Source organism: Alosa pseudoharengus, unplaced genomic scaffold, assembly GCF_046254945.1.
Source record: "Alosa pseudoharengus isolate Yale_2024_CS ecotype anadromous, Long Island Sound unplaced genomic scaffold, YU_APseudo_1.1 YU_APseudo_1.1_scf_22, whole genome shotgun sequence".
NCBI lineage: Eukaryota > Metazoa > Chordata > Actinopteri > Clupeiformes > Clupeidae > Alosa > Alosa pseudoharengus.
This window is the reverse complement of record NW_027468680.1, coordinates 13,781,312-13,853,400: the sequence shown is the minus strand read 5'-3', so window position 1 is coordinate 13,853,400 and position 72,089 is coordinate 13,781,312. Positions and strand designations below refer to the sequence as shown.

Sequence of the window (72,089 nt, the reverse complement as noted above, 5' to 3'; positions counted from 1 at the left end):
TCTGATTGAGAACCATAGGTCCCAAGGTGTATTTATACAATTAGCTGGTTCTGTAATGTTTGGGTTCTAGCTGCTGCTTTTTAAAATGATGACGTTTTTCATTTTTACTCTTTAACTAATATCAAATGACTATGTTTGTATCTATACTTAAATGATTTATTATATATGTAACGTGTATATAACCCTGTATGTTTTTCACTAACACCAAAAAAAAAAATAATAAAAAAAATATATGTTAAACTAATGACACGCCTCCTTACATTCATATGTATCAGCGTTGCAATAAAATCATTATACAGCGGTCATGGACGGGGGAGGTGGTAAGGGAAAAAAGCCCCAGCGGCTAACCCTCAGATTAATGAGTCAAACATATTACACGCCGGGCGACAGCGGGGCCTACGGCGGTAAAGAGCGTCTGCAAAATGCTTTGGAAGCAAAACTCGGGCATAAAGTGGATGGGCAGCGAGTGGCCCACTGGCTAGCTGAACAAGATGCTTATACATTACACAGACCTGCGCGCCTCAAGTTCCCTCGCAACAGAGTGTTTGCGCCTCGACCGCTCTACCAGTTCCAGGCAGATCTCTGCGATATGCAAAGCTTAAAAACTGAAAACGACGGCGTACGCTATATGCTGACCGTGATTGACGTGTTTTCCAAACGTGCCTACGCGCGCACTTTAAAAACTAAAACAGGGGCTGAAGTGACAGCCACCTTTGATGATGTTTTACAGCAGTCTGGGATACCTGCTAAATTACAAACTGATGATGGTAAAGAGTTTTTTAATAAGGATTTCCAAAAACTGACTGCCCGTTACAATATCAAACATTTCAGCACCGCCAGCGATCTAAAAGCTTCAGTAGTGGAAAGGTTTAACCTGACTCTCAAAAGTCGCATGTGGCGATATTTCACAGCGAAAAACACCCGTCGCTACATCGACGTTCTACCTGATCTTCTCCATAGCTATAATCACAGTTTTCACTCCAGTATAGGTATGAGACCCGTTGACGTGAAGCCTGAAAACACTCTCGAGGTATTTCAAACGCTGTATGGTGTGGACAGGGAGCCTGTTAAAAAAACAAAGTTTAAATTCCTCCTGGGTGACACCGTGCGTCTGTCTAAATTAAGGGGCGTGTTTGATAAACGCTACGAACAGACGTTCACCTCCGAGCTATTTACTGTCAAGGAGAGACACGAGCGCCAGCCTCCGGTGTATAAAATCCAGGATTTTGACGGTGAAGAGATCGATCAAAGGTACTTTTTACGAGCCAGAGCTGCAGAAAGTCACGGTGGGGACCAACAAAGTGTTTTACGTGGATAAAGTTCTACAGACCACCACCAGGGGTGGAAAACGTTATTGCTTTGTAAAATGGCAAAACTGGCCTGACAAATTCAATTCGTGGATTCTAGCCAAAGAGCTCAAGGACGTAGGGTAAAAATACATTGTGAAGGGCGAGTTATGGGTGAAGAATATGACGGATTTTATTTAACATTACCCTCCAACAGTAGCCAGGGCACTTACCCAAACAATACGAGCTCCAACTATGTGGTGCACCTTGCTCAGCCTATTGACCTGGCCTCTGGACGCTGGGATGCGGCTTTGTGCGAGTTGAGTTATCCGCGAACTTGGAGATTAATTGAAAATGACGCGCGATGGATAAATGTCACGTTTATTCCTAATCCTAAAATACCTAATGTGGAGCATGTAACAAAGAGGATCCACATCACCTCCGGTCATTACAGAGACATCCCTAGCTTAGTGCGTGAAATTAACTCTACCTTTGAGAAGCAGACGTTGACTATTAGACTCGTCTACTGCCCGATAAAAAATAAAATTCATTTCAGAGGCAATGACGACCTATTCCTGGAACTCTCCACCACCTTGAGACATATTCTCGGGTTGCAAGACTTGGGACTTATCAGCACCGGCGGGGTCGACGCGCCCTATCCCGCGGATATAAGAGGCGGAATGTACAACTTGTATGTGTACAGCGACGTTGTACATAGTCATAGAGTCGGTGACACTTTTGCCCCTCTCCTCAGAACAGTAGAAATTAAAGGCCAGCCGCATGATATCGTCAACATTCAATACGATCGCCCGCACTACATGCCCGTCAGCCAGTCACATATAGAGAACATCAGAATTGAGTTGAAAAACGATCAGAATAAATTCATCAACTTTACTTATGGTAAGGTCATAGTTAAATTACACTTCAGACCGGCCAAGACATCTCTACGCCTGCCGACGCTTTGAAGCAGAACATCATCCAGCTCCGGTCGCCGGCCTCAACCTCCCCTTTACAACATGGAGTATGATCCGAAACGACTGATTCCTTATTACGTGTCACAAGCAGGAGGTGATCTGCCCGGATTCTCAGGGTCTAGTGTACAGTATGGCTACGGATTGGGGTCCACCTTAGCTAGAATGTTTCGTTTCTTTGTACCTCTGGCTAAAAAGGGGTTCGCGATGGCGCGCCCTCATTTAAAACAGGCGGCTACAAGCATTGCCTCAGATCTGACATCTGCGGCCATAAAGCGTATGACAGCCGGGCCGCAACCTGAGACTCAGGAGGGGCGTGGACTACTGACCCTGGCACGCTCTAGACGCCCCCCTGGTCAACGTATCCGTACCCTCCTTAAAAAAAAACGACAGATGTCAAAAAGCCGCAGAACCAGACGCCGAGGTACACGTCAGCCCGCTGCTCGTAAAACTCGAGGGAGGAAAAAATCCAGACGAGATATCTTCTAAAAGATGGCTTTCAGCGTGGGTCATGAATGCACCAGGTCTGATCTCGACCTATTTGCTCCCCCGCTGACACAGTTGTCTGTGGAAGCCACGAGTTATGTAGAAATAGCCCCTCTCGCCGCCCTCACTCATAATGGACCCCTGGAGTTTTTTTGCCCGGGTGACGGTTCAAAATACTTAGATCTTAATAACACACTTATTTACCTGCGTATGAAAATTACAGAACAGGATGATACGCCGATAGATAATACGGACAATGCGGGTTTAATTAACTACCCTCTCAACACCATATTTTCGCAGTGCGACGTGACTTTGGGGGATCGATTAATCAGTCACACAAGCGCAACTTACGCCTATCGTTGTATTCTCGATTGCTTGCTTAATTATGCGCCTTCCTCATTACAAGGACAGTTTACAGCAGGTATGTTTTACAAAGATACAGCCGGCGAAATGGATGCCACTCGCTCCCCAGCCGGTCCTAATTTGGGGCTCAATGCGCGTGCGCAAATCAGCCGCGACAGTCGGGAGTTTGAGCTGATGGGACCCTTGCATTGTGACATGTTCTTTAGCGACAGACTTTTGTTGAATGCGGTGGATTTGAGAATCAAATTGACTAGGGCCAAAGATGAGTTTTGTCTTATGGCACCTGCCCAGTCTACCTACAAACTGCACATCCTGGCCGCCAGCATTTTTGTCAAGAAAGTCACCGTTTCCCCGGCCGTACGTCTGGGTCACGAAGCGGCGTTGTTAAAGGCGAATGCTCTGTACCCCTTTACACGCACTGTGGTGAAAAGTTACTCACTACCTCAGGGGAGCCGTGTTTGCAATCAAGAGAACCTATTTTTAGGTACATTGCCCCGACGTTTAGTCTTATGCCTAACCGATAATCGAGGATTCACGGGGAGTTACACGCATAATGCATTTAATTTTATACATGCGAATTGTGAATACCTGGCTTTAAGCTTGGATGGGCGTCAGATACCTGCAAAGCCCTTCCAACCCAACTTTGACCAGAACATTTGCACTCGTGAATTCTACAATCTCATTCTGTCTACGGGTCGTCATCTGAAAGACCACAGCCTCAGCATTGATCTTGGAGAATTCTCGCGCGGATATGCGTTATTTGCGTTTAATTTGGATTCGGACGATGACAATAATGGTGCAGTTCTTTCACCACCCGCAAAGGGGAGCCTAAGACTAGAAATGAGATTCCGACAACCCCTTGCAGATACTCTGACCCTGATCGCTTACGCCTGTTTTGATTCAGTGTTGGAAATTAACGCCAGAAGGCAAGTGCTGGTGGACTTTTATTAGCTTAAAAAGTATATGAACATGAACACCCTTGAAATAGAAGCTTTATTGAGACCTCTCTTAGGATCTCATTTTCTCGGTGTCTTCGCCTGTGACATGTTACCTGACCAGCATCGACGCTCAGGACCCCGCTGTTTGGTGGTAAATACCCACCCGAGTTCTCAAGGGGGTGAACACTGGCTGGCTCTGATCATCGAGTCCCGGGAGAAGGCCGAATTTTATGATAGCTTCGGATATCCTCCCCACTATGTTCACTATCCCGAAACCATTACCCCCTTTTTATTGAAACATGCTCGAGAAATCCACTACAACACGCGTCAAGTTCAAGACATAGGGTCCCAAGCTTGCGGTCAACATTGTGTATTTTACTTATCTCAAAGAATGAGAGGCGTGCCTATGGCCGATGTGCTGGACATGTATTCTGCAGACCCGCTTAAAAATGACATTATGGTTCACAAATTTGTCAACCGCTATCAACGGTGTCTAAGGACAGCGGGGGCTAAACCTGCAGGCCAAAATGCCTGCTCTCTCCTTAGGTTTAAAGAATGTCATAATTGTTAATGCATGATGTTATAAAAATAGACTAGAATGAAATAGAACAATAAAAGTTTTTATTGAACTCTGTTGTGTTTTTTTATTATTCCATTTACCTGAAACAGGCCAATACATAAATACAGATAGTACATCACCCGCAATGTATCACATTCCTAGCCAACTCCGCCTAGAAGAGGCTGTTGTCGGGGACGGGGCTAGGCTTGTGTTTGAAAATGAACCACCTGTGTCAAAACCTCTCTCCCAGGGAGGTGTCACCTCGAATAGGTTGAATGTCTGAGATCCTGTCTTTGAACGCCTTCGGGGTGCCGTACTAGGCGTGGATGTCTGGGGCGGGGGGTGATGATCGAGCAAAGAGGGCGAGGGTGTGGTAAGATGTGTTTTTTTCTGTCGTAGTGCCATGACCGCCTGCCTAGCCTCTCGGTTCACGAGATCACTCAGGGGGATGTGACGTTGAGCTACGTTTTTTAGAAATAGTTGCCAACCTGGGGGTCTTTGCCCCGCCATGCTTTTGTTGGAGACTGTCAAGTGTCTAATGAGATCTACCATGTGTGAGCCCGCCACTGCGTGGCCATGGTCTATAAATTCCCCTGTAGGGGTCCATGCCGGTCCTCCGACCCCCCCAGTGTCCTGTAGTTTAGCCAAAATGGACCTGGCTTTTGTATTTAAACGCTGGGGCAGGTGAGCCAACACGTCGGCTATAATTTTGTCTTGAGGCTCAACCGTTGTTACCTCTTCAGCCGGATCGCTAGGTACACCGTCAGACAGGGTAAGCTTAATTTCCTGCTGCCCCTGAAAGCCTTGCTTTTGAATATTCATATACCTATGAAGCAATTGGTTGTACAGTTTAAGTTTATCGTGGAGGTCCAGGTCCGTGCGATTTAAAATCTCGCGCATGCGCTCGTCCAGAGTCCCCATAACAGACTGTCGGAGTATTTCGCTCTCAGGTCTGTGAGTCGGCGGTTGTAACCTTTTCATGTCAGCGTCTGAAACTAGAAACATTTTCTGACCATCTCTCATCTCCGTTTCTCTCTCTCTCTATTTCCTCGAGGGGAATAGCAAGCTTGTCAGGAAAGGTAGAGCAACGCTTAGTAAAGGCACTAGAAAACCGCCTGTCTGCAAGACCAATTTCTTTTTTTTTTTCAGCCCAACGTGTTTGTCCGATAACACCTTAATGAACTTTTTATTTTGTTTTAGTTTCTTAAACAGAGAGGTGTTGAGGGGTATGTTGCCTTTCAGCGTATTAAGCGCTATTTCACATAAGGCACGCAAAGCATCCGATGAACAGTGTGCCAACAGCTCTTTACGCTCCCGAGGCTTAGCGGTGATTAAGGCGTGTAAAAAAGACAAGTTTCTTTTAATCCGTGAAGACATGGCCGCTTACTCGGAGGGCACGTAAACCACTGGTGTCTCCCCCGTGGTAATACCTGAACGCAGACGTAGTTTATCTGGACAAGTTTGAGTCAAATCAACCAATAAATACCCGTAGGGTTTTCCCGTTGCGTCTTCATAGGCCTGTAAAAAGAAAGACTTTTTGCGAGGAAACATCTGGCTGGCTAGAACGCTTATCTGCAGTTTGTCACGTGGGTTTTTGAACAGGAACATGTACTGTGTGTTCAGACTGAGAGTCCTGGAATGTTTACCCTGATGAAAGACATTTTGAACCAGATAAAACACAGATATTAACCGATGATGAGCGTACTCCGTGAACAATTTGAAAACCTCGGGGTGGTCCCCCGCAGTCATTAGAACATCGTCTAAAATCAACAAGTGATGTCGGCCTGGTGGGAATAATTTGTCATCATTCAGAGAGTCCGGGATGTTTTTCACAAATGTAATGTTTATTTTTTGCTTCAACACGTGATACATGGGTTGAAAAGAAGAATATATCCATACAATGTTGTCAGGTTTCTGAGACAATACCCGTTCACAGTTTTCCAAAACAGTTTTCATGAGATAAGTTTTCCCACTCTGACTCGGTCCTACAACCAGCGCTGAAAACGGTAACTTGAGGCGTAAATCATAATTCACTTCAATATCTGCTCCCCAAGACATCCTAGATAATTCCTGCAGGTCTCCTGAATATCCTCAGAAAATAGTTAATATCCAAAGGGTAGAGTGGAGTAATCAGGCATCAGACGTCTTTTATCGTACACTACTGAAAATCTTTTTTCGAGTGTTTGGGTATGCAGCGTGAAACTCCTTTTATTGCGAGTGATGCGCCGTTGTAGCGTGTGTATGGAGCGGAGTCTCTGAGGATCGCGCACATATGCCTCCACCATCTCACAGACAGAGTCCAAATTAATTCTCTGACAATTTTCGAAATTTTTAGTGATGCCCTTAACTTTAAGCACCACCCTGCCCGAATTAGTTCGGAAGGCATAAGATTTTGTGTGTTTTTTCAAATCAGATCAAATCTCCGCACAGCGGCAGCACCCCGCGCCCCCTCCATATAGTCACCAATACAATCTCGGGACACTTGCATAATATCACGTATTTGATTTTCAACAAAGTAATCAAAGTACTGGTGTAAATGATTTAAAGCCGAACACAATTCGAAATACACGTGGGGGTCTCTCACACTTAAACGAATAGTGTTCCAAACACCATAGGTCAGTCGTTGGAGCTCAGCATGAGTTCTGAATGATAACGCGTACAGTACCGTCTCGTTCATTAATGACAGCGTCTCCTGTATGGCACCCCACGCGGCTCGGGGGGAGGCGGGGCTGTTTGGTGGGACTCCTCTGGGGGCTCCACGTTCGGGCCTGGGCACACCACGTTCGGGTCTGGGGACCCCCCGTACGGGTATGGTTCTGGGGCCACGTTCGGCTCGGGGGACTTCACGGTCTCCAGGTTCTAAAGAGCAAGCGTAGAAAAAGATACAAAATGACAATTTATCTCTCTCTCTCTCTCTCTCTCTCTCTCTCTCTCTCTTTCTCCACACACACGCACACATAGACCCTACCTCCCCCTCTCCTGCAGGCCAGCAGACATACAACCTCCCCCTTCCCCCTCTCTCCAGCAGGCAAACAGAGACACCCGCCTACTACACTCTTTCAAGCGCCCCTCGCATGTCCCGACCCTACGTCATACAACATCATATTCTAAAGGGGAAAAAGCAAATATTTACACTACCGCAATGGCGAAGGTTGGTGTTGATCGCACCCGTTATTAACAATAGCGGGAGGTCCCGGGATCAAGACCCGGTTGCGGTAACCTTTTATCTTTTTTTTTTTTTACTTGAGAAATTTTTAAAACATTTTAAAAATTTTAGATTGGAAAAACTTGAAAAAAATGTACAACATTTTTAACTTGTAATCTTTATAAACGTCCGCGCCTCGGCCTCACCGCACCCCCCCACACACATACACACTCACAAACGCTCTCTCCCATAATATTGTGTAGGTACATACCTTCGCCCCCACTTTCGTGAGGGGTAGTTGGCCGGTACAGCTCTGCATCAGAGTCTTTTAAACAGAAGAAAAAACTAATTTAGCACCGCATAAAACAAAACATTATCACACCTCCAAATTATACGCAGGAAGAACTATAGCCTACCTTGGTACAAGCTCAGGGTTGGAGAATTCGGACGACCCCTCTGGACAACATCGGGATCTTCTATACATAACAAAAAAAAACAAAACACATGAATAATGCCCGTAGACATTCTACACTGTCCCTAGCAAAGTAGATAAGCAACTACGTACCGGGGTAAAAGCTTGGGCTCGGGGATGCAGGGCTGTAGTTGTCACCGCTAAGGCCGCTGTCAGGTGAGGTACTTCGGATTTGCAGGAACTAAAACAAAAACCATTTTTTCAGATACCATGACATGTTTATGGCAGAAATGAAATGTGTGAAATCAAAATGGGCAAGCTTGATCTTCTACTTACCCTTAGATATTCCAGCTCATACTAACAAGACAAACAAAAAAAACATGTATTAAATCAGAGATAAATCAACGAAATAGTAGAAAATGAAAAAAAAAATACAATTTACATACTTGCCTGGTCAGGTTGCTCTGCCATGATGAATCTCTTCACAAAACCCTCTGCTGTATGACGATTCACGGTGATAGATGATGTCAGTTATGACTATGTCCAGACCCCCAAAGTTTTATACCTCATTTCACCCCCATCCCAAATTTTGGCAAAAAAGATGCATTGTTCTAGGTCATTAGGCACACCAGCTTAGGTATTAGACACGCTTACCCCTGAACATTACATTTATGATTTATTTTTTATTCTAGTTCACAGAAATATGAAAGAAGGTTCTGGACAGGATCAGATCATTCATTTCATTCACATTCAGTTTAATCATCCTAAAAACATAAACATAACTAAACATTCCAACCTTTCTCCTTCTCACTCTCAAGCATGCATGCACACACACACACACACACACACACACACATCCACACTCACAACCTACGCCCTCAGGGCCCTGGAGCCGTGACATTAGACACGCTTACCCCTGAACCTTAAAGTTCAGCTTAAATGTAGGATTTATGTTTTATTTTAGTTCACAGCCACATGGCTGAAACCTTTTTAGACTCTTGGCATCATCACCTCCTTGATTCTTTTATTCAGGTGCATATCACTAAAACTTGAAGCATACATACAGTCATACAAACCCCCTCCTCTCTCTCTTACCCCTCTCTCAGACACACATACACACACGCACATGCACATACACAGACGTTTGTCCCATCCCCTACCCTCTCACACTTCTCTGCTGTCTGATACATTTTATTCTTTTCAATGACTCGATGGAAATCTTGATGAATTTGAATGTAAAACTCTGTTGCTACCAACCTTTTTTTATACAGACACATTTTTTGGATCATTTTTGATAATTGTCTAGGCATGACACCCATTATTGTCTAGGCATGACACACAGCATGCATCCCCTGCACATCAGACACACACACACACTCACAACCTACGCCCTCAGGGCCCTGGAGCCGTGACATTAGACACGCTTACCCCTGAACCTTAAAGTTCAGCTTAAATGTAGGATTTATGTTTTATTTTAGTTCACAGCCACATGGCTGAAACCTTTTTAGACTCTTGGCATCATCACCTCCTTGATTCTTTTATTCAGGTGCATATCACTAAAACTTGAAGCATACATACAGTCATACAAACCCCCTCCTCTCTCTTACCCCTCTCTCAGACACACATACACACACACACACACACACACAGACAGCACCCTCCCCCAGGCACATGACTCCTACCAAAAGCACCCCCGCCAAATTCAAAGGCACCCATACTCAACAGATACTTATACTGTTGCCTATAGCTTTCTCTTGTGTCTTTTCTTAATGATTTCTCTTAATGTTTTCTCTTAGGGGCACCACTTAGCCGCTCGCTACTAGGACCCGCATTTTCAGGAGTTGATAAACTAGCCATTTTTACTTTGCTATCTTTACCCATACTTTTACACCGCTTTTATTCTCCCTAACAGCGCCGCTCATAATTGCTCGCGCATGACACTCCCATGACATCCCCCTACAGGACACACCACAGCCATGACCAACACATTCGTGTACACCCCCACCCTTGGACACACGCTCACCCATTACCAACGCATCCGTGTACCGCCCCCACCCCTGGACACACACACACACCCATGCACACAGACACACACACACACACACAGACACACACCCCCGGTACACCCCCACCCTGGACACACGCTCACCCATTACCAACACATCCGTGTATCACCCCCACCCCTGGACACACACACACCCATGCACACAGACACACACACACACACACACACACACACATACACACCCCTGTACACCCCCATCCTGGACACACGCTCCCCCATTACCAACACATCCATGTACCGCCCCCACCCCTGGACACACACACACACACAGACACACACACACACACACACACACACACACACACATACACACCCCTGTACACCCCCATCCTGGACACACGCTCCCCCATTACCAACACATCCATGTACCGCCCCCACCCCTGGACACACACACACACACAGACACACACACACACACACACACACACACACACACATACACACACCACGCATACACACACACACACACACACACACACACACACACACACACACACACACACACAGCCCCCCCCCCCAGACACATGACTCCTACCAAAAGCAACCCGCCACATTCAAACAACCTGTCAGACTCAATTGATGACTAGTTCAAAGACCGGATGTCCCGCCCTCACCGGAAATCAAAGACCTTTGACCTTCATTAACCGGAAGTCCCGCCCACCTGTCACTTTTTAATTAGTGATAATTGAAACTAAGTATGTCTTATACTCTCTCGTACAGTAGAAAGAAATTGCTATTTCTATACCACTAACAAGGCTCAAAATAGCACCACACTTACACAGTAGCATAATGAAGGTCTCTACATGTAAACCGAAGCATTGAGAACTTTGTAAGTGTATCAGAAATAATAGCTCCGATGTAACATAACTTGTATAGTGTACTTACTTAGTGGATCCATCTGGTCCCTCTGGTATGGATCGCCGCCACCTGTGTGGTATTGACTACAGGTAGCCTCTAGCTCTCTCTCTCATAGCCCTTTCACGGAGCTCCCGCAGCTCTTCCTTGGTATATTCCGACTCGAAAAGATAAGGACGTCCAATAAGGGTTCATCCTCGATGTCTTCAAATTCGTTCAAATAACCTGCCATCTCTGTTGCGTTCAGTGCTTCTCTTTTGCACAGTCCTTCTGCAACAACGTTTCACCCGAGATTCACTTCACATCCCAGAGGTCTGTTTAACCAAGGCGCCTGCCTGTATGTGAACCAGACGTCAATGGTAATGTGTTTCTTTTAAATAGCGATTTCTTTCTACTGTACGTGTGCCCCGAAGGCTAGCGTTAAACGCTAATAAGCGGTTTGCAATAAAACTGGTCACATTCGACTAACATGAAAACAAATCCCAGCGAACGGTCGAACTCGGTACACATGTGTTATTAACCCCTAGGTTCATTTTGCGCCGGAATTGTCCTTTAAATGGTTCTCTATGACAAAATCGCTATTGGGGCATTTTTTTCTGAAGAGGGCGTGTTTTTGAACGTGATTGGGCAGAAATCACTCAACCCAATCTGGCAACACTGGTAGCCCCCTCCTCTGCCTCTTTTGCTACTGTCCTGAGGCAGAGGTATGTGGTGTGCAATGCATTGTGTCTTTTGTTTATTACATTACATTACATTACATTAGGCTGACGCATTTTTAACCAAAACAACATGGTATACAGTTTAAGTTTTAGAGCAATTCTCTCAACAATTTTAGGACAATTTAATGCATAGTCATCACTTGTATTTTGTGCATACTTGATTTGTGTATTTTTCCTAATGCAAACTGTCTACTTATATTGTGCCTATTATACATGTGCTACGTTGTTTTTATCGCTTGCCCCGGTGCACAATATTTTAAGTTTTTCTCACGATGCAGCCTGTTAGCGTGGCTGCAGGTGTAATGAAGTTAGGCTAGCTAGTTTGCAGAGCGTGCAGCACTGGCTGCTATCAATCTGAATGAAATGTAATGAATATATTATAAATGTCTTGATTGTGGTTTACCTGTTTGTTGGCAGGAACTGATGCATCTTGCTTGATTCCTGCCGACTCTTTTCTTTCTTTATTTGTGCTTCAGGTATGCCACGTTATGTAGGCTACATTTTCTATGTTTGCTAGTTCTTTTGTCTGAGGCAGAGAAAGTGATGCCTGAGGCAGAGAAAGTGATGCGTCTTGCTCCATTCCTGCCTGATTCTTTTCTTTCTTTTTTGTGCTTCAGAGAGCAATAAAATAGCAAAATAAAGGTCCGTTGTGGCGTCCATCATTACCCACTGAACACAACGCAGAGTGATCAAAGGGAGGGGAGAGACGACTTCTGTTACACAGGCAAACACACACACATACACACACACACATAAATGCAGACACACATACAGGCAAGCAGACACACACACATACACACCATTAACCCCCACCCACCCACACTCACAAGCGAACATACACACACAGACACATAAAACACACACACACTCAAGCAGACACACACACAAGCGAAAGCTCACACACAGAGAAGCACACTCTACACAAAAGAAAAACACACACATGTACACACTCATCAAAAGTTGCAAGAGTAGAGGATGGAGACAAATTGACAAGCGTGATTGTCCAGGACTGAGCGGCAGACATATTTTGTGCCACTTTGCGGTACATCTAGTCTTATTACGTATTTGTAATGTATGTAACCGGCCGTTACATTGAATACACACAATAATCATGAATAGGCCTACAGGAGCTTTTGTGTGGAATATGTTTACAATTACAGCCTGAACCACAGGATCTGTGTGTGGAAATCCCCTACACTTTCACTCGAGAACATCAGGCAAAGATGTTCAAATGGGCATGTTTTGGGCATGCTGTTACGGTATGTGGCAAGGCAGGGAAATCCCAAAACGCACTGCCCCCCCCCCCCCCCCCCCCCCCCCGCAAAAATACAAATAAAAAATACGCGTGGACAATAATTGTCCGTTTCCCGGTTTAGCCGTGCATTGGTCAGCAAAAAAATAGCCTACATAGCATAACAACATCCACATGCAATAATACAACAACAACGTCTACTATGACCTATTCATTTGGACAACTTGATAGGCCTACAGCCCTATACAGGCTAAAGTTACCTTGTTTTGTTCTTGACGTCTGGCTGTAATGTAATGCAGTCTAACGTTCTGACAAGCACACCAATTGCCTACCTTGTTCTTGCCCATCTGGAATAACTCCTCTAGCTTTGCTGCCTCCATACTTTCTGTTGTTTAAACTTGTGATCCATAATGAGTATTGAATTAGTGAATTAGCTCAACATTGTGTGCTGATAACCACATATAGATAGATAGCCGAGTAAAAGAAAACAAGTAGCCTACGTGCCTGCATGCGTATTGTGTCTCCTACTCAAACAAAATGTGTGCGCGTTAATTTTGAAAGTGAAGTAAAGTGTTCACTAAGTTACGTAATAGAAAATTGTAAATAGCCTGATGGCAGCTAATGGGATACTGTGCATAGTTGGGAAGGCATGGTGGGCCAATTTGGTGTGAATACACACACACACAGGGAAATTTTCTCTCGTTGTAGAGCCTGAGTGATGGTACGCACAGTGCGTACAGACCTGCAGGCGCGCCTGGTAAAGACCCCAACCAGATGTTTTTTTTGTGCCTCATTCTAAGTGCACCAGCAATTCCTCCCAACAAAGGGGTTTGGCTGTAGAACAAAACATCGATTACCATTTTAACAAAATTGCAATAATCTGACTATACTAGTTTACGTTCCCTCTTAATTTAGTTTGCTTTCAGTTTCCATTCCATTTCCCGTGCTTTCAGGCAAGCAAGTTGCTTTTTTTGAATTTGGCCAATTGGTAGCCTATACCTATCCTTCAACGCCCACAAAGGCTGCTTGTAACAAACGGGGCCATCATAAATGAGCGACGTAGCCTACTTTTTTGTATTCTGTCATCATATCTAACGGAGGTTAGCAGCCATCTGAGAGAAAGGTAAGACTAAAATTAATTTATCCCGACAATTTAGGTTAGATACATGTCAAACTTGGTTGTTGGTTGCTCTTGTTTTTAATTTTTAACGAAATGAATCGAGGCTTCGACATGAAGATGCACAAGAAAGGCAGACTCAAAGCGTTTAAACTTAATTTAACAGAAATAGCCTAGGCCAGTCCAAACTTTGTGGCAGGACACATAGCTGAGAAAACCTCACGACACCACTTGTATTAAGCAAACTAACTTGAAAGTAGGGATGCAAGATCAAAGATAAAAAAAAGGAAACTGTTCGAACACCAGAAAATAATGCTTAGCCAATCCTTTCCACATGAATACTACAGGGCAATGGGCTTGGCTTGCACGACCGTCCCCTCCCCGGTGGAGCGTTAACTGTGTTGTAACAGCATCTTCGGTTATATTCTCAGGCATGCAAACTCCTCACCTTTCGGCGAAATTCGCCGTTTTGAATCCAAAATGACTGACTTACGTGGTTTGTGCAGAACCGATGAGAAAATATTTAGGGCGGGGGGTGGGGGGGTCAACGTGAGCTGAGTTTACTATTGTGCAGACGCAAACACATCTTGGTGTTGCCAGAGCGCCATTAAAAATGTCAGCAACGAATGTTAGGCTATGTGCGTTTACTAAACATCAGTGGAAGCTTGTTGCTGCAGAGGCAACGTGAACAGAACGCTCGCGCAGGTCTAGCCTCCTTTTGTGAGCGCAGATAGGCCTAGATGCGTCTGAAATGTCAGCTGGAATGTGAGCACGGCGAGGAGAGGTGCCTAGAGATGTCACATGTGGGCTAGTTGAAACTTTCAACTTCTGTTAGCAAAATAAATTGAGATTAGTGTAGCAACGTAGCATTGGCGGTTTTGTTTTAATGTTGTTAAAGTTAGCGATATGAGACAGAAATATAGACACAACGAGTTAATTTGATGAATAGGTACGTGCTGTATTTGGTCTAGATCGGCAAAATGTGAAGCAAATACACAGACCTTATCAGTATAGCAAAGGCTAATTGAATAACCTAAAGAGTTAAATGTCTCCTAAACTGGGCTGTGCAAAAAGTTTAACTCTCTAATTATTCACATTTAACTCTTTAATTATTCACATTAGACTTTGCTATACTGATCTTGCTCAGAGACAAAATCAGTGTTGATTGCCTTGTCTTTAAGAAACGTTCAGTGACCTGATCAGAAGTAGCCTGTGCCTATAGGGTAGGCTACAGTTTAACATGTAGTGTGAACACTATTCACACAACACAACTTTATTGGTTGGTTAAACAAACTAACTAGCACAATGCCACAATCTGTAAGTAACCTAGGCTGCAGGATAACACTTGTTATGAAACAGTGTGCCCTCCACAACACACCCACCCCCCTCTCCCCCAACATTATAAATCAATTGCACCATATTGCTATGTAGCATAGTAATGTTATACACCATTTGAAAGCTTGGACACTTGGGAATCCATATATGACAACATTTTTCATGTACAATCTGTATAGTGCTTTACATTGTCAGATTAATCTTACTATGTCTCAATTAAATTGTATCAAATTGCCCTCCTCCCCCTCCGGTGCTTCCCTACCTTCTAGCTGCAGTGTGCCCTTATCAATAAGATAGATGCAGCAAATTGGGTATTGAAATAGTCATAGGAATCCATATTTTTATCCATTGTTTTATCCAATATTTGTTGTGCAGATGTATAATCAATCTTATCCACACCCATTGAACCAACAAAGAAAATGCAAAGACATTTCTGTAATTATTCCATAGTGTAGTCATTTCATCAGAACCTCTGACAAACAATCCAAATAGTCCAGAAACCACACAGTAAGCTTTTATTGTCAGTATGCAATTTGGGTAACCAAAAGTCCTATGGGGAGTTTCCATCGGGCATTTTACAAAACACATGAGCATATCTTAGCAAATAATGGTCTAAATGACTCATTTTTCATTTTATTTTGATCTACTTTTGCACACGGCTTCACAAGACCTGGTCTAGACACAAAAATGCCCATTCCATAGGAAGTTAAAACATTTCAAATCGATTTTACAAATTAGTCTAGTCTACCCTATTTTATATAATGTTAGTCTGAAATAGTGTGTGTCTCAAGCAAGTTTCACCTGGTTTGGTTCAACAAATATTCAAACTTATCATCTTTATTCTAATACTATGACTACTATGTCTTCATGTCCAATAGGCCTGAAATCTTCAGAAATGTCTGAACTTCAGGCACAGAGAAAAAAGAAAGAAAGAAAACTCATGTAGATTGCTTAGGAGGAGAGGAGGGCCATGCTGCCAAACAGTGCAACGGGCCCCTCACACTTAAGGAGAAATAGGAGAAGAAGACACTTTTTTATATTCACTTATTTTTAGGGCTGTAACGATACACCAACCTCACGATTCGGTTTGTATCACGATTTTTGACCCACGGTTCAATACGAATCTCGATTTTCTTTTTTTTTTTTGGGGGGGGGGGGGGGGGGGGCTAGACATTTTATTAAATAACATTTTAATAGCCTCCCTTAGAACACCAGAGGATTACAATATAATATATCTATTATTTTATATCCTGATATAAAAATATTTTTCTGAATGACTGATATTTATGACAGCACACTTTATGCAGATTAGCCTATAGCCTAGGCCTACTATTTTTTATTACAACTCTACCTCTTTAATTCAGCTGTCTGGTTGAAGCCTGGAAATATTGTAAACAAAGTAGCATATAGCTTAGCCTATCATTGTCTACTGATTGGACTGTTCAGTTTCCCCATGTGTGTTTAAGTTTCAAGGTAATACTTGTTCTCCTTGGGACAGGCCCTTTTGGGAAACGTTGGTATTGAGATGATCGGTCAACTTCAATGCATGAGTTTTAAACAAATATGTGCAGCATGCTAATGATGCTAAGCGGATTTAATAGTAATTTAGCTAGTCGTCTGATCCTTGCTTTCACGATTGTGAATGTTTTATTTAAGTCGCGCGTGTTCATTGAGCAGGAGAGGAAGGGAGAGTGAGAGGGAGGGAGCGCAAGAGAGCGGGGCAAGGAGAGGGGGTTTACTTCTATACTGTTTGGTAAAGTTGCACACATAGTCTACAATGAAAGCAAGGAGAGGTATGAAATTATTATTTATTTATTTATTTGTTTTTGGACAACGTAGGCTACCGATAAGTAAAGCGGGAGTTGTGGGTTGCTTTTGCGGCCGCATAGGCTGCTTTTGCGGCCGCATAAGCTGCAAAGCACTGCGTGAAACACTAGAAAGGGTGTGTCGCGATTCTGCCTTTTCACACCGCGACACAGTATCGTGGATATGAATGTCGCGATTTCGGTTTCGAATCGTAAATCGTTACAGCCCTACTTATTTTTATCATACATACGATATTTTTGGCCACAACAAATTTTTTAGTGATTTTATAGTTTGTTTTCTTTGTAAATCTCTGGTTTTGGGCCATTTCATACTCCGTGGAAGCTATGCACTATTGTCACTTCGCGTGCCCTTCTCACCTTTTTCACCCCTGACCAGTTTGCATGCCTGTATTCTGCTGCTCTTTACATCTTCATATTCACACTGAATATCTTGTTTGCCCAATAACAACCATTTTAACACACGCATAAATAACCCTACTTCTTTACAGTAACGTGCTGATTCACTAGGTGCAACAACCAACCGGGTGTCTGTAGAGGGCAAACTGCGCACTTTAATCCAGCCCGCCAAGCATTTAATTAGGTTAATAGCTAGTCCAGGCAAAGTAACTCATTTTGGAGCCAAAAATAGAACTAATTGTAAAATATATTTTTCAGCATTGATCATTTCTATGAGGTGTCCAGAACAACATACTAAAAGTCCTAGAAATCCTAGTTGAGGAAATATGTTTAATTCTCATCAATCCAAGATGTGTGCCAGTAAGGCCAGACAACAGTACACGCCAATGGGGCTATTTTTTCCCTTTACTCCTATCAAAATAAAACTTTATTATACAATGAAATTACCCATGAAAAGTATTTTTTTTTGTATTACAAGTTTCTTTGAAAATGAATTTGAATATGCAAATGAGTTATACACTAATCGAATTTAGGCTACCCAAAATATACCCGCATAGGCTTAATTTTTTCCTTTAGGCCTACTCCTATTTTAAAAGCCTGTAAAAAAACACATTGGGTTCCTAAAAATGTACACGGTACACCTTACTTTGCCTCAAGACACACCATTGTTCTTCGGCACACCACTTGAGATCCACTGGCTTAAGCAATGTCATAACAGTCAATTTAAGAAAATCTGAAATCTTTAGGGTAGCATACTTTGGCCCTAAATGTGAATTAATGTGGAGATAATTTACTTGAATTTCCTCTCCTGTTTCCCCTCCTGTTTTTGTTTTGTTGTAAAATGGTGTGCAGGCTTTTACAGGAAGTCTGAGGTGAGTCCTTTCTGCCATTTTACACGTTTTTAAGAAGTTTTCAAGAAGATGTGCACCTCCATTCTACAGCGGCAGCTGATTTTGTGAAGTAAGTTATATTGTTGTTTTTCAAAGTTATTTTGTTATTTCATTAATGTAATTTTTCGATGTAAAAGAAAGCAGTCTTGCAGGAAACTGATCTATAATCTTTTTTTGCAAAGACATTTGGAATGTTGAAAGAAATCGATCATGAGTTTCATGTTACAGTTTTTCACAGTTGCTAAAACACTGAACCCCATTCTCCTGTGCTCAAAACCAAACAGTGTCTTCAGATCATTCACAAAATACAGTGGGGGAAATAAGTATTAAACATGTCAACATTGTTTTCAGTAAATATACTTCCAGATAGGGATGGGCGATATGACCTAAAATCCATATTGTGATATACAGCCTCTTGCGATAAGGATATATATTGTGATATAAAAATGATAGTATAACCATTTCAGAACTTGTTACATAGATTCTAAGGAAAGCCAAACTGCTAAATGTATTTTTTTTAAAAGAAAGAAACACAGTATGTAGTTTTGAGAACATTTATTGTGCAAAACTGTAATTATACAACATAATGTTGCAGATAAATAAAATTCAAGTAGGCCTACATTAGCTGCAGAGACTGGCAAAAGTTTGAACTAGCCAACTAGCTCCGGTGGGAAAACGCATGGGACTCATAGCGCTGTCCTATTGCGTGCAGAGGGAATTTGAAAGACAACCGATTATCCCGCCCCTCGGACTGAGCACTGCCAACGGTGAGTGCCCAGACCCTACATTTTAATGTCCCATGTTTCCCACCAGCGGAGCTAGTTGGCTAGTTCAAACTTTTGCCAACTTAATAAAAGCTTAACTCATGTCACACTGTTCGCCAACAGCAACATTACCTTATTTGTTTTCAAGTAGCAGGGAATTCAAGCCAAACCGTTGCAACTCTGCCATCAATCATTATGTTAAGCCCGCCTAACAACTCTATACACGATTTGATTGGCCTGATAGAAGTTTAATTTTTCGAGCTCACAAGCCAACGGAGAGTTGCTAGACTAGCCCTGGCAGCAAATTTAATTTGCTGCCGCTAGGGTGCGTCTAGATTTCTAGGCTAGGCTAGTTCACCTCCCAGTGTTAAACTCAGTGATTACAAATACTTCACAACTTGTATAGTAAAGTGACATTCAATGTAGACTATTCATGAAATATTTACAAAGGCTGGAGAGATTAAATGAATGGTATCCAGGTTACACAAATACGATGTGGGACTTTTATTTTGACAAGTTGTCGTCGTTCTGTCTTCCACATTCATGAAAGGTTTGGTATGAATGTTGAGTCATGTCTCATGAAACAGTCACGAATGCTTCATGTGCAGTTTATGACAGCTGCTATGAATGTGTTGAACTCACCCGTCAAGTAAAGTGTTACCGCTTTTTCTTAGCGTGTTCAATACTTTTTCCCTCTGTCATTCCACTTTATTACACATAACTCTACTTATGGACTTTAGTGTTTTTTTATATGTGTGGATTACCTGAGTTCAAGTGAAGAAAAGGGAGATCGCACACAGGGGCTGAGTAGTTTGAACAGTGTATTATTTAAAAAGCCGAAAAAACAGTTACAGGCCACATAAACAAGGGGTAAACGTTTCGGGTCTAGCCCTTCATCAGTATTCCTTGTAGTGACGCGTCAAAGAGCGCAGCGGCCATTTATAGGCTCGCCTGCCAATCACCCAATAACCCCAAGACCTATGAGTGCATTCAGGGTCACATATCCGAATCACCAAAATTACCAAATTACATCACAAATCATTACAATAATATACAAACATATACAAACATGTACAGGAGGTATAACCACATTAGTATACAGCAACATACAGTCACACAAAACGTTTTAAGAGGCTATGCCATATTTCAAAATAGAATATTTAGAGAACAGAGGGCATATATTAATCTAGGTACATATTCTTATCATTATCATCAACATCAACATCTCACTTTGGATATCTTGCACCCATGTAGGCCTAGTTCATTATTCAACCAAATATATCCATCACAGCCAACATGTTAAACTAAATTCATCATTAATACCACTAGGGTGCAAAGTTTTGAGTGTAAAAATCCAGAAGGATTCCCTTTGTAAAAGTCTTCTTTCAGTATCCCCCCCTCTACGTGTGGGTTTCACTTGTTCTATAACAGTGAAGACAAGTGAGGCCAGCTGATGGCCGGCTTCAGTGAAATGTCTCGCTACTGGCGATTTCTCATCTTTGCGTCTAATAGCGCTGTTATGTTCTATGATGCGCGTTTTTATAGGTCTGTTAGTTTTGCCTACATATTGTTTATTGCATGGGCACGTAATCAGATACACTACCCCAGCAGTGTTACATGTGGTGCATTGTTTAATTTTGTAGGTCTTGTCTGTGATGGAGCTTGTGAACGAGGTGGTCTTTTTAGTGTTATTCTTACACGCAGCACACCCTTTGCACGGAAAGAAACCAGTGATGTTCCTTAAACGTCCCTCCTTGTTCCGCTGTGTGGTGTGACAATCCGCTTTAACCAAAAAATCCCTAATGTTACTAGCCCTATAGTGGGAGAAGAGGAGAGGTTCAGAAAACAGCGATTGACATATGGGGTCACTACTGAGAACATGCCAGTGTTTGCGTATGCATTCTTTAATTTGTCGGCTATGTCTTGTGTACGTAGTAGTGCAGGCTATAGGCTTATGCGTATCCCTCTTAGGGGCAGTTTTAGTTCTTTGGACCCTCTCTAGGGCTTCGTCGAGCCAGATGGGGGGGGTAGCCTCTTAGAGAGAATTGCTTGTACATTTTTCTAGCTTCCATATCGAAATCAGACGCATGTGTGCAAATCCGTTTTATTCTGAGAAACTGTGTGTATGGGAGTCCTTTCTTTAGGTATGTAGGGTGTGTGCTCGAGGCATGTAAAATGCTATTTTTGTCGGTCGGTTTAGTGTATAAGGTAGTCGATAGCTTTCCTCCCTCTAAACAGACTGTGGTGTCAAGGAAAGAGACAGATTTAGCGTCAAAAACAGCACTGAATTTAATGGACTCAACCATATTATTCAAATGAGATACAAAGTCATTAAATGTTTCTAAAGACCCCTTAAATACACAAAATACATCGTCTACATACCTCCTCCACAATAAAATGTTATTACAAAAAGGATTGTTATTCCATATGTATCTTTCCTCCAGATAACCCATAAATAGACATGCATAGTCAGGTGAAAATCTAGAGCCCATAGCCGCCCCTTGCTTTTGTAAATAGTATTCGTCCTCAAACAAGAAAAAGTTTTTATGTAGTAGCATAGAAATCATCTCGATAAGAAATTCTGTAGGGGGGGTTTTATCAGTTCTTAGATTAAGAAAATATTGCATAGCAATGATACCTTTATCATGTGAAATGTTCGTGTACAAAGATACCACGTCCATCGTTGCAAGGAAGGTCTCCTGGGCATTCAAGTTTACGTCGATCTTGGATAATTGTTCTATAAAATCGCCTGTGTCTCTCAAGTAAGAAGGTAATGTCACGACCAAGGGTCTGAGGATGCGATCTACGTACAGAGATATGGGTTCCATCAGGCTGTCATTGCATGCCACAATCGGACGACCAGGAGGGTTTGTCAATGTTTTGTGGACTTTTGGCAAGGCATATATGACTGGCATAACTGGATGGTTCTTGCTCAGGAATTTTAGCTCGGTCTGGCTGATGCAGCCTTTGTCATACGAGTCTTGTAGAAACTTGTCAATCTCCAGTTTGAAGTCCGCTGTGGGGTTTCGCCCCAATCTCGTATAGCACACTTCATTAGACAGCTGAGAGAGTATTTCGGAGGTGTATAGTTGTTGATCCATCAAGACTATGCCTCCTCCTTTGTCAGCGGGTTTCCAAATCATGCCTTGTTTTTTTTTGTGGATTACCTGAGTTAACACTAATGTCTGGTTTACACCTTCAATTTTACTTCCCCTGCTGTAAAATGAAAATACTACTGAGCAGTCATTTCACACTACATCATAAAATGGATAACACAGTATTCAGGGCAGAGCATACCGCTCCAGAAGAAATGTTATTGTTTACAGAACAGTAAATATATTTTGCATCTAAAAACAAAACAAAAAAATAAAGCTTTTTTTTTCACGACTCAGTGGATTCAACATTTACTGTAAATTCAGTAAATATTTCAATGCAGTAAATGAGAAGTACATTACAGACCACAGACTACAATGTATTCTAAATGCCTCACTATGCACAATGCCTCATTATTGATATAAATCTCTCTGCACTGTTCACCAACCTGTCTGCATTCTGAACTAGCTTAGATTGGGTGTGTCACACCATTTGCAACATAGTTGGGTCATGTATAGCAGTTCTGTGACTGTCATCTATAAAGGTAAAAGAAAAAAAATAGCCGGGGTGCCCCTCACAAAAATGTGGGAAATTTATTGAGAGCCCTATATCCAATATGGCTGCCGACAGCCAAGCTGAAAATGATGGTTTTGCCCATAGTGCTGCATAATACATTGTTTCTGAGACTATTTGGGTCAAGAAATGCATAAATTATGCCGATTTTCTGATTTGACCGGAATTTTAAGCCCTGGATCCTGTAATTGTTAAATATTTACACATAAATGTACAATTGTCATTACAGCTTCTCGGCAACTCTCCGGTCCTGAGAAAGATCAAGCTGTTGTCTACACTGCCACTGAAGACCAGGACACCAGGAGCACAGGACACCATATAACTTATGGTATGCACATGTTTTATATCAGTCAATTTTGTATGCTATTTCACAATGAGACTGTTTAAAATGATGATGCAATGTATGATTATATAGGAACAATACATTCGCCTGGCCCCACCCGCCCAGTATCTCTGCTCATTTTTATTTCACTGAGATACTAGCCTGTCTCTTTTCAATACGTTTACATTTCCCTTAGCCACCAGGATTGCAGGCCAATCAGTGACAGGAGGGGATCACGTCAGTTTTGAAATTGAAAGTGGTTGTGGTTAATGGAACTAGAAACGTCTGCAAACATTAAAGGAACACTATTTTCTACCTTAATATAACCTTTCCGAAGGTAAACAAATTTTTAATAGGCAAATCATTCACCTAGCATAGCGATACAGCATAGACGTAGCCAGGGTGGGTTCTCCCTATACGCACACTACGCAAGTTGCGTAGGGCCCTGCAAGTAAATGAAGGCCCCCTCCCCTTCAGTCAAGCTAGTGACAGACAGGTATACAGTTATAGCAACAGTGTCTCATAGGCAACATTAAGAAGATGAACAGGAAACCGAATTACCATTCAGGGCATGAGAAACGGAAGAAGAAGAAACTTCACGATAATGAACAGCGTGAACAACAGGTAAACTTGTGTTACGTTGATGTCAACATACAGTAGCCTATATCTCTCCAGCGCGTGTTGCTGTCCTAGCCTATAGGCCCACCTGACAGGGCAGTGAATCCCCTGATCTGTCTGCGGCTTGCTTGCCAGCCTTTCCCAGTCACAGTACATCGCAAAGTGTGAAATATAATCGTATATTCAGTTTTCTAAATGCAGGTGACTGGCTACATTTACGCATCTTTAAATGCGTTCATAATAACGTGCAGCTCGGGATGAAACTAGCAGTTTTTCAGCAGAAACACAGGACCTGTCTAAACTAATCAGTGATTTCACTCTTCTCATACATTTTTAAAAGAAGTAAATGGTTATTTTTTGTAATGGGATATGTACAGCAAGCATCAAAAGGAAGCAGCCCAGACCCTAAAACTGGGCATTTATAGCTGTGTGTGATTCCGTAGAAATCCAAAATGGGGTGGGATGATTGTCTTGGGAGCACTGAGATGTCAGATGCGACTGTTACATTTTTTTTTACAATTTGGCCCTCAGAGTTCAGGTTGGAGGGCCCCTTAGCAGGATTTTGCTTAGGGCCCCATGGAGGTCTGAACCGGCACTGGACGTAGCGAGTCGCTACCGAGAATACCAGCCATGCAACTTCTAAGAACGGCGGCCTGACAAATCTTCCGAGAATCGTAAAACATTACCTTGTCAGTGGATATATAGCTCTTTGGAGATAGTTTTTGCCTGATATTACTCATTCACCACTACAACGAAAGCATTTATATGGTGTACAGGGGGGACAAGTCCCAAAAAGTTAGCTATATACAAAGGCAGAGTAAAATATAAATGTAATGCAACTCTAGAGGGAGCTCTACAGTCGCCAAAAATACCTGAACCTGCATAGTGTACCTATGAAAAACCGTGCAGTTGGAAGAATGTGTAAATTTAGGCTATATATAACAAAGGTAAATTCATTGCTTGCTGACTACCAATGCGGTTTGTTATCACTTTGCTCTTCGGCGCCTCCCGCTTTTTTCATGTGAGTTTGGGTAACTTGTGTGTGAATCGTGCAGATCCGAAGAGTGATATTGCATAATGTTTCACCATTCAAAACAGCTTAGCCCATACTATGAAGTCTACAGGTGTGAGAAAAAATCTTTACCATGTAGTATTGCAATATGTCAGGGCTTAAAAACATTTTTCAAAATGGGGAGGAATTCCCCCCTTCAGTGCTTCACTTAGGGGGCATTAATACAGTTTAGGGGGGATTAATACCATTGGGGGGGGGGGGGGCATGCATTTTACAAACCAAAATCGATTAAGAACAAAGTCCTTGATGTTAAGCATATTCCTTATTACAGGCATCAATGACAACAACACTTATGTAGTCCTCACTAACATGATTTCAGTTTTGATTTTCTAATAGGAGTGTTTGTGACAACACATGTCATGATACATTTGGTAACATTTGATCGCTGTTTTGCTATAAAGCAGCTTTCACGTAATGAATGCGTAATCTGGAAAGTGAAAGTAGGCCTATATGTCTGTAGCTGTCTGTTCACGTCAGCAATCGAACGTTCCTCAAATGGAGAACACATTCATGTTCCCTGGCGTCTCATGGCCACTCTAAGCTATGTTCCTGACAGTTCCTGACTTTTGTTTTCCTTTCCTGTCAGTTGGCAGTTGATGTACAGTAGAAGCACCTAGCATAATTTGACTTCAGCAGTGACAAATCCTGCTGAGAGAAAGAGAGACACCCGCAAAGTGGTCCTGTGCGCGTATTTGTGTATTTGCATGGGGCTACGTTCAATTGAATTCAGAAGTTGGAAGTCCAGTCAATAGTCCCGCATTCACGCCACTCCATTATTAAATTAATGTTATCAGACGGCGCTGTAAAATGAAAAATAATTGACTTGGAATTATGGTGGCTAGAGTTGGGGGACTTAAATAAATTATGCGCAATACCCGCAAACCTGCGCTGAAATTTAGGCCCTGATATGTTTCTGCACAGTGTTATAAATACAGCAACACCAACTATCACAATATCTATTTCTTTTATTTTGATCCATACCTCATCTCTAATAGCAGTGCTCTGTGGACATTTTGAAGTCTATAAGATGATTTGAAACCTCATTCTTCTCTTTCCTCGCAGTAGAAATTGGAAAGGTTTTAGTTGAGAACAAATGTACCAGATGTAAAATATAAATCACAATGTATGGCAGAATTAAATTGTAATGCTAACTATATCATAAATTACAATATACCGTGGCCCAAATATCATTGTGTTGTATCATCACCCGTTTGGCAATGCCTAATAAAGTCACTTACTTTTCACTTGAAACTTGAAAAGACAGATATTCATTATATTGAATGTTCAATATTTAAGTAATTGAACTGAGGACACATAGAATTTAGAATTATTCACCATGGTTATTTGAAAATAGCTGTGAAAATATGGGTCCAAGACTTGGCTTTGTGAGATCATCCTGGTGTGTACAGTGCATTCCACTTAAGATGTAATATCATGCCAGACCAGCAGATGGTAGGATTACATCAATGAACTTGATCGACCACACTAATGTATGATGTGAGTTGTGTTACATACACATATATGTACATGTGTCAGGCGAAAGAAATGATTAATCTGAAACATTACATCACATGACCATGTGAGATCATTTGGCTTTATGTTGCTATCTCCCTGCTAACAACAACAATTGATAGACTACCAAACTGCTGGACTAACTGAACGAGGTGTGAAGCTGTATCGTGACTTTGTTTACCGACTGGCATCAAGACGTGCCACAAAACACCCTCCCTTTAGATAGATAGATAGATAGATACTTTATTGATACCCAAGGGGAAATTCAAGTTTAAAGCCTACACAGCCCAAAGCTTCGGGAAAACCCACCAGCAAGCTTTGCCTGAAGCATATATCCCTTATCGTTGAATTTCCCCTTGGGGATCAGTAAAGTATCTATCTATCTATCTATCTATCTATCTGTATATCTGACTGGGGGGCGCAATACCTGAAACTGTCAAGTTCTATTTGTGTGGCAAAATATTTGTCTCAAAACTCACAAAACGTTAATACAACAATTTTGAAAGACCCATAGTGTGCATTTTTGCAAGTAGCCGTGTAAAGTAGGATAATGTATTGTTCGCCGGTCGTTATTGGAAAATGAAGTCCCTTCAGGACCAAGCAAGACCCCTCCACTTTGGTGTCGGGTTCTTGTTCGACCTGTTAAGACTTATTCTACGATAATCACCAGTGGAAAATATATTATCCCATACATATTTGCCCAGCAATAAGAATAATGCACTTTTCATTCTTACCCCTTTCCCTACCCCTTGTCCCTCGAAACAGAGTGGCAAGACATCCTCTCCCATGGAAATGAGACACAACTAGTCTACCATAGCATACGATTGGACTTTCTATGCTTATCAGAAACTTGGTTGAATAAAAACTCCCCATCCGCAGCTCTACATATTCCTGGCTATAATGCTTTTAGGAAAGATAGAAAGGTTGGCAAAGGTGGGGGGTTACTGTTATACATCAAAGACCATATATCATGTAAAGAGGTTCAATGCTCAGCTGAGAATGAGCTTGAGCATATTTGCCTTAACATTAGCCTTTCACCACAAATGTCCTTTTCTCTTAATGGAGTGTATAGACCTCCATCTGCAAAAGCTATTTTCTTTGACAAATTAGAAACTGTTCTAAAGGAATGCAGCTCAGTGCAGGAAATACTAGTAATGGGTGACTTCAATGTTAATTGGGAGGACAAAGGCACCAGTAAAGCACTGCAACGGGTCTCAAATAAATTTGATTTCACACAACTAATCAAAGGGCCCACTAGAATAACCTCATCCTCAAAAACTCAAATTGACTTGATATTCACCAACAAACCTGAAAGGGTGAGAAAATCCTTTAATATGGTCACTGGTCTGTCTGACCATAACCTCACTCTTATAGCCAGAAAGCTCACTAAATCCCGCTTTCATTTAAAACCTAACACCAAATCTAGTCAGTTAAGAATACCCAAGTGTGATGTTGATGAATTTGACAGGGAAATCAAAAATATTAACTGGGACCAAATCATAACTTGTGTAGATGTGGATAATGACACAAATGTCCTTATGTCCACAATCCAAAACATAACAAAAAAATATATTCTAAAGGAAATAGTAGATATACCCTCCCTTGGATCTCTAGTGACATAAGGAGATTAATAAAGGAGAGAGATAATGCTTTAAAGCACTCTCTCAAGTCCAACTCATTGACTGACAGGCATATATTTGTGTCCTTGTGAAATAGAGTAATAAAGGTAATTAGGGCAGCTAAATCGAACTTCTTTGTTGACCTCATACGGGACGCTAAGGGTAATCATAAACAAGTCTGGGACTGTCTGCATAAACTAACAGGAAAAGGACATAATAAAGCAACAAAGCAGCTGGAGATCAAAGACAATGGTACCCTATATAAGGAACCAGCTGAAATAGTGACTATTCTTAATAGCCATTTTGTCAATTCTGTGAGATTGACTGTGCATAGTCCCATAAGTGGTCCACTACACTTCTTACCAATTGATGTATCACAGCCAGTCTTTACTCTGACTGAAATTTCTGAACCCAAGGTTAAGTCTATAATTACTTCTATTAAGAACTCCAAATCAAAAGACATATTTGGATTGGATTCCATGTTTTTAAAGAAACATGCTGCCTCCTTCACAGGGCCTGTTACTAAAATCATAAACACCTCTTTTAAAGAGGGACAATTCCCAAACGACTGGAAGTCAGCCATTGTTGTGCCAGTGTATAAATCAGGAGATACAACTGATATGAATAACTATAGGCCAATAAGTATTTTACCCATCATGTCTAAGATCGCTGAAAAATGTGTGGCTGAGCAAATGACTGAGCATTTTAACAGTAGTCCTTTTAAACTGCACCCCATGCAATTTGGCTTTAGAGCCAATCACTCCACAGAGACAAAATTGGACAAAGGAGGCGTAGTTGGAGAAATTTTCTTAGATTTGAAAAAAGCTTTTGACACGGTCAACCATGAAATACTTATCCACAAGATGTCTTATTTTAATTTCTCATCCAGTGTTACTGACTGGATGAGATCTTACCTGTCAAAGAGAGTTCAGTGTGTGAGAGTTAGTGGTGAGACATCACCACCCCTGAGGAACGAACTTGGTGTACCCCAGGGATCTGTCCTGGGCCCTATTCTGTTCAGCATCTACATAAATGACCTGCCATCAGTGTGCACTGGATGTGAGGTACAGATGTATGCTGATGATACAGTCATATATGTTCATGCAAAAACTAAAGCCCAAGCTGCTGCCAAGCTCAGCGATACAATGGTACATGTACGTAAATGGCTTACTTGCTCTCAGTTGTATCTCAATGTTAAGAAGACAGTCTGTATGTTTTTTAGCAAAAGCAACACTGTATCTCACTGTGAACCCAATGTGTGTCTGGGGAGGTCATTCAAACAGTTACACAGTTTACATATCTGGGCATTATTCTTGACTCTACCCTATCATTTAAACATCAAGTGAGAAAGGTAGTGCAAATAACCAAATATAACCTAGCGAACTTTAGGTATATAAGGAACTGTTTGACAACACCTGTAGCAAAGCTATACATGAATACTATGATAATCCCTCACCTAACATATTGTATGACAAGCTGGACCCAGGTATGTAGCACAACATTAAGGCCTATTTTATCTCTCCACAAACAAGCACTTAAAGTCTTGGACAAAAAAAACAAACTTTACCACCACTGTAACATTCTTAACAAATATAACCTACTCAGTTGGGAAAATATTTCAAAACACAGTGATGACTAATTTTTAAAATCATTAATGGGAAGGCTCCCCCTCCACTCAGCACTTTTATACAGCAAAAGTCATCTAGCAGCAGAACCACAAGGTCTGCCTTAAGAGGGGACTGTGTAGTCCCTCTTAGGTCCAGTTCCTTTGGCCAATTATGTTTTTCTGTGAGAGCCTCTAAACTATGGAATCAATTGCCAGTGGACATTAGAAACTCCACCTCTCACTATACATTCACACACCATCTTAAGGACTGGCTTTTGAGCATACAAAAATGTGAGCACTTCTCATAATACATTACATGTTGGTCTGCCTCTATAGTTTAGCTGTCCTGTAACCCATGGTGTATGTATGATAGATAGATGGATAGGTGGTTACTTTATTGATTCCTTAAGGGTTGTATGGCTGTATGGTTATATGTCTTGTTTTAAATGTTTTACTGGAGCTAGTATTATGGCATTATGTTCTATTGCTGTATGTCAATTGCTATGTGATTTAATATGTTTTTTTTTAGCCACCATGTGCCTAGTATAACATCTTGCCAATGGACTACAGTTGAAAATTAGCCTGCTGGCTAACACTGGCACATTTACAGAAATGTTGATCAATGTGCACTGTCCTTTAAATAAATAAATGAAATGAAAATGAAAATGATTGAAAATTGTTTAATTAAATGTAATTTTCAATGAGATCGTACCACACTAAAACAAACAACTGTCACTAGCAACCTACATCTGTCCTCTATCAAATACAGTTGCATTTTCAACTCTGAACAAAACCGGTCAGGAATGTGCGTAATGTTTCATTCGTCCCTCCTGATCGGGATGAATGAAACAGGCATGGGGGAGGAAAGAAACATGTAAACTTCTACAACTTCAATATTTTACAACATATCCTGAATGGTCATTATGTCATCTGAAGTTGTCGCTAGCTGTAGTAGATGGCACGGGTGTTTATCACAATAAACATCCAAGATGCAGTCGACATCTGTATGCATTCATATCAGACGAGTGGTAAAGAGTTCAAGAAATTTTGCTGCTGCTATGGACATTAGTTACATTTTGGACATGGTAGGCTATGCTGTCAACTCGCGGGGCATCAGACATGGAAATATGTAAAAATGTGTGACTATAGTGCAAATTGGCAATAATTAGGGTAGGTGATTTTAAAGGTGCTCTAAGCGATGTTACGCGGTTTCTAAGCTAAAACATTTTTTGTCACATACTCTTCACGATCCACTGAATACACTGTAAAAAAACAAGGTATCTGTAGACCGCGCAACTTCAAACATTGCCTTACGCCTAATCACTTTTATCCGTCATTACCAATTTGCAAATGATGGTGAATAACTACTCATTGTGAGATGTATTTCATAATATCTTTATTATAATTGTTTCCCATTGTAATCGTGTAATTTGTAATGTTTTGCTTGGATGTGTGTAGGGCTGAAACGATTCATCGAGTTACTCGAATAACTCGATTACAAAAATTACTCAAGGCAAAAACCCTGCCTCGAAGCCTCATTAAATTCCTATGACGCGCACTATACGCGCAGGGATCTGATTGTTCCACATGGACCGTTGTTCAGGAAGCACACTACTAGCGTGTGAATCGTGATACATTCTGAATTTAGCTGGCGCGATGGCGGAGAATGTCTAAAGTTTTCAAGTAAAGTTTTGGGATCATTACATACTCAAAACGGAAAAGAACAAGCATCTGAACCGAAAACATGCACTCCATGCTGTTTCACCAAGCGTCAACAAAGTAGGCTATCTATCAATCTATCTAGCCTATCTATCATCTATCTACGTATATAGCCTACATTGATGTTGGCTGATTTTAATCACATACTGTATTTGTAGCGATGTCGTGATATAATGTTTAGCTTTGATGTTTTTAAGTAGTAAACTTATTCACGTTCAATTGCAAGACAGTATGCCTAAAAAAGAACCCCTTTTTATACACACATGCACCCTCATCTTCCCTCACGCACCGCGTTAGTAGCCTAATGGTAGGCTATTTTTTAGTAGCCTAATAGTAAAATTATTTGTTAGTAGCCTAATGGTAAATGCTGCCGGTGTAGAAATCTACATAAAACAGATATTTACTTTGATGTCAAGTCTAGATTACAGCATGAAACTTGTTGTGCATATTAATACATTAAATTGCTTTCCCTCTTCTCCCTCCCAGCACTTCACAACATAGTATGGACAGCTTTGTTCGCCCAGCTAAGTCATGCACAAGAGGCTGCAATTTTCCAGAGAGCATTTTGAACATTATTTAATTGTTGGCACTGGCACTTATAAACACTAAATGGGTAAATTGCAATAAATGGGTTTAGTTTTGGAGCCAAATGTTGAAGTTAGAATAAATACCTCTGTGCCAATTGCTTGATCATTTTACAGCCATGTCATTTTCTTTGTTTTGGTTGTTTAAAAATGCAAAAAAAATTATTATCCGATTAATCGATCGATAAAGTGCTAGATTAATCGATTACAAAAAGAATCGATAGCTGCAGCCCTAGATGTGTGCTGGTACGCGTTCCTGTGGATTAGCAAAGCAGGGTGCGTTGTGCACCCGCCCATATCACTGTTAAATAATGCACTCTTAAAATAACATTTATCACCCAGAGAGAAGAATCGGGGAGTTCTTTGCCTTCCATCCTCGTCCATTAATTCCGTATAATAGGACACCTCGGTGGCCGTTATCCCTTACATAAATAACTCGCCAAGGATTTCTGTCCCGGTTTCTCTTGGTCAGTGGCGTAATGATTTTTAGAGGGTGTAAGATAGCAATTTTGGATTGTGCACCAGAACACACCTTCTGCCACCCCCCTGGGCGCAAAGCTTAAAAAAAAAAAGTTGATGGACTAAAATAGGAATAAATTTGCGTCTGGATAATAATCTGCTTTGCGCCAGGATTTGTGTCGCGAAAATAGGGCCCTTAGTCTCTGTGGTCAAATTCAGTCCTGGCCCACCAATGGCTGTGATTACAGTATGCCTGTGATTACAGTAATTATTCATTATCATACCACTTTCAATTGGTAATTGTTATGTTCCTTCTGTTTCTACAGTTGTTGAATAATTTAAACCATGGATGATCAACATAATCTACCGGATAAGATGGGGAAAGAAGTTCAACACTCTCCTGGGAAAAAGCTACAAATTATGGAAGGTCTCAAAAGTAGACTGTATCCATACCAGGTTGAAGGTTTTGAGTTCTTTCACAATGCACACAGAGAGGGTAGAAAGGGTGTTATTTTAGCAGATGAAATGGGTCTTGGAAAATCTATTCAAGTCATCTCATTTTTGGCCAATTTTGCTCATCTGAACAAAAACATCCCAAGCATACTGTTAGTAGTGCCTGCAAATTTATTAGATGATTGGGTTAGCAAGATACAGGACTGGGCCCCTTGGATGAAATGCCTGAAATACCATCAATCAGAGCAGTGTCAAGCCACAAACCTGAGCAAAGTGAAAAGAAAAGGAGGGTTACTTATCACCACATACAGCACAGTTGTCAGGCATGAAAAAGAACTGTCATATTTGCATTCTAGTCCCTATTGCTGGAATTTTGTGGTATTTGATGAAGCACACAGGCTCAAAAATGAAAAGACAAAGACCTACAAAGTGGCATTGTCAGTCCAAGCCCATTTTCGGATTCTTCTTACTGGCACTCCAATCCAGAACAATCTCAAGGAACTCTGGAACCTGTTGACTATTATTTCTGAGACATGCCTGGTGGGAACATACCAAACATTCAGGAAGAACTTTGAGAACCCAATAACTCGAGGGCGGGAGGCTGATGCAAGGGCAGATGAAAGGGCCCTGACTCAGGAACTGATGGAATGTCTCCAAAAGACAATGAAACCAGTCTGGCTCAGGCGCACTAAAGAAAAGTTGCCCAAGCTGCCAGACAAACGTGAGTTTGTGCTCTGGACCAAGCTTACCACTGAGCAGGAAGCCAATTACCGTGACCAATTGTCAGTTAATAAGGCACCTGATGCCCCCTCAAATCTTTTGCTTTTACACAATTTGCGGAAGATCTGTTGTTGCTCCAGACAGTTTGATGGACATGATTTGAATTCTGCTGAATCCCAAACCACACATTCTGGAAAACTTGCCATATTGATCGCTATGCTGAAGAAACTTTCTTCTGAAGGACATAAGATTCTGGTGTTTTTTCAGTATATCAAAACACTCAAAATTGCCATGCACAGTCTTATGCAAACAGACTGGGGGAAAAGAACTGTTTTGTTCATGGATGGAACTGTTGCACTCCACCAACGTATGATGTTGCTTAAGTCCTTCCAGAATGGATCACAAAGCATCCTTTTGCTCACAGTTCAAGTTGGGGCTGAGGGCTTAAACCTCACAACTGCTGATCGTGTCATTATCATGGAACCTTCCTGGAATCAATCAACAGATGCCCAGGCAGTAGATCGGGTACACAGAATTGGACAAAGGAGAGAAGTGGAAGTCTATCGTTTGATCACTTGTGGGACAGTGGAAGAGAAAATATACCGTAGGCAGTTATTCAAAGGCTCACTGGCTCGACAGGCAGTTGGGGATGACCAGAATCCTTTGAGACACTTCACTCGTTCAGAGTTAATGGAGCTTAACAGTCTTGGAGAGACTCAATACTCTGCCACCCAGTTACAGCTGGAACATCATAATTCTAAACGGCTTAGGGCTGAGGAAATCCTCGGGAAGCAGTTAGGAGAACAGATTTCTGGCAGCATATGCGGGATTTCTGATCATGGCAAGCTTTTTAAGGCCAGTCAAGGTGAGGACTTAGAGGCAGAAATGGAAAAGCTGCACATTGCTGATGAAGTTCAGAGAAGTAAAGACAAGATTGATGGTGAGGCCCACCTCAACTGTCAAATACCATTTGTTGATGCACATAGACATCATAACTATCCACAAAAATCACTGGGTGTACATCTAAAAGGGAAAAAGGTTTTCTCTAGAGAATCTGCTTATTCAAAACTGTACCATGAGAAATCTCCAGGGTTGCCTCGGAAATATAAGTGCTTTTCCTCTCCGTTCTCTGCTAGAGTACAGAAAAAAAGACGTAAAACATGTCCACTTAAGTATGATTCAGATCAAGGTTGTTATCCTGAAGCCACCCAAGCAGATAGAGGTGAAACGGGCAACTCTAATTCACCCAGAGATCCAGAAAATGCAGATGTTTTAACTCCAGAAACTACTTTCACAGATGACAGGTCAGAATCTAGTTTTGCAGACAACAATAGTCAACAAACTTCTACGTGGCACTCTAGGGACAAAGATAGTGAAGTACATCCTGACAGCATAATTGAAGTGGACAGTTCAGATTCATTCACAGATAGTCCTGTAAAGAACAGTGTGACAAAGAGTGCTGACATTGTAGACATCTCTTTAAATATAAGTATTATCCATTTATCAAGCCCCAAGGATGTGTCTACAGGTGCCAGTTTGCATTCAGCTGTTAAATCAAAGGATCAAAGATCAGATCTGACTGTTGTGCAAACTCCTAGATCAGCACCATTACCAGGAAACAACTCATTCAACTCTGCAATCACTTCTCTGCCCAGAACAATATGTATGGGGAAATCACCACAGATTCCAGATGCAGACACTTCCAGTGATCCCATAGAGCCCCCAAAAGAAAAGGATAAAACAGGCAACTCCATTTTATCCAGTGATCCAGATGAGTCAAAACATATGCCTCCAGAAAGTATTTTCGGAGATAATAATGTTCCAGGAAACTATTTTAAATTGGAATGCAATGATGAAGGCAGAAAAACTGATCCCCACAGCACACAGGCACTTCAGTATGACATAGACCAAGGATCACTTTTAAAGGACAACACTCTCCGTATGATGGCAAATGATGCTCAGATTGGAGAACCACTGCAGAAAACCACAGATGAAGGTAGTGAGAGGAGTGAAATGAGCATCTCTGTCTCTAGCCCTTCACTGGAGATCTCTGGAACACCCAATAACAACACAGAGTCTAGCTTATCAGACAACAACAGTCCACACAATCTTACGCCGGACTCTGTTATTGAAGGCAATGAAGTTCAGCATTCTGATTCACTCACAGATAATACACGTGATGACATTGTTCTTGTGTCCCCGGAAGAGAAAAACACACTGAACCACACTGTCACAAATATTGATGACAGTAGAGCTATGACTTTAAATACATCTGGACACCATTACCCTAGCCTTGAGCTTCTGGCAGCAACAGAAGTTACTTTACGTTTAGAGGTTAAATCACAGGATTCAACACTAAAGCCTAGTGTGGCCCACAACTCTAGATCAAAAGCTTGCTCATCACCTGAAAGGTATTATCACCTTTTAAGAAAAGTCCATACACCAAAACAACAACAAAGTCCCTACCAGGCCCCCAAGTCATCATCACCACATCTGCAACCTATCTCCTTGTGTGATTACTCACTTACACCTGGATCCATATCTGTGCCCAGTACACCAGGCATGGAGGAATTCCCACAGGTTGCAGGTGTATGTGTTGGCAGCAATGCTGTAGATCCTCAAACAGAAAAGAGTGAAAAAGGTGGCTCTGCTTTATTCAGAGAGTCACGCAATTCAGATGACAGAGGTCCAGATGATGTTTTCAGAATTGGCAGTGCATGTGGAAACTCTGTAACAGTCAACTACAATGAAGAGTCTACTTCATCAAACAGCTACCGTACACCCAGTCTTATATTGGACTCTGTTGATGAAGGAAGTGAAGCTGACCTTGGTGACACCTATGAGGTGGCCAGGTTAGACTCTAACAGACAAGATAAAAGTGATGAGAGTGCTTCAGCATCCCTTGAAGAGACCAGTTCTAAAAAGGACAGTTTGATACTGATCACTGACACTAAAACTCTCACTTTAAATGTCATTGCTCCTCCTTGTGCAAGCCCCAAGACTGTGTCTATAACAAATAACAGTTTGCCTTCAGATGTTGAAACACAGGATCCAGGACAAGAGCTGGGTGATGCTAAGACTTCTAGACAAGAACCACCACCCATAATAGGCTATGACATTTCTGCAGAGGTTCAATCAAGAGAAGTGTTGAGCCCTACCATGTCTGTGCCCGGTACACCACACATGGAGGAAACACCACAGGTTTCCGTTGTAGGCCCTGATGGTGATAGTGAAGCCCCCCAAACAGAGAAGTGTGAAGGAAAAAATGGTACCTCATCCAGAGATCCACACAAATCAGATGACATACTTTCAGAACATGCTGCTGGACATGACAGTGTAGTGGAAAACAGACATGTCCACAATACTGCAGCGAATAATTTAACAGACATAAGCATTCCACAAAACCTGACACCGAACTCCAGTGACAAAAGCAGAAGTAAAGATCTGGAGACAGAATTTGAAAAGTTTCACACTGGGGAGACTGAATACGAAGCCCACCTCCAGTGTCAAGAAGTGTCTGCTGATGAAGATTATAAGAGTCCTGATCATTGTAAAACTAAGTTACCACAAAAATCACTGGGTTCCCACCTCCAAGGGAAGAAAAATGATGCAGGTGGCAATGGTCGCAATAGTCCCAATGTTAACGTCTCTAGAAAATCTGTCATCAAACCAATTTATTCAAAACGGCACAGTGAGAAGACTCCAGGGTTGCCTCAAAAATATATATGCTTTTTCTCCCCATTCTCTAATTCAGCTATGAGGAAGAGACATAGTGCACGGACACTTCAGTATGACTTAGACCAAGGATCTGTCCCTCTTTCAAAAGCCAACACTCTCTGTATGATGGCAAATGATGCTCAGATTGGAGAACCACTGCAGAAAATCACAGATGAAGGTAATGAGAGGAGTGAAATGAGCATCTCTGTCTCTAGCCCTCCACTGGAGATGTCTGGAACACTCAATATAAACACAGAGTCTAGCTTATCAGACAACAACAGTCCACACAATCTTACACCAGACTCTGTTATTGAAGGCAATGAAGTTCATCATTCTGACTCACTCACAGATAATAAAAGTGATAACATTGTGCTTGTGTCCCCGGAAGAGAAAAGCTTACTGAAACACACTGCCACACATATTGACAGTGGAACTTTTACTTCAAATACAAGTGGACACAGTTCCCCAGGCCTTGAGCCTGTGGCAGCAACAGATGATACTTTATGTTTAGAGGTAAAATCACAGGATTCAACACTTAGTGTGGCCCATATAAATAGAACAAAAGCTTGCTCATCACCGGAAAGGAATTGTGACCTTTTAAGAGAGATCCAGTCATCAAAACTATTGCAAAGTCCTTACCAGGCCTCCAAGCCATCATGTCCACATTTGCAACCTATCTCCTTATGTGATTACTCACTTACACCTGGATCCATGTCTGTGCCCAGTACACCAAGCATGAAGGAATTCCCACAACTTTTAGGTGTATGCCTTGGCAGTAATGCTGTAGAACCTCAAACAGAGAAGAGCGAAAAGAGTAACTGTACCTCATTAACAGATTCAAACAATTCAGATTGCATGCTTCCAGAAGGTATATCTGAAATTGGCAGATTATCTGAAAACTCTGGAACAGTCAACTACAATGAAGAGTCCCGTTCATCAGACAACAACTGCCCACCCAGTCTTATACTGGACTCTTTTGATAAAGGCAAGAATAAGATGGACAGTTTGGTACAGATCAGAAACACTGAAACTCTCACTTTAAATGCACCTTTTCTTCCTTGCTCAAGCCCCAAGGCTGTATCTGTAACAAATGCCAGTTTAGATATAACATCACTGTATCCAACTTCAGAGCTGAATGTTGTTTCAGCACCACCACAATGGATACCACTGGAGACTGTTGTAGAGGATGCAGTAGTAGACACAAGAGGTGATTGCTGGTTGTCCTCTGATCAGCTGGATATATGTTCATCTAATACATCGGACTTGGTTTCCAGTGATGAAACAGACCAAAATCTCATGGAAGAGACTGTTAATGATGTGAAATCTGTCTCTTTAAATGTCAACCGTGATGGTTCCCCAGGGTCTGATACCAAAGCTATCCTGATAACACACAGCAACTTTTTTGCAGAAATTCAATCACTAGGACAACTGGATCCTACCCAGACTACTAAGCCATCTTCACCAACACTTCCCTTATCCTGTGACTCGCTCACTTCTAAATCAATGTATTTGCCCAGTGCACCACACCCATGCAAAACACAACAGGCTTTAGGTGCATCCCACAGTCCCAAAGAAATCATACATGAACCAGAGTTTAAAATTAGTTTGGCTAGTATGAAAACAGAGACCCTAGTTGGGTACCATACACCCAGTCTTATACTGGAATCTGTGGATGAAGGAAGTGAAGCTGACCTTGGTGACACCTATGAGATGGCCAGGTTAGACTCTACCAGACAAGATGAAAATGATGAGAGTGCTTCAGCATCCCTTGAAGAGACCAGTCCTAAAAAGGACAGTTTGATACTGATCACTGACACTAAAACTCTCACTTTAAATGTCACTGCTCCTCCTTGTGCAAGCCCCAAGGCTGTGTCTATAACAGATAACAGTTTGCCTTCAGATGTTGAAACACAGGATCCAGGACAAGAGCTGGGTGATGCCAAGACTTCTAGACAAGAACCACCACCCATAAAAAGCTATGACATTTCTGCAGAGGTTCAATCAAGAGAAGTGTTGAGCCCTACCCAGGTCCTTACACCACTTTCATTATTTCCATCACCTGTTGTCTTTCCATGTGATCATTCACTTACTGCTGAGTCCATGTCTGTGCCCGGTACACCACACATGGAGGAAACACCACAGGTTTCCGTTGTAGGCCCTGATGGTGATAGTGAAGCCCCCCAAACAGAGAAGTGTGAAGGAAAAAATGGTACCTCATCCAGAGATCCACACAAATCAGATGACATACTTTCAGAACATGCTGCTGGACATGACAGTGTAGTGGAAAACAGACATGTCCACAATACTGCAGCGAATAATTTAACAGACATAAGCATTCCACAAAACCTGACACCGAACTCCAGTGACAAAAGCAGAAGTAAAGATCTGGAGACAGAATTTGAAAAGTTTCACACTGGGGAGACTGAATACGAAGCCCACCTCCAGTGTCAAGAAGTGTCTGCTGATGAAGATTATAAGAGTCCTGATCATTGTAAAACTAAGTTACCACAAAAATCACTGGGTTCCCACCTCCAAGGGAAGAAAAATGATGCAGGTGGCAATGGTCGCAATAGTCCCAATGTTAACGTCTCTAGAAAATCTGTCATCAAACCAATTTATTCAAAACGGCACAGTGTGAAGACTCCAGGGTTGCCTCAAAAATATATATGCTTTTCCTCCCCATTCTCTAATTCAGCTATGAGGAAGAGACATAGTGCACGGACACTTCAGTATGACTTAGACCAAGGATCTGTCCCTCTTTCAAAAGCCAACACTCTCTGTATGATGGCAAATGATGCTCAGATTAGAGAACCACTGCAGAAAATCACAGATGAAGGTAATGAGAGGAGTGAAATGAGCATCTCTGTCTCTAGCCCTTCACTGGAGATCTCTGGAACACCAAATAACAACACAGAGTCTAGCTTATCAGACAACAACAGTCCACACAATCTTACACCGGGCTCTGTTATTGAAGGCAATGAAGTTCATCATTCTGACTCACTCACAGATAATAAAAGTGATAACTTTGTGCTTGTGTCCCCGGAAGAGAAAAGATTACTGAAACACACTGTCACAAATATTGACAGTAGAACTGTTACTACAAATACAAGTGGAGACACTTTCCCAGCAATTGAGCCTGTGGCAGCAACAGATGTTACTTTATGTTTAGAGGTAAAATCACAGGATTCAACACTTAGTGTGGCCCATATCACTAGAACAAAAGCTTGCTCATTACCTGAAAGGAATTGTGACCTTTTAAGAGAGATCCAGTCATCAAAACTATTACAAAGTCCTTACCAGGCCTCCAAGCCATCATCTCCACATTTGCAACCTATCTCCTTATGTGATTACTCACTTACACCTGGATCCATCATGTCTGTGCCCAGTACACCAAGCATGAAGGAATTCCCACAACTTTTAGGTGTATGCCTTGGCAGTAATGCTGTAGAACCTCAAACAGAGAAGAGCGAAAAGAGTAATTGTACCTCATTAACAGATTCAAACAATTCAGATTGCATGCTTCCAGAAGGTATATCCGAAAGATTATCTGAAAACTCTGGAACAGTCAACTACAGTGAAGAGTCCCGTTCATCAGACAACAACTGCCCACTCAGTCTTATACAGGACTCGCTTGATAAAGGCAAGAATAAGATGGACAGTTTGGTACAGATCAGCAACACTGAAACTCTCACTTTAAATGCACCTTCTCTTCCTTGCTCAAGCTACAAGGCTGTATCTGTAAAAAATGCCAGTTTACATATAACATCATTGTATCCAACTTCAGAGCTGAATGTTGTTTCAGCACCACCACAATGGATGCCACTGGAGGCTGTTGTACAGCAAACTTCCACAGCAAAATCATGCTCTGGAATGAAAATGACACTTGAAGAGAATTGTAAAGCTGTGGATGTAAAAACATTCTTAGACTTCTCTAAAGAAATGTTGGATGCAATTGAGGATCTGAATGAGGCCAAAATGGAACTTGCAGATAAGAGTGAATTAGATAATGCTAACAGTCCTCACAAACCTAAGGCTGAATCCACTGGCAATACCAAGGTTGTTCTTGATGAGGCTGCACCACACAGTTTTACAGATAAAGTTATAATAACAGTGACTCACAATACCACAGCAGATTTATCTTTGGTAAAATTAGAGGATTCAGTAGTAGACACAAGAGGCGATTGCTGGTTGTCCTCTGATCACCTGGATATTTGTTCATCCAATAGATCTGACTTTATTTCCAGTGATGAAACAGACCAAAATCTCATGGAGGAGACTGTTGGTGATGTAAAATCTGTATCTTTAAATGTCAACCATGATGGTTTTCCAGGGTCTGATACCAAAGCTATCCCCATAACACACAGCAACTATTTTGCAGAAATTCAATCACTAGGACAACTGGATCCTACCCAGACTACTAAACCATTTTCACCAACACTTTCCTTATGCTGTGACTCACTCACTTCTAAATCAATGTATTTGCCCAATGCACCACACCCATGCAAAACACAACAGGTTTTAGGTGCATCCTACAGTCCCAAAGAAATCATAGATGAATCAGAGATTAAAAATAGTTTGGCTAGTAGAAAAACAGAGACTCTAGTAATTAATAGTGATGAACATACCAAGAGACTGGCCAAAAGGAAAAAGAGGAACAAAAGTCTGTCATTTCAAAGGAGACTAACATATTTCCCCTCAGTGTTCTATCGAAAACACATAAAGAAAATAGTTGTATCAAAACATAATGATCAAAACCCTCAACGGTTACAGTCATTCTGCAAGACAGAGAGAACAACTGATCCAGAATGCATTGTTTCTCATTCAGAGGAGTCTGTGTCTAGGCAGTGGAAGGTTGCAGGAGTTTCTACTTCTTTAATGTTTACTAATTGTCCATCTGCATTGGCTTCAGAAATGGACATTTCTGAGTCCGATCATTACAGATCAGGCAATAATAAAGGTGTTGTGAGTGCACATGTGATGCATCATGACATTACTAAGCCTGAGCTAACACCAAAGAGAGAATGCTTCCGTTTGCTCCGACAGTTGAAAGATCTGTAAGATGTTTTACTCTGGTGTAAAATAAAAAACTTTTTCAAAAAGTTGAAAGCAGATTTCCCAAAGTCAAATTTCACTAGTGGGGTCTCCCTTGAAACCCCACTAGTGAAATCTGACTTTGGGAAATCTGCTTTTAACTTTTTTGCTCCTTATAAGTGGAACAAACTGCAAGAAAGTCTGAAACCAAGCCTATTTGTATTAGTTGATCATTTTAGGTGTTTTCTTAATGACATGGCTACGGTACAGTGCTCCTGTTTGAGGGACAAGAAAAGAAACCTCGTTTTTATTTGTTTTATGTTTTTATTTATTTATTTTATTTTTTCTATTCTGTTTGTTCTTACATTTGTATTGTATTCTTCTTGGATTTAATTTTGTATTTTTGTACTCTGTCTTCTTTGGACTGTTTGCTTTGCTGTAAAAGAGCTCTCTGGGCTCAGTCAAATTTCCCTGAATAAATAAATTACATAACAAATAAATTACATAAAATGAACAATCTTAAGCGTTTTGAGTTTCATTGCTTACCATTTTGAGTTTCATTGCTTACACTTAAACACACTCACCTTCCCGTGAGAATATACTTTAAGATATAAACTTCACTGATTTTTTTAATGCCTTTAGTTACTTCAAATGTTAGGCCTGGACATCTTGCAGCATCACATCATAGTTCACAGTCATGTAGCAGTTCATAGTGATTTGTCATTGAGTAAACTTGCTGATTACTAATGTGTTCTGACAGCACAATTGCACTGTAATAGTGTTTGTTATGACATTGTAGGGCAAAGTGATGTGAAGACTGTAATGATTACAGGATATACAAATTATTAAAAAATCACAACTACATGGCATATACATCACAACTTTATTAAACCTCATTTTGTAAATATGCTGCATCATTTGAGCCAGGATAAAAATAATATCAGCTGCAGTAAAGATATTTGCAAACGTTAATAAAACAAAATTTATTTACATCAAATATATCACCATTGTATTTTACATTATGTTGAAAAATCAGAGAGGCTTTCTACTCTGGCTTCAAAATATTTTGCCCAGATATATCTAAAGTCTTTTAAATACAAGTGATATTTTCTTTAGCATATTTTCTTTTTAAGCCAACAAAGTTCTGCAACATTCATTATAGCCATATGGATTGTATTATACTGTATCATTGTTGCTACAACTTAATAATGAATGCATATTATTGATATATAATTGAATGGTTTCTGAGTAATCATTGTAAATTGTGTTAAGATAGAGAACCACACCCATTAGTAATGCACATTAAAAAGACAACAGTCTATCTTTTCAATCTCATAGATTCTACTACAGGTTTTGGCAGTGGATGAACACTTACATGTGACATGATTTGCTCTCAACAAAGACAACAAATTGTATTTGTTAATAAATTAAAGCTGCACACCTTTACAGTATCTGTAATAGGCCTGCGTATGGTCATGTAAGTCAACTGAAAAACAAGTATGAAAAGTAATATAACGTTACTATGAACTGGTGCACAAATGCAGACCTCTTGAGATCATTTCCCAGAGTGTTCCTCAGTGGAGTGTTTGATTACACGTGTCTCTGTGGTTACACTGCTCACAACAATACTTTCTGCTGGCAATGGCATCTCTCTACTTTCAAAAAAATGCATTTTTTCTTTATGCACTATGTCTCGTAAAGTTTGAGAGGACGAAGCTGCTGTATGGCTGATGGGCTCCCCAGAGTCAGCTTCAAGCATGCACGTTTTCTGTGTTATGATCACTGTCTCCATGTTCTCACCTGACATCTCCTTGATCACATGCTTCTCAACCACTATGCTATCCCCTTGCAACGTGCTGGTTTCGTTCATTGACCATGGTGTAGACGTGGTTTTAATGATAACTTGCTCAACAGGCAGGGACTGAACAGTATGACTCAGAATTGTCGCTTTCTGTGTGTCTGGTATGGCTTGTACATTTGATGTGATGATATGGATTGCCCCTGACTCTTGTTTTAGTGTGTCAATAGATGAACTGTCAGAGGAGAAGGAAATGTTAACTTTCTCTGGCAGATCAGGCTCCATAGATATAAGCTCAGTTCTGGCAGTAGAGGTAATCATTTTAGCTGTTACATCCCCTGTGCCAGTGGAGATTGACTCAGCATATTTTACTGTCACTTTTGTTGGTGAAAACAATGAAGGTGCAATCTGTTCTGTTGTTGGCGCAGAGCTTTCATCAGCAAAGGCATCAGATGACCTCACTGAAGATGTTATACTGATCTCATTCTCCAAATTGTCACTTTCAGTGTTTTGTTCTTGTTCCTCACTAGGTTTTATGGTTTCTTTCTCTGTAAGTTTAACAGATTTGGTTGGCGAGGGGAATTTAGGGAATTTGAACCAGCTTCCTTTTTCAGAGCTTGGATCTGGGTCCTTGGTATCCTGTAATTTCTGTTCTGTCTGAAGCTCTAATATCTGCTCTTCCTTAACAATCTCTTTTACAGTCCCATTGGTCTTTGCTACTGAATCACTATCCTTTGATGCCTGAAGAATGCCTGAATCACTATCCTTTGATGCCTCTGTGGATGCTTCCACATATTGTTCCACCACACAAGCAGCAGGCTTCAGTTCTCCTTCATCTGGTTGAGAGGCTCCTTTTGGCTCGTCTGTTTCATCTAATGTGGGGACATGGAATTCAACATCAAAGCCCCGAAGAACATCCTGAATTGTTGGTAAAGTGAACTTAGGTGATTTGTCTGTTACCTGTGTGTTCTCTTTGTCTCCTTCCAGAGGGTCCTCCTGGGGTTTGACCTCAGTAGGTGTTGCAGAATCTTCTTCAGATTTTGCCTTTGAAAGGCTAAGCTTAGGCATTTTGAAAGTGGGTAATTTAAATTTGCTTGGTGAGCTTAAAACTTTGCTGTCTCCTGACTGTGTTGAAACTTCACTATCTGGGGCAACTGTTCCTTCAACTGCTGGAACATCAGTTTCAGTGCTGATCATCACTGATGAACTGTCTATCTCAGGAACCGTAACTTTAGCCTCGATGTTAGGTCTTTGGGTAGTGGTACCAAATTTGGGCAGTTTAATAGTTGGGAGTTTGAATTTACTTGGAGACCCCCCGACAACAGCCTCACCTTTGGGCTCTGTTTCTTGGATCTTCACACTTACTTCTGGTTCTACACTTCCCTCGGGTAAAGTAACATCTGCACTAGGTAGTGTCACATCGACCTCAGGGGCTTTAACTGCAGTTTTGGAAAAAACAAATTTAGGAAAGGACATTCTTGTCTTAACCTCCTTAGCTTCAACATTAACATCACTGCTGGTCAAGTCTACAGTCACTTCAGATGCAGGCGTATTGATGTCTGCATCAACAGATTTAACTTCAGCTGTTCCTTGTGGCAGAGAAGGATCAACAGTAACTTCCCCAGCACCCTTTAATGTAGCCCCTCCAAATGTAGGTAGTTTAAATGTTGGTAGTTTGAATTTTGTGGGGGAGGAAGCAGCAGTTTCTCCATCTGGACTTTTAACATCTAATGTAACATCTTGTATCTCAGCAATACCCTCTGGCTTTGAAACATCATCTTGTGGGGTCTTTCCATCAATCACAGAAGATTTGACTTCTGGTTTAGAAAAAGTAAATTTGGGGAAAGAGAAGCCAGGTTTCCTTGCAGTCACATCAACCTTCGGTACATCTACTCTAGTTTCAACTGATGAATCCTCAACATCTCTTTCCATGTCCACTTTGCCTTCTGGTAGAGAAATTTCCCCTTCTGGCTTTAGTACTTCAGAGCCTTTGACCTTTGGGAGTGATACTCCAAATTTGGGTAATTTGAACGTACTCCCTTGTCCATCTGTCCCCACTCCTACTGTCTGCACATCAACATCTGCATCATGTCCTTGTGTACTCGTTACTTTAATATCAATCGAAACAGGCTCCCCAGAAACTTGCAGTTCATTGTCTGGTATATCTTTCCCTCTCACCTGCACATCTGTATCATGTGACTCCACTTTTGGAACTGTTCCTCCAAATCTGGGGAATTTGATTGTGGGAAGTTTAAATTTTGATGGTGATCCACTAACAGTTGCTGCCTTCACTTCATCCTCAAGTTCACTGTCTGGCTTCTTTTCTTCTTCGGACTGTTTGGCTTCTTTAACCTCTACATTTCCCTCTGACAGAGAAATGTCTGCTTTTGGTAGAGAGGTATCTACTTCAGAGGTCCTATCTGATTTTGAAAACCCAAACCTGGGAAATGAAAAGCTTGATTTTTTTACAGTGACATCAATCCCCTTTGAATCCACTGCTGGTAAGTCTACTTTTACTTTAGTTGAAGAACTTTCCACCTCAGTACTAGCCACTTTCACTTCTATTGCCCCCTCTGGTAAAGTAATGTCAGCATCGGCCTTCGTTTCATTAGCCTCAGGGCCTTTTACTCTAGGTAATCCCATTCCAAATTTTGGGAGTTTGAGCTTGCTTTCTTGTCTCTCAACATCCACCCCCCTTGTCTTCATGTCCACATCAGCTGTTGTGGTTTTGATAGCTACGCTTGGGCCTGTAATAGCAACAGACAATGGTCCTCCTTTCCCTTCTGAGTCTGGTACATTGATATCTGTTCCTTTAATACTAGCATCTAGATGTTCTATTTCGGCAGTTACCTTTGGAGCTGTAACACCAAATTTAGGAAATTTAATTGTGGGGAGTTTAAATTTTGATGGTGATTCAGAAATGTTTGTGTCTTTCAGTTCAATGTCACCCTCAGAAACTTGAACACCTGCTCCAGAGTCCTTGACCTCTATGGCTCCTTCAGGAAGAGAAACATCTGCTTCTGGAAGAGTCACATCAACATCTGGAGCCTTCACAATTGGTTTTGACAGACCAAATTTGGGGAATGAAAAGCTTGGTCTCTTTGATTTAACATCAAGACCTTTGGAATCCACTTCAGGTATTTCTGCTTTCACTTCAGCTGATGGTGCTTCAACATACATTTTTCCTTCTGGAATAGAAGGATCCAAATCTGATTTTGAAACACTTACATCAATTTCAGGACCTTTCACTTTTTGCAAAGTGATTCCAAATTTTGGAAGTTTGAACTTGCCTCCTTGTCCTTCAATGTCATGCCCTTCAGCCTGTATATCCACTGGTTGGCCTTTAACATCAGCAGTTGGAACTTCCATGGACACTTTCAGTTCAGCCTCTGTTTCACTGACTTCAGGTGCTTTCAAATCAACATCCATCTCACCCTTTGGTGCTGAAACTCCAATCTTAGGGAATTTGAATGTAGGAAGTTTGAATTTTGTTGGTGAAGTGATTGTACTTGTATCTTTCAGTTGAATGTCTCCCTCTGTATCCTTCACATTAAGCTCAGTTTCCTTGACTTCCACTTTTCCTTCTGGTAGTGAAATATCAACTTCTGGAAGATTGGTATCCACTTCTGTAGCTTTAATGTCTGGTTTTGACAATCCAAACTTTGGGAATGAAAAACCTGATCTCTTCATCTTTATATCAATACCCTTGGAATCCACCACAGATAGTTCAATTTTACCTTCAGACAAAGAAGCTTCTGCATCGGCTTTTCCCTCAGGCAAAGAGACATCCATGTCTGGTTTTGAGACACTCAGATCAATTTCAGGGCCTTTCACTTTTGGCAGTGAGATTCCAAACTTAGGGAGTTTCAACTTGCTCTCTGGTACTTCAGGTCCCTCTGCTTGTCCATGCACATCTATTGATGGAGCTTGTGCATCAATGTTTTCAATTTTGAGATCCACCTCTGGAACATCCCCTGAAACTTTAAGCTCAGCATCTGGTAAACTGACCTCAGGCGCCTTCACGTCAATATCTATTCTAGGTGCTTCTACGGAACCTTTTGAGGCTGAAACTCCAATCTTGGGCAATTTGAATGTTGGGAGCTTGAATTTTGTTGGCGAGGCATGAATATTTGTGTCCTTATGTTGAAGATCTCCCTCTGGAATTTTAGCATCAATCTCTGGGCCTTTTATTTCCATTTTCCCCTCTGGTAGAGACATGTCAACTTCTGGGAGATTTGCATCTATTTCAGGAACTTTAACATCTGATTTTGAGAACCCAAACTTTGGGAAAATCTCTGGCCCTTTGATGTCTACTTTCCCCTCAGGTAGTGATGTATCAACTTCTGGGAGATTGACATCAATGTTGGGAGTTTTAACATCAGGTTTTGACCATCCAAACTTTGGGAATGAAAAGCTTGGCCTCTTAACTTTTACATCAATAGCCTTGGAATCAACTCCAGGTATCTCAGCCTTCACTTCAGGTAATGAAGCATCAACATCTACTTTTCCCTCAGGCAACGAGACATCCAAATCAGGTTTTGAGACACTCATGTCAAACTCAGGAGCTTTCACTTTTGGTAAAGAGATTCCAAAATTGGGAAGTTTGTACTTGTTTCCCTGTCCATCAACCTCAGGTCCTTCTGTGTCTGTACTGACTTTTTGACCTTTGAGATCTACCTCTGGAACATCCCCTGAAACCTTAAGCTCGGCATCTGGTAAACTGACCTCAGGTGCCTTTACATCAATTTCTAGTTCAGGTGTCTGCACTGGCCCTTTAGGTGCTGAAACTCCAATCTTGGGCAATTTGAATGTTGGGAGTTTGTATTTTGATGGTGAAATGTGAATATTTGCACTCTGAACATCTTCCTCTGGAATCTCAGCATCAATCTCTGGCTCTTTGATCTCCACTTTTCCCTCTGGTAGAGACATGTCAACTTCTGGGACATTGACATCGATATCAGTAGCTTTAACATCTGGTTTTGACCATCCAAACTTAGGGAATGAAAAGCCTGGCCTCTTAACTTTTACATCAATAGCCTTGGAATCAACTCCAGGTATCTCAGCCTTCACCTCAGGTAATGGAGCATCAACATCTACTTTTCCCTCAGGCAACGAGACATCCAAATCAGGTTTTGAGACACTCATGTCAAACTCAGGAGCTTTCACTTTTGGTAAAGAGATTCCAAAATTGGGAAGTTTGAACTTATTTCCCTGTCCATCAACCTCAGGTCCTTCTGTGTCTGTACTGACTTTTTGACCTTTGAGATCTACCTTTGGAACACCCCCTGAAACCTTAAGCTCGGCATCTGGTAAACTGACCTCAGGTGCCTTTACATCAATTTCTAGTTCAGGTGTCTGCACTGGCCCTTTAGGTGCTGAAACTCCAATCTTGGGCAATTTGAATGTTGGGAGTTTGTATTTTGATGGTGAAATGTGAATATTTGCACTCTGAACATCTTCCTCTGGAATCTCAGCATCAATCTCTGGCTCTTTGATCTCCACTTTTCCCTCTGGTAGAGACATGTCAACTTCTGGGACATTGACATCGATATCAGTAGCTTTAACATCTGGTTTTGACCATCCAAACTTAGGGAATGAAAAGCTTGGCCTCTTAACTTTTACATCAATAGCCTTGGAATCAACTCCAGGTATCTCAGCCTTCACCTCAGGTAATGGAGCATCAACATCTACTTTTCCCTCAGGCAACGAGACATCCAAATCAGGTTTTGAGACACTCATGTCAAACTCAGGAGCTTTCACTTTTGGTAAAGAGATTCCAAAATTGGGAAGTTTGAACTTATTTCCCTGTCCATCAACCTCAGGTCCTTCTGTGTCTGTACTGACTTTTTGACCTTTGAGATCTACCTCTGGAACATCCCCTGAAACCTTAAGCTCGGCATCTGGTAAACTGACCCCAGGTGCCTTTACATCAATTTCTAGTTCAGGTGTCTGCACTGGCCCTTTAGGTGCTGAAACTCCAATCTTGGGCAATTTGAATGTTGGGAGTTTGTATTTTGATGGTGAAATGTGAATATTTGCACTCTGAACATCTTCCTCTGGAATCTCAGCATCAATCTCTGGCTCTTTGATCTCCACTTTTCCCTCTGGTAGAGACATGTCAACTTCTGGGACATTGACATCGATATCAGTAGCTTTAACATCTGGTTTTGACCATCCAAACTTAGGGAATGAAAAGCTTGGCCTCTTAACTTTTACATCAATAGCCTTGGAATCAATTCCAGGTATCTCAGCCTTCACCTCAGGTAATGGAGCATCAACATCTACTTTTCCCTCAGGCAACGAGACATCCAAATCAGGTTTTGAGACACTCATGTCAAACTCAGGAGCTTTCACTTTTGGTAAAGAGATTCCAAAATTGGGAAGTTTGAACTTATTTCCCTGTCCATCAACCTCAGGTCCTTCTGTGTCTGTACTGACTTTTTGACCTTTGAGATCTACCTCTGGAACATCCCCTGAAACCTTAAGCTCGGCATCTGGTAAACTGACCTCAGGTGCCTTTACATCAATTTCTAGTTCAGGTGTCTGCACTGGCCCTTTAGGTGCTGAAACTCCAATCTTGGGCAATTTGAATGTTGGGAGTTTGTATTTTGATGGTGAAATGTGAATATTTGCACTCTGAACATCTTCCTCTGGAATCTCCGCATCAATCTGTGGCTCTTTGATCTCCACTTTTCCCTCTGGTAGAGACATGTCAACTTCTGGGACACTGACATCGATATCAGGAGCTTTAACATCTGGTTTTGACAATCCAAATTTAGGGAATGAAAAACTTGGTCTTTTCATTTTTACATCGATACTCTTGGAATCTTTAACTTCAATGCTTCCCTCTGGAATTTTACCATGAATTTCTGGCTCTTTCACCTCAGCTTTCAGAAGGCTGACATCAAGTTCTGTGCCCTTAACTTCAGGTTTTGAGAATCCAAATTTGGGAAATGAAAAACCTGGTTTCTTTGCTTTTATGTCAGTGTCTTTCAGATTAAGATCAGGTACATCTCCCTTTGCTTCAACAAGTGAAGTTTCGATGTCTGTTGTGCCTCTTGAAAGGGAAATATCCAAATCTGTCTTAGAAAAATGCACATCTACTTCAGGACCTTTCACGCTTGGTAAAGATATTCCAAATTTTGGAAGCTTCAACTTGCTTCCTTGGCCCTCAGTGTCAGATACTCTCATATCTGTGTCAGTGTCTGTATCCATCCCGTGGCCTTCAACATCAACTTCTGGCATATCTCCTAAAATTGTTAGTTCAGCATGGGTCAGACTGACTTCAGGTGCATTGACATCAATATCAACAGTAGGGATCTCTGCTATTCCTTTGGGTGCAGACACTCCAATCTTAGGGAATTTAATTGTGGGAAGTTTGAATTTTGTTGGTGAAGTAACATTGATATCTTTCAATTGAGCCTCTCCCTCTGGAACCTTAACATCAAGATCTGGCTGTGTAACTTCTACTTTTCCTTCTGGGATGTCAACATCTGGAGCCTTAACCTCTGCTTTTGAAAATCCAAACTTTGGGAATGAAAAACTTGGTCTCTTCATTTTTAAATCAAGACCTTTGGAATCTACTCCAGGCATTTCTACTTTTCCTTGAGGTAGAGTAACATCGACGTCAACTTTTCCTTCAGGCAGAGAAACATCCAAATCTGATTTTGGGGCACTAACATGGACTTCAGGACCTTCAAGTTTGGTTAAAGTTAAGGCCATGTTTCCCTCTGCCTCTGGTACTTTTGTTTCTACAGCCACATCTATTGAATGTACCTCCAACTCCACACCTGATCCTTCGCCATCAAAAGCTGGAACTTTTCCTGAAACATTCAGTTCAGTTTCTGGTAGGCTTGCCTGTGGTGTTTTTACATCTATATCCACTTCTGGAACTTCTACCACACCTTTAGATGCTGAAACACCAATCTTGGGTAGTTTGAAAGTAGGGAGTTTGAATTTTGTTGGAGATCCCATTCCAGTACCATCTTTTAATTTGATGTCTTCCGGAACATTAACATCAACTTTTGGCTCCATGACCTCCCCTTCTGTAAGAGAGACATCAACCTTTGCAAGAGTGACATCAACATCTGGAGATTTAATGTCTGGTTTTGAGAATCCAAATTTTGGGAATGATATCCTTCGTTTTTTAAGTTTAGCTTCTGCTTGTGGCAGTTCTGTGTCAATAGTGGGCGATGTGATTTCAGGATCTGGTACAGATATATCAACATCTGGTCTGGGCCTTGGGGGATCAAAAGAAGGCAATTTTCCAGATGTAGAGATAGTGGCTTCACCAGACACACCAGAGGTCATTTCTGTTCCTGTAATATCTATGTTTGTTTTTGAAGCAGTCAGGCTTATTGATGGTAAATTCAAGTTGCTTGATATCTGGGAACCTTCAACTTCATTTGTAATCTTTGGTAATGACACCTTAATATCAGGTTTTTCCATCAATATTCCTGGTGTCTTGGCAGACAGGGACAAATCAATAGATGGGGCAGTTACTTCTGATGGCACAGGCATAGTTATGTCATCTTCTACCCCGGATAACTTTACTTCTGGAGACTTAATATCAGCAATTGGGTCTGCTATGTCAGCTTTTTGTTTTGTGACTCCAACCCCAATTTTTGGCATTTTGAAAGTAGGAAGTTTGAATTTGCTTGGTGAACTTGACAGGGTTGCACTATCCTTTAGTTCTACATCTGGGACTTTAATATCCAAATCTGTCTCTTTATCACCAATTTTCTGCTCAGCTTTTGGTGAAGTGATTTCTAAACTACCATGTAGTATTGAATCATCTTTGATCTTCACTTCCCCATCTAACAGAGAAATGTCTAGCTTTGGTGCAACATCAGTTTCAGTTGCCTTGATCTCTGATTTTGCATGTCCAAATTTTGGAAATGACATCTTGGGCATCTTAAATTTGATGTCAGTTTCTTTACTTTCTAAATGACCAATATCTGTCTCTGCTTCAAGAGATTGTGTTTTAATTTCAACATCAGGAGATTGGATTTCTGATTTTCCCCTTGACAAAGAAACGCCACCATCTGGTTTTGATACACTCATGCTTATTTCAGGCCCTTTGACCTTTGGTAGTGAGATTCCAAATTTGGGCATTTTGAACTTATTTCCTTCAGTGTTTTTTGGATCCAGCTCATGTGACTCCATTTTGATATCTGGTAAATCTATTTTTGCCTCCACATCAGCAGAGGAGATGTTAACATTTCCACTTGAAGAGAGGTGGAGTTCCTTTGTAGGAACATCTCCAGATACGGATAGATCATGTTCTTGGACGATCACTTCTAGAATTTCTTCCTCAGGTATAGTATTAACCACATCTGCATCCATCCCTTCTGTTTGAAGTTTTGGGGGAGACATCCCAAATTTATGGAATTTAAGTGTGGGCAGTTTGAATTTTGTTGGCGAGCTGCTGATACTTTTATCCTTTGGTGCTGCTTCACCCTCAAGTGTTTTAATGTCTGTCTCTGAGACTTTTGCATCCACACTTGCAGTAGTGATGTCTACTTTTGGAGGTTCCACATCCACATCTGATCCCTTTGATTCAGACCGAGAAAAACTGAATTTTGGAAATGAAATCCGTCTTTTCTTAAGTTTTGTGTCACTCACCTTGGCCTCAACCTCAACATTAGTATCTGTGTCTGCACTTCCACCTTTCAGATCAACTGATGGCAGCTCAACATCTACCTTTGGCATATCAATAGCTGCTTTCACAGAGGGAATATTAACATCTGATTGTTCAATATCTGCTTTCCCTTCCAGAGGTGAAATATCAGCATCTGCTTTTGGTACATTTATATCCATGTCAGGCCCTTTCATTTTGGGTACTGAGATTCCAAATGTAGGCAGTTTGAAACTTTTTCCATCTTGCACCTTTATTTCCATTTCTGGTGGCTCGGTTTTTCCCTCAACAGATAGTCCTTCAATCTTTTCTGTCTTAAGTTCATCTTTTGCTTGGGTTATCATAGATGGAATTTCCACTTCTGGCTGGGTGATGCTCAAATTCAGTTCAGGCTTTTTTATTTCAGTTGATGGAAGCTTGGGTCCCTCTATCTGACTTACTGTATCCCTGTATGGGACTGCAATGTCTGCACTTGGAATTGTATGCAGGTCAACAGTGGGTAGCTTCCCTGACACTGGAAGCTTGTGTTCTGGCAATTTTACCTCCAAGATTTCATCTTCATAGGTTTTTATTGCAGATTCTGTAGATACAATAGATTCAGGCAGGACCTTTTGGGGAGACATTGCAAAGTTGGGGAATTTAAGTGTGGGGAGTTTGAATTTAGTTGGGGAGCCAGTGATATTTTTATCTTTCAATGTAGTTTCACTTTCAGGGGCTGTGGCATCTATTTCTGTGTCTTTTGTGTTCAAACTTGTCTCTGGAAAACTTGCATCAACTTTTGGGGAGGTAATGCCCACCTCAGGCGCTTTAACTTCAGTTCTAGAGAAGCTGAATTTTGGAAATGATATTTTCCTTTTCTTTAATTTGATGTCCATATCCTTAGTCTCACTCTCAGGGACATAATTTTCCCCAACTGCACTTTTAACATCAATTGATTGTGTAACATCTTCCACCTCTGGTATGGTTACTTGGCATTCTGCACTTGGAGTCAGTACCTTAGCCTCAGGTGGTGATGAAGTGATGTCTGTTTTGGGTGTATCCATTACAGCTGTTTCAGTTCCTTTTACTTTTGGAGGAGAGATTCCAATTCCATGAATCTTTATGTCAGCAGTAGGAATATCTACTTCCGGTATGAAAATCTGACCTTCCTCCTTCACTTTTGAAGTTTTTATTTCTTCCTTAATTGACAGACCTTTAATGCCAATTTCTGGCTTCTGGATGTCCAATGAAACCGCTTGATGTGTTTTGGTCTTCACTTCATCACCAGCAGAGAACATTTTGGTATCCACTTTGACTTGGCTCTCATCCATTTTTGGAGGTGTTGTGGTTTGTTGTGGTAAATCAATTCCAGTATCAGGGAAGCGAATGTCAGGTTTTGCAATTCCAAAACTAGCCTTGGATTTCTTTATTTTCTTTGTTTTCTTGTCACGATTTTTCTTGTCAGCGGGAATTGTCTCTGTTTTCCCATCACTTATAAGAGTTGTACCTTTTATGTCTATATCAGCAGCTGAGGCGAAAGGTATTTGAATTTTTCTGTCAGTTGAATGAGACGGAGAAGTATCAGGTTTCTGAATTTCCTGGATCTCCAAACCAGACTTGACATCTGGCATTTGAACACTTGTTTTCATTATTGCCTCCATTCCTGGAATTTCTATGTCCTCACGTTTTGGTAGCTTATATTTAATTTCAGCTGATTTACCCTCCACAGTCATGCTCTTCAGTTCAGCTATAATAGATCTTGCCTTTGGTTTTGAGTCTTCGATGCGAGTTACAGTTATTGGTTCATGGTCATCAAAAGGTGGCAGTTCAACGTTTGGCAGTTTGATTGCTGTATCTTGGTGCTTCATTTCAATTATAGGTGTCATTACTGCTTCCATTGTATCATCAGGCAATTTGAGGCTCACGTCTGTCTTTGCTTCTGAGAGTTCAGGAGGGGATGTTTCAGCTGTTGCTAGAATCTTATCTGAATCGGGTGTGATTTCTTTGTGTGTATAAATTCCTGACATATCGATTCTTGGCAATTTGAATGTTGGTATTTTAGCAACAAGTGCTTTCACATCCTCAAGGTTGAATTCAATTTCTGTTCTTTTAGCCCGTATCTCATCAGTTAGTTTGGGATCATTACTCTCATCTATCTGTGGTAATTTCATTCCCTGAATTTGAAGTGCTGCAGCTGAGGTTACATCCTCCATACCTGGAATTTCCAGTTCCTCCCGATTTGGAAGTTGAAGTCCTTTATTATCCACTTTTATCATCTTTATTGTGTCAGAGAGATTTGACTCACAGATGTCCACTTTTGGCAGTTTGAACTCTGCTTTGATTTTGCCCTCGGTGGTACTGACATCTGCTAAGACTCTATCAATGCTTATTTCCATTGGTATCTCAGAAGCTCTAGGAACTTTTATGTCTACTGTATTATCCTCACCTTTATCGGTACATACATCTAGTGTGCTTGATTTAGGTTGGGAAATTACAGCTTTACATTTCAAATCACTGTCTGGTTTTAGGGCACTACTAGCACTAGCTCTGTCAGAGGTAAACTGAAGTCCATTTAATGCATCAAATGTCGACTTTGATGTTGCCATATCAGCCAAAGGACCTCTGGTTCGGATCCCATAGCTCTCGGGTTCTGGAATGTTAATTGTTTTATCTTTCCACTGCTTTTCACCTCCAATTCTTGGTGACTTCCTTAGCAAACCTATATCTGACATATCAAGTGAAACATCTACTTTTGGCATACTCATATCCATCTCTCCATGTCCCATGTTTTTTTCTGTTCTTCCTTGGGTTGTTGTCTGAGTATTGATGTTGATATCAGACTGATGATCACTGAAATCTGTGTGGGACATCACACTGGGACTCATTACAACGTTGTCATGGGTGGATGAATCCGAGGTCCTGATGCTAGTTGATTGGTCCTTTAGGCTCACTGGAGAGGATCTAGCTGGCTCTATCTGGCTCTCTTTCACAGTATCCATTAGATCTTTCCCCTGAATGTTTACTCTCAACTCCGACCTTTCAGTCTTTACACTTTCTGAGCTTATCTCTTTTGGACCGCTCTCGGCAAGAGCATCTGAAATATCGGTCGTCTTCAGGGCTTTATCCAGGGTGATTAACTCTACTCTGTGTAAGCCTGTCTCCATTTCAGGACCTGTTAAGCTTGGGAATGTGTATTCATCTCTGGCTTTAGTGGACTCTTGGCTTTTGGCATCCTCCTGCTCGACAACCTGAGGTTCACCTAGTAGTTGCATTTCTTCAGGAGACTGTATGTCTGTTCCGTCTTGCTCCACTTGGTACTCCACACCACCCAGATTCTCCATTGTTGGCTCCTCATCGTCTCTCGTTGGATGTTCTACTGACTTGCTTCTGAGTCCCTTCATCTTGACCTTCAGTTTGAGTCTCTTCTTCTTCTTTTCTTTTCCATCAGGGGATTTCAGTGGAGATTTGACTGGTGATTCGGTATCACTTGTTGTAGGGCTCATTTCCAGTTTCCTCTGCTCCTCTGCTTCAGATGTACTATGAGACCTTTTAAACCCCTTGCGACCTTTGCTAAAGGATGGAAATTTTGGCCATGAGATTCTGGCTTCTTGTCTCTTTGTCTTGCGTCCTCTCATTTTTGGAGAGCCTTCTTCACCCTGTGAGACGTGAAGATAACTTATGTTGTGAAGTACCAATTGGTTTATTCATGTAGTGTAATATACAATTTTAAATAATACTGTGGTTACACATTTACAATGGTTACCTCCAGTCGTGCTGCTTCTACATCTTCCTGGACTGTGGGTTCTGGTGGTTTGCGTCTCAGGCAGAACTCCATTTTATAAGCCTGGGCATGCTCAAGAATCTGAATGGCATCCTCATAGGACACATTATCGAAGTAAACTGTAGCACTTAAAATCTGATCCCCTGGAAAAGATGGAAGTTGTTTAATGTCATTGACATGGGGGTGGGTGCAGTCTATTGTACACATAGAAAGTAATAGTAATATGCACTGTACAAAACCATATCCAGTAAATTCATTATCGCTGCCTACCCTCTTTAACACGAAGGTGCTTTGAAGCTGGTGAGTCAGGCTTTAATTCCTTAATGAAGATTCCGTCCTTCCCTCCTCCTGTGACAACCAAGCCCTCAGCACAGGCCTCCTTTGCCGTTTTCACAAGCACTTCAGACTCCCCATTCTGCAGCTCAACAACAAAACAAAAACAACAACCAAAATATTTAAGAGAGAATCTTTTCCCATCTTTTACCATCACAGCTTTGTAAGATTATTGCTACCACTGGCCTGTATCATTACTTATGTATTATATGATAGTGAGACAAATTTTATTCTACCATCTTTGATTTGATTTCCCTCATGATGAATTGAAACCAGATATTTTCTTAGGTATTTGGGATGCAAGCACAACACTATTTAAGTCATTTTAAGAATATAATTTGATAGCACTGTTACTTCAGTTTTTCCTTCTAAATTAATTTACTTACCTCCATCTGGCTCATTTTCCCAGAGGAGCGTTTGTCAAACAGGGACCCGAAACCGACCTTCTTTCCTTTTTTGCCACTGCCAGTCTTGTGGAGAGGGTCATAAAAGTTGTCTTCACCCTTTCAAAAGAGATCAAAACCATTTCAAATATGCATTTAATACCATTATTCCGGGTCTTAAACTATTCCCATGCCTTCCCATTCAGAATATATTCTGAATCTTCAACCACAGTAAGAATGTAAGTGTACATTTGCCTATTGTAAGTGGGTGCATTTGCTTATTGAGTTGAGTGACTTTTATCCTTGTGAATTCATATCCTCAAACTTCACCTTTGATTTTTGACAAGTGATTAATTCATATTGTAAATGTTCTTATACTAACAAAGACAAAAGTAAGCTGGAAACATTAAAAAAAATCCCATTATGATGAGTACCTACAGGTTTCTCAATGTACTCTGCTGCTGGAAACTCCTCTACTGGGGAGGATCCCTGTGGGCGTGGTCTCTCCCCCTCTACAAACTCTGCTGGCTCCTCACATACCTAATGGTGCAAAGGGAAAACATGACAAATATAACAGACAAGCAGTGACTGACAACATAAACAATGGGAGTAAGTCCCTGAATATGAAGGCTCAGATCTTACTCATGATCATGGTACTTGATGTCTAGTTATACATACATGTTGTTACAGTATGTTTGGTAATTGTCATGATAGCCTTGACAATGCTATAACAGCCTAGATCTGTGCTAATAGCATCCATCTATTATAACATCCATAAGTCAGAACTGTCATGCTAGTCACCTATAATGATAACATGACGCTGATATGTCATGGTTATAGCAAATATCATAAAATTCTAGCATGGTGACACGTGTAATCTGTGTTAAGGCATTACAGAGGGTTCAAGTAGGTTAAGGGGTCCAGGTTGTCAAAATACTGTATGTACATATGTACTTTTTATAGAAATGTTTGTCCTTAATAAGCTGTATGCAGTTAGCTCACTGAATCATCTTCAGTTTCGCGCTCTGGTCCTCTCAGCCTTCTCCCGGCCCCTGGTCAAAACAATGTCAAAGAAATCCATTATCAGTCAATCCACAAACAGACATTTACTGTGCAGTTACACAGATGATTAGAATAACATGGTCATTGGGAAAGCTAAACATTTGCATTGCAAAGGATTTAATACTGGTGAAGTCAAAGTTTCTGCTTTCTTTTTGAGGCTGAATTATCTTGCCAGCCTTAAAAAGTAATGATAGAAGGCATATTAGAGTATAATTTCCGAAGGGCATGATTTTGTCTGCCTTCTTTGATAGCGTCGGCAAAAAACAGCGCAGGGCAGCATGAGATCATTGGAGGTTGGAGGCTCTTCCTGGAAAGAGCTCCCAGAGGGCCCTGCCTGTTTCCGGAGCTGCCTGTAAAGTGAAACTGAGTATTGATCGACCCCATCATCTTACTGCAAACAGGGAGGCCTTAGCTGTCTTAGGCAGACAGAGGGAGTGTGGTGCCATATTTGATACAGTGTTATTGATATCAGTGGAGAGAGATATATATCTTAACAAAATCATGTTCTTCCCCAAAGAACACACCAGAATATAAAAGTAATTCTAATTTTTAGATCCAATATCGCTTGTCAGTTGGTCTATCTTTAAAACTGTCTTGTACTTAATAGAACACACTCAAATTCAGCTTGCAGCATCCTTGTATAAATATATACAATATATACCAGTATACACAGTGATTGAATTACTTTTTTATCAATAATTTCTCTAAGGAAAAATATAAGACATACAGGGCCAGATGTACTAACGCTTTTGCGCCCACTTCAGGCGTATTTGTTTCGCAACATGCGTGTAAAATCATTGCGAGGTAAACAGGCCGCAATGATGTTAAAGCGCAAACTGCCTGTCGCAAGAGTTGAAAATGGCACATTGCGTTTTTCGTGTTATGCATATGATAGATCCAGGGGAAAGTGGGAGTTGGAGCGTAAAAAGATGGAAGGGGAAGCGTAAAGAGCACCTAATTATGTATTCCACAGTATGTACAAAGACTGCTTGTGAAAGCGCACGTCTATTCTGTGCCTAAATACTTCCGCCTTGTAAAAGCAGGTGTTAATCCAAATTGCAGTCCAATGCGTCAATAAGAGAGCCTTACAAAGACAACAGAATCACTATTTAGAGCACCAGTTTTGTAAGCATTTGTACTATCAAAAGCAACCTTAACTTTCGTTGGCATTCCGAATGTCTTACTTTCACTTTTACGTCATTCACTTAAACTTTCTTACTTGCTAGATTTGACCAATATTCCATAGCCTATGTGCATCAGTAGTTTGAGTAGAACTACTGATCTTCATTATCTCCCTGCTTGTTGACATCTTATCATGTATGGTATTATTTCATGATCGCTAAACGTTTGATTCTTTTTAATGCTGTCATCAGTTAACTTCATTCAACTGCGCTTGTATGTAGGCACTGCCGTTCAGTTGTGGATGTTCGTAAATTTCGGTAATGGGCGGAGAAAGGCAGAGAAAGGCGCAGTTTACACTATGGATTGAAAGTTTGATAAATACGACGGAAACTTGGGTCTAACAGCGTTCACAATCTGCGGTTTGTCCATGGCGATAATAACGCTACGTTCGCAACATTCGCGTTCGCACATCTGGCCCACAGAATCTTACCATAGATAAGATATTTTGATGGAATTTTAATTATGTAAAATTTACTTTCTATTCACATACAGGCTATACATGTTTCTGTCAACAGGTTGAAATGTAATATATGTTTGATAGTAGAAAGCTTGATAAAATCCCTAAATGAAGATGCATCACAATTGCCATAGATGGTGGGTTTTCGAACACAACATGTGACTTAGAAGAAAGAAACAAGGAGGGAGACAGTAGGATATCCTCAGCCCTGCTTCCAGGGAAATGCTGAATTACGGGAGAATTGGTGCTGGCACCTGTTAGTATTATTTATCCATTGCTACTTAATCCCTATCTCACTTGAAATCTTACCACAGATTTTTGAAGTGGTGCTGAACTTCCTCATAAATACATAAATAACTTTGAAAAATGAACTATTGTATAGTGTTTTTGTGGGTGACCATGGAAAAGGAGAATATTTTATGTGTACACACACACACCCGTGCACATTTGTGTACATATGAAAACAATGCTTTTCTGGACGCTTTGCATTCACCATCCTGACCATACCACTCTGACCACACGAGTCTGTGGCTAGCTATGGGTTTCCATTCAGCAGTCACTCAGATTGCTCGTGTTTATTGTTAGCTACATAGGAAGTGACCCGGTGTGACTGAAGAAGAATGCAACATGCCAAGGACGTCCTTAAGACTGACAACAATCTTCAAAACAAAGACATTTTACATTTAGCGTTTCTGACTCTTGGCAGAAGTTTCAGCACCTCATTCAGCAGGACTCGACTTTAAATGAAGTAAAGGGCTTTATGAGACAACATTTTTTTGGTCAATGTAATCCTGCAACTATAACACATGTGAGCAGGTTACAGATTTAGCTAAGGATGGCCTTTTTGTTTACTATATCATATTTAATAAACGGAATAAAGTTAGATGCATTTTACAGCTGATGAACTAAAACAAATGTCATACATGCTCTGAATGTGATACATGATCAATGAAATATTAAGAAATGGCTGAGAGTCAAAATGCTAACTTGTGTGCACTAACAATATGTACTATGAGCAAAGGATTTATTTTTTAATAAATTTAAGCAGAGTTGTCAGACTAAGCAGACTTGTAAGTTGTCAGACTAAGCAGTCTCTTGTCCTTCAGCCAATATCCAGGGACTAGTCTGCAGAGAATGCAGATACATTATGGTGCATTACACATTATTGATTGGGGTTATGTGCTGGCCAAACAGTGCTTTATGTTTGTGGAAGACTGCAGGTATACCCTTTGAAGGCCAAATTTCCTTAAAAGGCCAAAATGTGCACCTTGCTACTGAATGATATTGACATTGACAGATTAAAAATGTATGGAGTTGAAAACACAAAATCAATTGAAACAGCTAGAAACATGTACCGCAAAATATATAACATGAAACAAATACCTGCATAATCTCAGCCTATTCCTTTTCTGTAACACTGACAAATCGAAGCAAAACATTGCAAACCTATGTACTGATGACATACTTTAAACAAATCAAGTAATGTGCTCCCCTTTAGCAAACATCCTGGTTAGTCATCATAGACACTATATGGCTGGCATGACTGACAGCAGGACAGGAAAGCTATATGTTTGCTTCTGACATGCAGTACATTCGTATGGCACAAAAGGACTGTGGAGATGTGCCACCATCTTTGTGTACGTATATATACACTGCACTAGTACATACATACTGTATGTGTGATGATATATGTGATCCTTTTGTGTGTGCTTGCTTCCCATGGAAAGGGTGTGCCTCCCTTAGTTGTGATTGGTTTAGGCTGAGGTTCAAGTCCTTGGATGCAGAGAAATGTGTGTTGAACTGCACAGTAGTCCAGTTGAGTCAACACCTCCACTCACTTTGCCATCAATCACCAAACAGCAAGACCCAGGTGTCAGCATTTGACCAAACACAATGCTTCAAGGCTACTCAAAAAATACTTTCCCTATTTCTTATTTCTGATCACTTTTTCTATTTCACTTTTGAATGGTGTACATACCGAGTTGGCACAGTGACTGCTTGAAGTGGTAAAATATCACAGTCAGAAACATGATGCAATGCCTTCCACACATGCAAAAAGCAGAGATCAGACAAGTGTAATCTCTGTTGCACAAGGGTGGGGACTCCCTACTGTGTTTTCAGTAATACCTAAAGTCTTGAGCTAGTGCTTGGTGAATTAAGCAAATTCCACTCTAAAGTATATTCACATATGAATCACTTTCATTATAGACCCTTTCAAGAGAGTTCCATTATCAGCATCATAGTTGGCCCCACAAGGCTTCCGTTTTAACATTCCATATGTTATCTTAATGCAGAGGAAGTAGATTGGGGACAAAATAGAACGTTCAAGCATTGTTTTTGTTTTTATTGTTGAAAGGGTCTATGCACAAACATACTGAAATGCCATTTGTCACATTTCATGCCATGTAATACTCTCACAGCACGCTGTAAAATTATTTTTACTTAACAAATCAAGAATGAAATGACCAAATGAGTCTATCAAATAGACAAATATCAGTGACAGGATTCCAGATACAGAATGCCAGAAACAGTTAGGAAAGCAAGTTATGAAGACCTCACCATCCAGGTGCAACTGCAGCCACAGCCTGCCCTCACAAGTCCTAGATATGAAAGCAGTGGAATGACACAGATAAGAGAGAGAGAGAGAGATGCTCACCTGCGGATGGTCTACTCTACCTGTGGCTCTGTCTTTTCGTGTTTCCTGTACTAGCTATCTGTCTGTGACACACACATACACAGACGTACATGCATGCACTACATACATACAGTGCAATTGCAAGGCTGTTGTCCTGTCTAGCGCTGGGGAACAGCTTGATTGTGTTTTAGACCAGGAGGAGTCACCAGGACCTGCCCTCTGTTAGACATATAAGGCTGCTTTCACATTCCCTCACCCACACACTGGGTTCCCATCCAAGCTGACACACACACACACACACACACACACACAATCACAGAGAGGCATGTTCCAGGGAGTTTTGTATAGTAGATATTTTTGTTTCTTGTTTTATACCTCATTCTACTAAATATACAAATATGTAAACACCATAATTACCCCAGCTGTATCTCATTTCACCAATGGTGTCAGTCTGCATGAAAAGATATGCCACTTATTTACTTGTTATATATATTGACATATTTCTATAGCCCTGTTTACTGTCATCGCCACTATACAGTTATTTAACAAACCCATTGCACTGCTACCAAAGTTCTCCAAATTCTTTGCAACATTCATATTTTCTCTGTGCTTGCTCTTGAGTGTGTGTGGCTGACACCAGCATCAACAACAAATGTGGCTAAGCTGGCACTGGTCTTTCAAATGTCAAAACACAAAATTTAAAATGAAGATAACAGCCCCTGTCCTTTATAAAAAATACATAGTCTTGTGTGTGTGTGTGTGTGTCTACTGACTGTGCATATGTGCATTCAGTATGTTTGCCACACACACACACTTTGAGCCTTTCCCTCAAAGAAATTCCTGTGGAATTGAATTATCAAACCAAAACAAAAAACACTTGACCGCAACTGTTTTCACAGAGTAAGACATTCAGAGACCTCTACAGTTCACAGGCTCACATACATTATACTAAGGTGTCCTTAGACTAACATGCATATAGACATATGAAATATGTGGATTGGTTTTGCAAGAATACATTGGTCCTGAAAATCCACTTGAAGTACAAAATGGTATTCACAGAGAAGGTACTCCCTCATCAAATATTTACCATCAGGGTGCTGCAAAAAAAGCTGATAAGGACTTTGTATTTTCCAAATGCATCCTACTTAGAGGATAGAGGGTGGCAGAGAGAGTCTGAGGGAGAGGTTCAGGTATTCTAGCCCAAATCATTATACATCATCTATGAGATCACTTAGCTCGTGTTCACATCCCTACTGGAAAGGATTAAATCTTCCATCACTGCATTGTTCTATGGAGCTTATGGCAGGTCATATTCTCTTGAGAGCCAGTACCCTAAAACAGATACAGGTCAAGACGTTCCAGTATTTCATTATTTATACATGTTATATCAGTTTAGTCTCAATGATGGATATCTATTAATCATGGCTATTATTACAAAATAGAAACTCATACTTATATGTGAAAGTGTGTTTCATCTGAGTCTCTTTCACTTTCTCTCTGTATGTATGTGTACAGTATGTGTGTGTGTGTGTGTGTGTGTGTGTGCATCCACATTTACAGATGCAAATTGGCTTGAGGGTGTGTGTGCATGTATGTGTGTGTGTGTGTGTGTATGTATGCGTGTACATGTGTATGTGTGTGTGTGTGTGTGTGTGTGTGTGTGTGTGTGTGTGTTTGTGTTTGTATGTGTGTTTGTGCGTGTACATGTGTGTGTATGTGTGTGTGTGTGTATATATGTGCATGTATGTGTGTGTGTATATATGTGCGTGTGTGTGTTTGTGTGCATGTTTTGTGCATCAGTGTGTGTGTTTGTATGTGTTTGTGTGTGTTAGAGTGTGCCTCTGTGTTCTCTGATGCAGGTAGGCCTGTACAAGAACTGCTACTGATAAATCGATTATGACTCATGATGATCAAATTCTGCACAATTGTAGTCAGGCGAGCACACTCCCTATGCCGTTAATTCCCCATTACTGGCTCCACTCACTGTCCTGCAATGTAGTTAACTTCAACCACTCCTTGGGTCAACCTTGTAATTATCCAGTCTGAGGTGGCTGATAATAACTTAATTCATTGAACGTATTGCTCTACCTGCAAAGTAGGTATCCCATTCAGCCACAATAAGCGCCAAGGTTACCACCACACTGGGTCCTGTCTCGAAAGCCAAAAAGTTTAAATGACTTAAGTTGCCTTGAAAAAGTCAAGAAATCCGAAATCATCCTCACACATCTAACGTTGAATTATCTGGGCTTGTGTGTAATGGTTGAAAATGAGATTTGCATTGAAGTTTTATCCCAAGACTTAATTAAGGACCCTTACATCATTTAAGACCCTTCTTGAGCTAAATTTACTGTGGTTTTGCATATACTCTGCAAATATTAGATAGATTAAAAAAAAGCTTTGATTACATCTGAAACTTCACACAATCAAGGTTTGTTTTTCCAGGAAAGACCCTCCCCCTCCCCCGACACACACACACCTCCTTATCTTTGGTTTGCCTGAACCGTTTGTGAATGTGGCTAACCAGCATACCCATGACCAAGATTACATACATTAGAACTTGTTTTTCTGCCTCTTTGACCATCTGGGAGGGCCCTCTGACCCACTTGCTATCTGACGTAATACGGTTAATCAGCTTTTCGGCGAGTACGGGTGAACCAGTAACCTTGATTGCAGCCTGTATTGATAAGAGCACACTCAAGTCTCTGTCACCCCCCTCGCCAGGGCTTGTTTGTATCCAAAATATAATCGAGTTTTGCAATGGGGGGTGGGGTGAGGGTGGGGATGGCGGAAAGAAAAAAAACGGAATTGGATTTTCAGACGGATTATAGGAACATGGGACTGACATTCCTCATGCTTCCAATCATTTAGGGAACATTAATTGGCAGCACGGAAAATAAAGTGCTAGCAACATCATCACAGGGTAGGAAATCGAGGATCAGACAATTCTGCTGGAGGAGCAGACTTCAGACTGAGATTCAGGTTTGAAGCGTTTTCACTAGCATTTTTTAGTTGTCTGAATAAAATTCACTTGCATCTGGGAGTTAGTCTTTTAGCTGAACCACAGGGAAGGCAGAGCTCCTGTCATTCATTTTTCATAAGGCATCCATTTGAGTTTGTGTAGGACTGGAGACTAGAGGCAGTTTGGGACCCATAATGTGATCAGACTTTTTAAATGGCCTCATTTCAACCACTAAGAACAGGTAATGTTTATGACCAAGTTTCCTGTCAGTTGTAATCACAGTTGTATCTGTATGGTCTTTACATGTAAATGTGTTTACAGAACTTATAGCCTAGTTTTTTTGAAAATACAGCACTTCAATTATTTTCTGGTACTGGTAGGTACAGAATTTTACACATCAATTCAATTAATTTCTTGCAATTACTTTGTAGGAATTTCTTCGGTCATAAACAGGCTTATTTTGCTGTTTAATTAAGGTATCATCCATCAGGTCTTCACCTGCATATCCTGATTGGATGTCTGTAAATGTCGATGCCATTTCCCTGGCAGCGTCCCAGCTTCACTCCCTCTAACCTTGAGCTAATGTCAAACAGCCAGACGTGAATAAGGATGCCTCGCCTGACAGAGCAAGTCTCTGTACGGTGCAGACAGCAATTCAAATAAGAACAGCGTTTCAAAGACTAAGACTGAAGACTTAATTTGCTCTGGGCTGGCTATTTTAAAGATAAATTTCCTCTGAATAATAAGAAGGAGCAGAGGAACAGAGTTGCCCTTAATACAGCATTAGCATCTTCAATCTAGTATGCACCTTAGAGACTGAATAAGTCATTGGAAAATACAATGACAGGCTTGTTGTGTACAATTCGGTATGTTCACAACACAAGGAAAACAGCTACTGAGAGCAGCTGTTTGCTTATTTAAGGCACAGACACATAAAGAAAATTTTTTTTACTGCCATACGATGCCTATCAAGAGGGACAATGATGTTCTTTCCCAGAATTTTGAGGAATGTTACTCTAGGCTGGAGTCACTCAGGGTCGTTTGGGTTTGAAACTCTTGGGTTTGAATGTCACTTCATGTCTCATGAGCTCTGTCTGGGACAAAAGGCAACTCAAGCTGAAGAAAAACAACATTGAGTGTTTGGCCATGGGGAGAGCGGAGGTGAAGATAATTTCCCTTTTCTTTTTTTTTTTAACTGAGTTATCTAAGCATAACAGAATCACGTCAAACACGTAAACACAACACAGTATTCTTCCTCGCCCATGGCCCTCTCTGACAGCCTAACAATGACTCCAGATACTGGATCTAGACGGGAACAAAAGCAATTGCACAGAGGCTTATGTTTGTGGTCGGTTCTGAATGTCTGAGAAAATGAGCTTTACTCTGCAGCAGAATGGCAACATGTTCTTAAATACCTCTGTGATGGAAATTCCTGTTTAGTTTATTCTACAAGTGTCTACAAGTGTGCCTTACAATTTCGCAGAGCAACAAAAGAGGAACAAAAACTGGAAAAGGGAACAAAAGTAGTTGCTCAGAAGTTTGATTTACAGTAATTCTCCAAATACACTGAAAAATGATTGGTGCTGGAAATAAATATGTAGTTAAATGCAGAGTTTTAAGAGCATCATCTTCATGCAAATGTCTTGTATGGGCTTTATCGTTGTTGTTAAAATGTCACATTTAATATTTAAAAAGAATTGAGCAACCACAGTCCTGTCACAGTATTGGTCGGGTCATTGGCCCCATAACTCCTTCCGCAGCCACACCCACCCAACTACGGAGCACACCCACTGCACTGCAGACACACCCCACAAAATCACTGCAGACCCCACCCTTCATACTGCAGACTCCACCCTTCATACTGCAGACTGCCATACAGTAAACAAACTCACACCCATCTTGCTCTGGCAGCCCATTTAAGGACCACTCTGTATGTGTCGCACCTTGCATAGGTATGATAAATACAGCCATGGAGCACTCAGACTGTCACACAAACTCTGCAGATGCAGCTGAACACTGTTATCTTGGGGACAGGCACACATACACACATACACACACACACACACCCACACACACACACTGCACCAACGTCACACCTTCAGCGCTGGCAGGACCTGCCCATCACATGCCTGAGACACACCCACAAGACTGCAGGCACACCCAGCCTGGCCAGCTCTCGCTGCAGGCAGCAGCAAGTGCACCTCATCCTCATCAGCTCACAGCAGTGCAGAGCAGAGCGGAGCATCAGCACGGGCACCTAGCAACAACCCTCCTCTCTCTCCTTTTGTCCCGCTCCTTTTTTCCCTCTTTCTCTCTCTCTGCCTCTCTGTCTCTGTCACACATGCACAGACACACACACACACACACACACACACACACTGAGTCTGCTGAGTCATGGATAAAAATAGCCAGATTAAAACAGAGGGATATAAAAGGTGGAGGTGAGAGAGGAGAGGAGTGGTAGAGGGGGGGAAGATAAAGATGCCCACCCGTGCCTGGCCCATGCCAGTTGGGGAATGCCAGGTGAAAGCAGTCACACATGGTGGCGCTCCTCTACGGACTTCCTCGTCTGCTTGCGTTCCTGAGGGAGGTCCTGGGGATGGGCGTCCGACACGGTCCTGACCAAAACAAAAACAAAAACTCTTCTCGGCGCTACTGCTACTGCTGCTGCTGCTGCTGCTGCTGTTGTTGTTGCTGCAGAGGCTCCTGTGCTGTAGAGTTCAGACGCTCTCCCACCCCACTCTAGCCTCTCCCAGGGAGCTCAGGAGCCAAAGTCTCCCCTTTCCCCCCACTTCTCGACAACACGGTGAACGGTACAGAGAGAGAGAGAGAGTGTGTCGCAGAACCAGGAAAATGTCTCAAAGAGCTGACTGAGAGTACTGCGTGTGTGTATACTCGTGTGTGAGTACGTGTATGTGTGTGTGTGAGAGAGAGAGAGAGAGAGAGAGACCGAGTGAGTGAGTGTAAGAGAGAGAGAGTGAGAGAGAGGCGTCTCACTGCATCCGCGCAGGCTAACAGTCCACAGAGGAGTGAGGCTGTGCTCCTCTCCCCTCATCCAGTAAACACACAGACTGCCATGGAGCATGCTAACCTAATTAAGGGGGCTGGGCGGGGGGGGTGGTGCAGGGAGGGAGGAGGTCTCTCCTGATGCCACCCACCCGCCCATCCGCTCCGAATGATCCACCCACCCACACCACCCCACCCATGTCCGCCCCTCCATCCGCATCCCCCACCCTACCCCAACCCACCCCACCATCCTTCCCATCAAACCATGACAAGGACATTCAGAACAGCTGATTAGTCTGTCATCAGACTGAAAAACATTTGTATTTTTCTCCTGTTTTTTATTTATTTTTAAAAGAACTTTATTTTGGCTCCACCGGCTCATCACAATTGAATTGGTTGGCTGCAGGATGATATCATATTTCTCAGGAGCATGCACCATAAATTAAGCAGTGACAGGAAGTAGCCAGGGACTCAAAGACGATTAAGTTCAAGGGGCTTTCACACTCTCAGACATCCAAGCATCACATGTTTGTCAAACCGCTGATGTTTTTGTTTACGTGTGTCTCTCCTCCAGCTGTTCCTCTCTCTCTGTCTCTGTTCTCTGTGCTGCAAGCTCGAGCCCTTAAGATGCCTGAAATATTTAACGGTTTTGGGATGTAGGCCTAAGAATAAAATGTGATCTCACCGAGGAACTGGAAGTTTTTGTAACCTGAAATCAACCTGCTGCTGAGTCACTCTCATAGCAGCGCCAAAACACTGGCATCGCCAGAGCACATAAAACACTATGGCCACTTTCAAAGTTTACAGCTCCTCAGGGCTGAATGGTAGCTTGGAGAGTGCATCAGTGACAGTCCACCAAAGAAAATGAATAAAAACCTCTGCAAACGTATGGAGTCATGATGTTACTGCATTACAGGATGACAATTATACCACTGCACACAAAAGTCTTGAAGTCGCATAACTTTAAGAGATGTAATAACTGTATTATGACAAGTTGTCCAATACGGTATCATTGAACTATTCACTTGATGTCATGTAAGAACTATTTTATGTTTAGATGCATTTGACATAAGTTGCTTTGTAACCTAAACCATCACAAAACTGATGACAGAAAAATGTGCATGATCATATGACATGAAGATTTGGCATGCTTATGTCTTATGACAGAGAAAGAGTTACCAAAGCAACGGTCATAGTCTAGATGTTAGTCATGCAAAAACTCTGGCGTTTCCACGTGTGTGCAGGCAGATGCGTGTCTGGCCACATGCATCTGTATAAGCGATTAACATATTTTGTCACAGCTGTGTCAAACAGCCCGTAATCAATTTCAGATCCACTGAAGATAGTTGAGATTTCAGAGAACAGTTTCATAAACATCTACAGTTTACGTTGACATAAACATTCAATAACAAGAACGTCAATCATATCCAGTCTGAGACAGGGGTGACATCAATGACATTATCACCCCTTCCATACATGTCCACTATTGGCCACTGACCTGCTACAGAATGTCATGTGTCATGAAATACTTTATTAATGTGCATTGTATTGCACTCTAAGCATAATAAACATGCTGATGCATTTTTTGACATGGCGAGCCTACCTGCCCACAATCCATTTACTCAAGGAGACAATGCTGACTAAGGTATGATTGGCATCAATACAGTGACAGCACAGCATTTACTGTGAGATCTGAAATGACAGAGAACTTCTCCTGCCTTTTCTGCATCTAACTGCAAGCATAGATGTACAGAATTTAACTTAATGATTCAAATAATATGTGAAAATGTAGAGGGCCAAAACTGAATGTGTGTCTTTCGTTGCACATTGGTGGGTCTGTGATTAGATTAGATTCAACTTTATTGTCATTGCACAAGTAAGGACAACCAGTACAATGATTCGATGTCCTTCAGTGTCGGCTCTTCCTTTATCATTGTGATGCAGAATTCACCAAGCGTTGGATTGTTCGCCCACGAATAGGGAACGTGAGCTGGGATTAGATGCAATGTAATGTAATGTATTGTTGCAATGGTAATCCTGCTCAGTACGAGAGGAACCACAGGTTCAATGATAGGGGTTTTCACAACTACTGAAGTTTTTTCATAATTGCTGTCGACTAGCATTAAATTACAGCATTAAAGCAGGTTAGTGCCAGCATTACAGTGCTGGCTGTTGGCAGCGGGTGTTTCATCTTTAGATGGTTATCCATAGCAGAAGTGTTCTTATTGCACTTCAATACAGATGTACCCAACTTAAATGTCATTGTAGAACAGTCTCATTTTCAGTGAAGTACCTCTATACATAGGAATGTCTAATCCATTTACCCCTTAAGCCATTTTGTCCATGAGTAGTTAACTGCTGCCTTGACAGTAATTGACTGCTGCCTTGACTAGTGATTTT

General features: G+C 41.3%; 1 protein-coding gene and 1 long non-coding RNA gene across 2 annotated transcripts; one reads left to right on the top strand and one right to left on the bottom strand.

The window, feature by feature from the left end:
* Positions 1-14,087: 14,087 nt before the first annotated feature.
* On the top strand, positions 14,088-43,000 carry LOC143139835 (uncharacterized). The gene is made up of 4 exons (XR_012990460.1): positions 14,088-14,174; positions 18,578-18,685; positions 23,275-23,373; positions 32,883-43,000. It is a non-coding gene; the product is annotated as an uncharacterized LOC143139835 (long non-coding RNA).
* A 394-nt stretch (positions 43,001-43,394) lies between these two features.
* LOC143139551 (uncharacterized) lies at positions 43,395-59,896 on the bottom strand. Its single transcript, XM_076300130.1, has 6 exons — positions 59,843-59,896; positions 58,827-58,928; positions 58,392-58,508; positions 57,943-58,093; positions 57,655-57,815; positions 43,395-57,547 (listed from the first exon to the last, which is right to left on the bottom strand). Exons 1-6 carry the CDS (start codon positions 59,894-59,896, stop codon positions 44,033-44,035), a joined length of 14,100 nt encoding a protein of 4,699 aa, XP_076156245.1. The 3' UTR covers positions 43,395-44,032.
* Positions 59,897-72,089: the final 12,193 nt, after the last annotated feature.

Coding starts and splice junctions, on each gene's coding strand:
- LOC143139551 (XM_076300130.1), bottom strand. CDS start 59,896: ATGGCACCACACTCCCTCTGTCTGCCTAAGACAGCTAAGGCCTCCCTG. Junction 58,929..59,842: donor CTAAGGCCTCCCTGTTTGCA/GTAAGATGATGG, acceptor TTGCACCATTAG/GTATGTGAGGAGCCAGCAGA. Junction 57,548..57,654: donor TAGAAGCAGCACGACTGGAG/GTAACCATTGTA, acceptor CACGTCTCACAG/GGTGAAGAAGGCTCTCCAAA.